Source organism: Mytilus trossulus, chromosome 9 (assembly GCF_036588685.1).
Source record: "Mytilus trossulus isolate FHL-02 chromosome 9, PNRI_Mtr1.1.1.hap1, whole genome shotgun sequence".
NCBI lineage: Eukaryota > Metazoa > Mollusca > Bivalvia > Mytilida > Mytilidae > Mytilus > Mytilus trossulus.
The window spans coordinates 40,671,612-40,743,700 of record NC_086381.1 but is presented as its reverse complement, the minus strand read 5'-3'; the positions used below and the strand labels follow the sequence as shown (position 1 = coordinate 40,743,700).

Here is a 72,089-nt window from a genome sequence, read left to right as displayed (position 1 = left end):
ACGTTCATAAGACAACAACCCACAATACATAAAATTGGTATAATTTTGTGTTTCCAGTTTGTAAGTGTTTAGTAAATCTTCACCGAGTTGACATTCCTACTTAACACACACTTACGAACTGTTGTTGTTCATTAATTTCCCTCTCAGAGTTGATGTGCCTCCCTCGGTTTGAGTTTGTTACTCGGATTTCCTTGCGCACTTTCATTTATCACAATCCACATCATGTAAGGTTATTTTCTTTCTAATTTTCCAAAAACGCGGCTATTATATTAAGAAACTATTTCTGACAGTTAAAAAGACGATTGTACAACAATATGTTTTGACCTCCTTTTTTGAAAAAGAAATTCTTCTGTGTTTTTTTCTATAGAATTAATAAAAAGTTACTGTTCTAAAATTGCACATAAACTAGTTTCCTCTTTAAAATTAGGAATAAACTACTATGATATGCTTGCGGTAAGAAAGATTGCGCCATGATCATTTTGTTTTGTTGCTTTCCATTTGGCTGTACCGTGTAAATCAGATGGTCAGTCAGATTTCAAAACATTAAAATAAAACCATTCAAACAGATCGATCATCATCAGATACTACTACTTTTGAAGACTCAAACTCAATGCTATACTATCATGTGTATGGTATATTTTGACTTACAGTAGATATTTATCAACAATATGAATAGAAAATGAACAACACTGCAAACTTAACATGTTTTCAACGGTATTCAATATTCAAATTTTATCAAAACACTTTTTGACGTTTTGTGGCGTTGATACTACGTGTGAGGGGCAATTTATAATTCGTTTGTGGTGTCCTGGTGTACTTTTGTAAATTAATGGGAGGTGTCCGTTCTTATTCTGCCGCTTATATGTTGTCATATACCATAATATTATTTATCTATGTATTTCTCTGTCCAGCGTGTTCTTATGTTTATTTGTACCGTATCCTTGTTACATAATATTGTCGTTTTAGCGGAATTTTATAATACTGCCAAACAAGCAGGCGGTTTGGATAGCCATAAAACCAGATTTAACCCTATATTTTCCCTCAAAAGTCCTGTACCAAGTTGCCAATTAAGCCGTTTCTATGTGTGTTGGCATCTGTTTTTGTTGCAGTTTATCGTTATTGTTGTATGCTGTTGACCTCTTATACTTGATTTTTTCCCACGTTTTTAGTTTGTTACCCTGATTTCGCTTAATTCAACTACTCAACAGCAGTGTACTACTGTTGCCTTGTTTGAAAATAGACATAAATCTAACAACTTTGTGATCCGTATTTCATTTTTATTACGATTTCAATTCAATATTTTATTAAAGTCTAATTTCAACGAGTACAAGCCACATTTATATATTGCAAAACATTACTACATAACATATGAGCAATTCTATACGAATTTATATGAGACTATCAACATGTACAGATATGCAATGTTAATCAATATGAAATAAAGTATTCAAAAATATAAATTCCTTTTTTATAAATATAACAAATTTTGACACACACACGTATTATGTTAACATTTCAAAATATAATTTCTTTAATTGAAAGTTCCAGCAACATAATATGTTTTAATCCTCAGTGGGGCTTAAACAAATGCCAATTTGACAAAAGTACTTCTCTGTCTGGGAGGCGAAGTTATCTAAAATATTCTTCGTGTTTAACTTTTTCTTTGCATTATTTATACTTTGTAACTTATTGTCACCTCTATCCGTTATAGATTTACCAGAATGTATCATGCCAATTATCCACATGTTTATCATGTAACGTTGACATAAATATTTTTACAACATAATTGGTGTCCATATTTTCAGGCACAGAAAATGACTAAAATTTAGTTTACTGAAGGTTTCTCTTACTAAAATTTCATGTTTAACACTTTCATATAATTTTACAAATACATCGTTTCAAATACCACCCAAGAGTATACACTTGGCTATTACCAACCCTTAATCTCTATTTGCCAGAGATGCAACGGCTTTTGCCGTGATATTATAGTATTATTGCTCATTTAAAACGAAACCAAAATAAGTATGATTATTAAAATACTTCAGAAATGATTATTACAACTTAAAATGACATCATATCTAGGTATAGTTGATGGTCTAAAATGTACAATTTTACTCTTATTTGTGTTGATAGTCCTACAATTGCCTTCACACTATGCAGATTAATAGTTAAAATCAAAACGGAAAACAGAGGGCAAAACAGAAAGCTCGATCACATCAAACAAATGGATAACAACTGTCAAATTCCTGACTTAGTACAGGCTTTTTCGTACGTAGGAGATGGGGAATGAAACCTGGGTTTATAGCTAGCTAAACCTCTCACTTGCAAGACAGTCGCATAAAATTCCATTATGTTGACAATGATGCGAACAAAGTATACAGACAAAATAGTTACACATGTCAAAAATAGGGATACAACAGTCAGCATTGTGTTATAATCTTAACCACTATAAAAACAAACAAATATGCAAAAAAACTGTTTTTTGTTTATAAATCTCGATATACCTGGTGCATTTATAAAGTAATATATCTTATGTTGACATACGTCGATAACTTTATTTATGAGTTGTCACACAGAACACGCTGTATATTTACAGTCGGAGCTCTTTATTTGTGAATTAATACATTTAACTAAGGTGATTATTGCTGCTCGATTGGAAGTAAACACTGTCATTGATCCCATTTGGTGACAACGTTCTTATTTTTTCAATAATCCCTCTCGAGTGATTTTCTCCTCTCTAGACCAAGTAATGATGTAAATAATCAGTCGATTAAGATCTGCATTAATGTGGTCAGGGGATCTAAAATGTCGACTGACCGATATCATAAAAATGTATACTTTTATAAACAAAAACATTGTTTGTAGTCAGTTATTTTTTCATTATTAAAAACTCCAAAAAACAAGACATCAAATGATAACTAGATTCCTTTTACCATGGAGGATTCATTCAAACTTTCAAAGTGGTACAATAATCTTGTAAAACAATATTTACATTTAAGTTTTTGGTTGCAACGATGTTTTAGGCACATTTTATTAGATTTATCTGCTTGATAAAGTAAATAACATAATATATATTTTTTTTTTATTTTTTATACAGACTTTTTAAGTTTGTTGTTTAGCGTTTTACAATTTCTAAGTAATAATTAACAATTAACAAACGGCACTCCTTGATAAAAATGATAGTTACGTTATCAAGTTAGAAAATGCCAGTACAAAGTCAGGAATATGACAGTTATTGTACATTCGTTTGATGTGTATGAGCTTTTGATTTTACTATTTGATTAGGGACTTTCCGTTTTGAATTTTCCTCAGAGTTGAAATTTTTTGGGATTTTTCTTTTAACAGCACATTTTGTATTTTAAATACATAGTAGATTTTGATGCTATGAAGACTGTTAGATAATTTAAATCAATCATAGTTTTAGAAACAGAATATAAGTTGCATTCCACACAAAGATTATATCAAAGCATACAATCCCAAATTTCTTTGAAACTCAGTACCAAAAGAACATGGTTTATTATGCACTATGAAATTACAAACTGTCTAGAACTTCTCATGTATTTATTCAAACTATAATTGGTCTGACGAATGATAACAAGATACAGTTATATTACTTAATGCTGTTTCCAAAATCATGCAGCTGATCGAGCGATATTGACGACGCAAAGTAAGTTTTAAAGAATGTTTCAAATTTCATCATTGCACATGTTGCATAACATACTTTATTAGTCGATAAGATATGGATCTGGACATACCAAACATGTATCCTATACAGTGATACTGTGTTCAATTACAAAACATCACATTGAATTTGCATCAATCTATATACTTAATTGGTTTTTGGTATTCGTGTATATTTAATATGTTTATTTATTATATTTTAACCAATGAATTATTGTGATTTTTTAGCTACTCAAAACGTAATTGAAAAAAATTACAAAAATCAAGTCGAGACTAAGGGTGCATTTCTTTCTAACCTAAATTTTGAAAACGTTATGTGGCAATTATAATCGTTTGCTAAACACTACAAAAGTAGAAACAAATACATCGTTCAATTAATGTTTACTGACTCTGTTTGAACTTTTATTAATGCATATGTTGTTGGTAAATACTAAACAGACTTATTGTTTGGTTATAATTAAATGTGGTTCCTTCAACTAATATACATAATAAATCACAAGACTTTACACCGGTTTCGACATATATATGAAAGATAGTTGCCTATAACTAAGATTATCACTAACAGTGTTTCATGAATTTTCGCTTGGATCCCTTTTCAAAAGTTTCCCAACTACTGCCTTGATTTAGAAAGTTATTCTTTTATATTTTTGTTACGTTTATACACTATGATAGGCACTACTAAGGGTTTAGATTTTCCTGCTTTGTTTGTCTTTTTGCAGGTTGTTCCAATGTTTTCTTATGATTTTACTAAATTTCAAGGTTGAAGTTAAAAACAAATGTAGCGTTTGTAATAACAAACGATGAACGTCAAACGGTAGACGCACTTTTAGCGAGTGCATAGTTTGTCAAAGTGTATGTTAACTTTAAAAACGTATGTTAGAAACAAAGGATCAAAACATGTGAGCGCTTAGTCGTTTACATCGTTTGTGTTAGAAGGAAATGCACTCTAAATTACACTGATAACCCTTTTCCCTTTGACCTTTGAGCTACACTTACTGATTAACAAAAACCTAATATATAGATAATGAAAAATCTTATTGGTTTCTTATTGATTCCCTCGGTTTTAGTTTGATACCCCGATTTTGTTTTTTGTCCATGGATTTATGAGTTTTGAACAGCGGTATACTACTGTTGCCTTTATTTATTGATGAAGAAAAAAATCTACTCTCAGAAAAAACACGTCAGAAATTGTTCAAATCATGATGAATTGTGTTAACAATTCCCTACCAATTTTTGCGATAAAGGTTCGCAATTAATGCATTAGGGCAATTGCCAATTCGAGAGAAGTGAGATGGAAAATGACAGTATAAATAATAAATGGTTACACAAAAACACTTTACTTTTGAATTGTATGCTAGTAGCCAAAGTGCGCATTTTTACGAATATTTCTTTTTATTATTTCAAGACAATTATATCTCATGATAATTCGGAAGAATGGTAAACAAAAATATTGTCACAGAGTAACAAGGTTCGTACTTATAAGCTGTATAATTCATTTTTTACACTGATGCATCGAATTTGACTTACGCTTTCACCTCCGAACCAGAATCAATGGTGGTATTTATTTGACGTGGATCTGTATTTATACATCCCGTCATTGTGTTATTGTTTTATGGTAAACTTGTTGGATTCTTGTCTTTCGTTTTTCCTTATGTGCTTTTTTCTGTATGCCTTTTTGTGTTTCTTTATAACAGTTGAAGTATATCTAAATTAGTTTTACCATACTTTTGATTTTTTAACCCTGTATACCACAATTCCCCATGTGAAATTATATTTTATTTAAAAAAAAAACACTGCAAAATTATTCTATATTTCTTCATATGTGACGTGTACATTTTATGACGTTAAACCCGCGAAGCAATGTATTTGGTTTTTAAATTTGATTCTTTTGTGCTTTTTAGTTAAATATTTGTTTGTTTTGAGATTGTGTTTTGAGATTGTGACACAGTGATGACTGATGTTCCCATATTTTGACTATATTTTGACTATTTTACCTACTATGTCTGTTTTGTTCACGCATCGTTGTAAATATAATGGAATTTAATGCGACTGTCAAGTCTGTTATACAAGTGAGATGTTCAGCGCTATAAAACCAGATTAAATCTACCATTTTCTGTAAAAAAAGATGTCTGTACCAAGTCAGGAATATGACATTTGTTATCCATTTGTTTGAGCTTTTGATTTTGCCATTTAATTAGGGCTTAATCTAGAAATTGACTACGAGGGTCGGTTGAAAACAAAAAAATACGACAAAAGAGATGAGTTCAGCTTCCCAATTGTGACCATATCATTTTTAGACCAAGAGTTTCAGACGGCGAAGTTGAAGTAATCACTTCGTAAATTTTGCGGACACCATCACGACTTGGTTGCCCGTTATTAAATATTCGATGATATCGGATATGTTCTTTATGTCGTAACTATCCTACCATCCCCTTCCCTTTTCACGAATATGACCTACTGACTCCTTAGCGGTTTTGTCATAACAGAAGCAACACGACAGGTGCCACATGTAGAACAGGATCTTCTAACCGTTATCGAGCACCTGAAATCCCCCCCCCCAGTTGTTGTTCCTCTATTTGTGACATTTTGTGCACGCATCGTTGTCAATATAACGGAATTTGATACGACTGTCGTACAAGTGATAGGTTTAACTATAAATAAATAAAGGCAACAGTAGTATACCGCTGTTCAAAACTCATAATCCATGGACAAAAAACAAAATCGGGGTAACAAACTAAGTCTGAGGGAACCAGGTTTAATCAACCATTTTCTACATTTTAAAATGCCTGTTCCAAGTCAAGAACATGACAGTTGTTGTCCATTCGTTTGATGTGTTTTATCATTTGATTTTTTCATTTGATTAGGGACTTTCCGTTTTGAATTTTCCACGGAGTTCAGTATTTTGTGATTTTTCCTTTTCTCTTTACTTTTACATCCCGCCAATGTTTTATAGTTTTATGGTTAAATATTTGTATTCTCATCCTTCATTTTGCTTATGTGGTTTGTCTGTCTGTCTTTTTGCGTTTCTTCGTTAGATATTTGTTCGTTTTTATAGTGACTATGATTATAACACAATGCTGACTGTTTATTTTTTATATTTATTTTTACGAATTATGACTGTTTTGTTCACACATCATTGTCAATATAATCATGATAATAGAATTTTCTGCGAGTGAGAGGTTTAGCTAGCTATAAAACCAGGTTTAATCCACCGTTTTCTAAAACATACCTGTACCTCGTTCGAACCCAAAACAAGCACTTACCGAGTTATTTCATATAAGACATAATTTCTTGATATTTGTGTATTTGTCTTATTAGTTATGAAAGGTACCAGGATTATAATTTAGTACGTCAGACGCGCGTTACCTTCGCTAACCTTCGCTAGAGTCAATTAAGCATCCTTATCCTGGCAAACGGTTCGTCGGTAAATCAAACCACATGAGTTCGGCGAACAAACCTCCCCCTTATATATGTATAAGTACATTTAGAAATTCAATACATTTATTGGGTTGTTTCAAATCCAAGGATGGGGAAATAACGAAAACCACTGTGTAGGAATTAAACAAAATAAAGAATTATTTAGATAAATTATTTAAATAACAAAAACAAACAATAAAAATGGTGTAGAAAAATTATAATTAACTGGACACAAAAAATCAAATGTCTGCCGCAATACAAAATATAGATATACATATGAAATGATACTATGGATAGAAGATTGGGGAAATAGTAGTACCTTCTTTATTAAGGAAAAAAAGTTCGTTGAAGTAAAGATTATGGAGGTATTAACTATTTCAAACCTATGGCTTCGTTTGTGAGTATAACACAAGGAAATTAAACTATATTCATTAAATATGAATAAAACAGGAGAGGAAAACTATATGGTAAATATTTATGAGTTTATTATTTATATCAAAATGAAATGAAATAAAAATTAATTAATGGAAAATAAACCAGTCGAATTAGAAAATTATTCAGACACTCTACTTTCTTTAGTACAACTGAATATACCGATAACTGATACATGCATAATAAGAGACGTACATCCTGCCGACGCACTAAGTGCATTTTCTTTTTGAGTTTTAACGATATCCTTTTGGTACCATGATTTGTCTATTCCTCGTTGATTAACGAGATTTTAACATCGATAAATAAACTCATCATAGATACCAGGACTAAATTTTGTATATACGGCAAACGCGCGTTTCGTCTACAAAAGACCCATCAGTGACGCTCGAATCTAAGAAAGTTAAAAAGGCCAAATAAAGAACGAAGTTGAAGAGCATTGAGGACCAAAATTCCTAAAAGTTTTTTCAAATACAGCTTAAGTAATCTATGCCTGAGGTAGAACACTGTTGTCTTAATTTGATAAACTAAATATTTTCCACTGCTGGTAGATTATAACCCCCCGACGATATAAGCGGCATCATAGTATGCACTTTTGTCTTGACATGCAGGAATTATCATAATGATTATGGTCATAGTTGAATGAATAACCTGTTTAAGAAACATTGAATTTTAGAAAAAGTAAGGATTTTTTTAACGTTAGGAAAAGATGATTAAAGCTTTATTTGACAAATCTTTCCGAAATTTAAAGTCCTCAATGCTCCTCGTCCGCTTATTTTATTTGACCTTTATATTTGTTTTTTATTTGAGTGTCACTTGTGAGTCTTTGTCGACGACACGAGCATGAAACATTTGAATCCTGGTATCTATGATGAGGTTAATCAAAATTAAACATACTATCCCTTATTTTTTTTTTACATTGAACTACTTTGCATATGGGTATGATATGAAGGTGATCGAAAAAAGAAACCATAATTAATTTACACATAATATAGAATAATAAATATATTAAAATAAATGGACACTTCTACTTCATTTGAAATCTATCAAATATTTTTTCGTTGGCAACGATACAACATTTTCTTATTTTTATAGAGTTGGGTCTAAAATTATTGAATAAACAGACAAAGGACAATATATTCTAAGTAGATTGCAAAATAAAGGTTACCACGTTGTGGATGTGAGTGTCCGTTAGAAGATTCGGTTATTTTTGTTCTTAGAATATCTACAAAACGTAGAAACACTTAGTTATTATTTTTATAAAACATATTTTATTGGGAACAGACACAATTTGTGTTGACCAATTCACAATCCTTTTCAGAAATATGTATAAGCTTTAAACCGCAGCATTTGTTTACACCTGTCCTAATTAAAAAAAACCTGATGTGCAGTATCTATCGTTTCTTGATGTGGTTTATACATGTTATACATATTTCTCGTTTTGATATAAGATTAGACTGTCGGTTTTCTCGTTTAAAGGGTTTTACACTAGTCATTTGTCGGAACCCTTCATAGCTTACTGTTCGGTGTGAACCAATGCACCGTGTTGACGACCGTACTTTAATATATAATGGATTTATTTTACAATTAGTGACTTGGATGAAGAGTTGTCTCATTAGCACTCATACCACATCTTCTTATACCTGTTATTTACGCCATTTAAAACAATTCCTTGATTAATACTACTGTTTATCAAAATGTACTAGTTTCAAACTGTTACTTTTGAAACAAAATGAAAAAGCAGTGCAAAATGTTACACGTAGAATCAGATAAAAAAAAACAGAAATAAGTATGCTGGTATGATATATGATACATGACAGCTAATTAAATGAAACTTATTATCTCTATAATTTATTGCATAAATACTATGCATAATATAATTGTTTTTATACCAATAAAACATCTACGACAGATATTGTTGGCATTTTTAAACAAGTAAACAAATTCAAACACTTATTGATGGGTTTCATACGTCATAAGTTATAAAATATTTAAAGATATAAAATATAAATATTGGTGAATGCATATTGATGTTACAGTAGATATAGATATTTGATTATTATCAGATAAGGTATTTAATTATCTTTTTTCAAATCAGAGGGAATAATATGATAGGTGATAGTCGATACAAAAGTATTGTATTGACCTAAACAGATAGGATTTTTTTTCATATTTTCGACGTTCAAATTGTTGGATAAGTTATATAAGTCTTTTTCACAAAAGCAGAAAATTCCCGATGATACTACTATGTATAGAACCGAAGTTCATTCTAATGCCAAAGACTTGTCTTTTTCTGAAAATTGATTTTTTAACTTATAAAATCAAAACTCATTGGTCCATCAATTACTTTCACTTTAGTGCCATTATAAAAACTCTTTTATACAGTATTACAGCTTAAAGTGTTAGTATTAGGAGGTTGTATCAACTAAAATTAGTATTAGGAGGTTGTAACAACTAGAATTAGTATTAGGAGGTTGTAACAACTAAAATTAGTATTAGGAGGTTGTAACAACTAAAATTAGGATTAGGAGGTTGTAACAACTAGAATTAGGATTAGGAGGTTGTAACAACTAAAATTAGTATTAGGAGGTTGTAACAATAAAAAGCTGCCGCATTTCTAAACATGAATCCATTGTTAAAGATGAGCCAGGGATGATGAATACTTTACACACGTCAGTTGCTATATAATAAAGTCACTAAAGCAGACACAAAATAATCATCAGTTATTAAAAACTTCATGTTAAAATGAAAAAAATCAGACCAACTTTTTTAGAATAATAAAAAATGAAATTATACTGATCACAAGTCCGACAATTGAAATCCATAGAAGTAGTGTGTCAAGTGCCTTAGAAACATCTCTCCAAGAAACATCTGGGTCGGCAGACATATTGTCTTTTCTATTAAAATCTGAAAACTGCACTATCTTTTCATCGGTACAGAATGGTCTAACGTCGTTTCTTGGTTTCTGATTTGATGAACATTTACAGCACCGTACTAATCGCTTTAGATAGGACGGAACTGGGTGTTTGTCATCTTTATAATGAAGTCTTAACCCCAACATTGTAATCAGACAAATTACAGCACTGAAAACAAGGTCTGACATTAAAAAGTAACTAAGCAACGACATTGGTTCGGATGTTTTCGGTAGATTATCCCCAGTCAATGTCATGAATACAGCTATTGCTAATAACACAGTAATAGAATATGATACTCTTTCTCCCGATTCTGGTGGTAAAATGAACACACAACAATTTAACCCCATTAGGAACATAACAGGAAGCACAATATTCACTACAAAAAAGGCAGGCCGTCTTTCCATTGTTACCGATAGATCAATGACAGACATACCAGTAGTTGTACTATCTACTGCAGAAGTTGACGAAATTTTCCATGTTCCATGTTCTGAATAAAATCCCATTTTAAAATTAGTAAGTGTTGATTGCAATAGAATTTCATTCGGCCATGTTCCCCATGACATCAGGGTAATTAAACAAGTTTGTTGATCGAAAGGGAAAAATGTGACGTCAACACTACAAGAACTACTCAAAATTTCACCCGGTGACCAATATGCAAAACCGTTATAGTAATATCTTACTGTCATAAAATCCTTTCCAAGTTGGTCAATTTTGCTGAAAGGATTAATACTTAACAAAGTTGGTTTCCACACTACATCTTGTGAGAAAAGCATGGTGTACGTATTATTATAATCTGTAGGATTCCATGACATTCTTGAATCAACCCATGTGACTTCGAAAAATCCAATCACCGCGAATTTGCCATCTACTTCATCAAATTCCTGAATGGCGACTAAATTGAAAGTAACATTGACATTGGTAGGTAAAAACTGGTTGTCGCCTGGTCTCACTTCAGAATTGTAGTTCTGTAATAACGTTGTATGCAAGTTACTCACATCGTTCATCGAGGAGCAGGATACATGTATAACCGTTGTGAGCATAAATGTTAGATATATTCGCATCGCTGTCTTCATCTTATGGTCTTTTGAACACTGAAACATAAAAAAGTGGTAAAATGATTATAAAAAGTACCATGGCAATGTCAACATTTGAATTATGAATCTTAGCTATCGCAAAGGAATTTTAACCACAAAATGCTTAACAAAGCTGCTAAATTTTACAATCGGAGACGAAGACATGGATATTTTTTGTCGAGTGAGCGCAGCGGACGTTAAAAATAGCTTCATATTGTGTTGAGCAACTGAAACGGATGATACAGACAGACTTATTTTCGATTAAACACAGAAAAAAATATCTCCACCAAAACCAAGCAACAGTCAACAGTTCTGCATCTATCTGCTGGACAAAGATATTCAGAGGTTACCCAAATATTTCATAAAAAACTGATGTCAAAAAAGACATTTTATAAAACGGCAATTTATAAGAATAAAGTGAAATCGAATCTTCAATTGAGATAAAAAAAAAAAAATAGACCAAAACAGATTTGATCGGTATTGAAATAGAAAAAAAATTGTCCAAAACAACTAAACTGCCTGGAAGGTTAACTATACGAAACAGAAAAACATATATATATATACCTCATGGACTATGCTGTAGTTTTACAAATAATTGTATGAGCTTCTAAATTTTACCAATTAACAGTAAGAGCATTTTCCAAACAATATCAATAAAAGAACTTCAGAGTACTTTCAAACAATAATAAAAGTAAAATTAATACGATACCCTTTGTTATTCAAAACGTAATGAAAATGAGACAGTCATTTTAGATGATAAAAAACTTAATGTTTACCTTTTAAATTTATTTGTGGCCTTTATTTACCAGAGATCCTAGCTAGTTCTTTTTGGAAATTTGATAATCTAATGCCAAATAAATCACATAATAAAATCTTCAATTAAGTTATTCATATACATATAATTTAATGTTATTTAGCGTAAGCCAATAAATAACACTATAATTACTACTGTTTTGATAAGGCATTTTAAATTCGGACGCAAGAAATTAATAACGTGTTGTTTTCAATATTTTAAAAGGGACATCAAATTATTGACTTCAAGCAACTCGTAATGCAATTTAAAATAAACTTAATGAAATGTTAAGTTTTTATTTTTTTGAAAGTTCAAACTAAAGTTAACGTACTGTCATTTCAGTTTTTAAGTAAACAAAATGAATATTATAAAACAATATTATACTAGTAAATATTTAAAGCATCAAAATAATTATCTTTCAAAGTTGTAATAATTGAAAGGTATATTGAACACATTACAACTCGATTAAAGTGGCCCAAAATTAAAATGAGACTATACAAACAGTTTATGCACGTGTGTACAGTCGTAGACAAAATTATGATTTAGTGTTCAGGTTGATAATCAACAATAAGTCTGGTATCAGAAAACACGAGGAAAAATGACATCATGATGCTAATTTTGATATCAACTTTAGATAAAACCATGTTGGCATTGTATTATGAACAAAATACCTGGTAATGCTACTTTATTGAATATTTTATGTTTCCAGAGTCTCTTTGATGTAAAACATTGTCTTCATTTAGTTCAATACGCAATACGGTATTGTACCCAGTAATTCCTGCTAAGATATTTTTATCTTCAAAGATGTTTAAAGAAATGTTGTTTTTTTAAATTCAAATTCCATCTGCTGAAAGAGATTTTGTACACCGTGATATACAACACAGCAGAACACTGACAGATACACGAACGTCTAAACTAACAACTTTATCTGCTGCGAGAAATTTGTATGCCTTGATATAGTACAACACAACAGAACACTAACAGATACACGAACGTCAATATATACTAACAATTTATTTGCTGCGAGAATTTATATGTCGTTATATACAACACAACAGATCACTATAAACAAATTATAAGACCGTAAAAAACTGACAAATGCATTAAATTTTAACAGTTGGCATTGTAAATCAATGATTTTACTACATTGCGTATGATTGTTTCTTTTGCGAAGCAAGTTTTTGTTTTATTCGAATTATTTTCCTATGGTGGATGATTAAAAATATTTTTAACATGGGTAATATTGAAAATAAAAAAAATATAAATCTGCAAGTATACACGTTGAGTACCTTGTAACATCATTGGATATATATCAAACAGGAATGCTCTTCCTTTATAGCCTTAAAGGTGCCAAGAATCTATAAAATGACAGATGCTGTACAAAAGGGCTGTTTAATGTGGCGATTGTGGGCGCCCGTCTCTATGTAGCTGCATACATCCAAGAAGAATGTTTTTTATTGTCAATCATACCAATTTACCATGTCCTGAATTGGTACATGCACTCATAGAATAAGGAGGGGATAGACAATACACCCATAACCTTAATTTACGTTAGGCAGTTAATAACATGATAATAACCCTTGCCTTAAATAAGCTTTTTTTAAAGGATATCATAGTGCCGAAGTTCAAAACAAATTGAATAGAATGTTCAGTTTTTATTTCGTTGAAAGTTCAATCTTAGTCCAGTCGAATTGTGAAAAAATTGCTCAGAATGTTAATGTACTTATACATTTTAATTTTTTAAAGTACACAAATAAAATTTTATAAATTTGAAGGATCAACAGAATTAATTTGGAAAGTGGTCATACTTTAAAGTTAAATGAATTGGACACATTTTAACTTGAAAAATGGTCCCCAATTGAAATGCTTATCTTAATTAAAATCAACATGTCATTATATGTGTTATAAAATAATAAGATAAGATTTTAGTAATTTTAATCAAAAACCAAAAACTCATCAAAGGCATCATTTTACAACAACAATATGCACAACATGATTGGAAAAAACCCCAAGAACCTTATATATAATGCTATGGATCCTGCCCTTACACAACATGTGTCTTATATAATTGTTACAACATGTCTCAAAATAATCAAGTATCATTGTATATTTTGTTTCCACCTGGATCTCACGCATCGTTGTAAATATAATGGAGTTTGATGCGATTGTTATACAAGTGAGAGATTTAGCTAGCTATAAAACCATGTTAAATCAACCATTGTCTACATAAGAAAATGCCTTTTCCAAGTCAGGAATATGACGGTTATCTATTCGTTTGATATGTTTGAGCTTTTGATTTTACCATTTGATAAGGGATTTTCCGTTTTGAATTTTCCTCTGAGTTCAGTATATTTGTGATTTTACTTTTTTCTAATTTACAATTTTCTTGTTTTAAGAACGAGGTTGATATTTACAAATATGCAATCGTCGTGGCCGAGGAATAATAACTTTTTTTTTTCTAGTTTTTGATTTAACTTTAAATGAAAGCCGTATTGGTATTGTCCTTCTAAAACAATTTTACTTGTCAAGTGCAAAATAATCGACAAAACCAAAATTGTTTAAATTAATTGTTGCAAAGATAAATTTATTTTCACAGAAGCTTAGAAGTAAAATAGATTTGTTTGTAAATTCGAGTTGCATCTGCTGCGATAGATTTCTATGCCGTGATATACACCATAGCAAAACACTGACAGATACACGAACGTCAGTTATCATCCTCATCTGCTCTGCTAGAAACGTGTAAGCCGTGATAGACAACACAACAGATCACTAACAAATTATAAAGAACGTAAAACACTTACACATGTATTTAATTCTAACAGTTGGCAATGCAGATCAATGATGATTGTTTCGTTTACATCTTATGTTTGACTTTCATTGTTTGTTTTATTCGAATCTATTTCCTATGGTGGATGATTCAAAATAGTTCTAAATAGGATAATATGGAGAGAAAAAAAAAACCTGCAAGTATACACGCTGAGTATCTTGTAAAATCATATATATCAAACAGTCACAGTTGAATATAGTTCAACTTTAGTTCCTTCAATGCCTCAAAGATGACAAGAAACTAGACAGATCCTGTTGAAAATGTCAGGAATCCAATAAACACAAATAAATACCAAATGTCTAGAGCGCATTATAAAATAATAACTGAATAAATACTCTGAGCTCTTTTAAAAATACTCTGTGGAAACAAAATTCAACTGATAGGTAAAAAATAAATAAATAACAATATAGTTACCTTCTAGAATAGGAGAACACGTTTGTGTACACGTACGTATGAACGCTTATATATATTTGCAGGCATAGAGGTCTTATGAGTGCCGCATGTGGAGCAGGATCTGCTTACCCTTCAGGAGCACCTGAGATCACCCCTAGTTTTTGGTGGGGTTCGTGTTGTTTATTCTTTAGTTTTCTATGTTGTGTCATGTGTACTATTGTTTTTCTGTTTGTCTTTTTCATTTTTAGCCATGGATTTGTCAGTTTGTTTTAGATTTATGAGTTTGACTGTCCCTTTGGTATCTTTCGTCCCTCTTTTATATGACACTAAAAGACTAAAAGATTTAAGTGCAGTATTAATATTAACACCAAGGGTATTGATCGAGGTATGGAGTGCACAACAGATGATAGACTATAGATTACTTTGTATTATAATAATGTATGAAAGATCGGTTTAATTTAAACTTACACTAGAGACTTTTATTAAATTGTGAATATTATAAAATCAAGTTAAAAATATATGGATACAACTATTCGTTGCTTACCGTGACTAAAAGATTATGACTTCTATTCCTATTGTTCACAAAGATAATGGAAGAAAATATATTAAAACTGAGCCACACTTTGTATTTTAAAAAGAAATATTAACTGAGATAAGATTATAAGGTTCCTGTACCGTTTGTTTATACTAGTTTTTAAATTATGACTTATTTTAAAGCGAATATGAAAATTTATTATTGAAAATAAAGTTATCAATTTCCTATCGTATTCCTTTACATTCAATCTTTACATTCAAAATATTATATATCATTTAAAACACTGTAGATTGAAGGCAAAGCGACATTTGAAAGATATACTGCTGGAGTTTGTGATCATTGCTCATCAATAAAAACAAATACATATATATAAAAAAAAAAACGATTTAAATTGTTTTGATTTTATTTAATACTAACCTTTAACACTTGTCTCGTATATATTTTTTTTTATAGACTTTCGGTTAATTTTCGTTCGTCTATCATGTAGGTCGATTGATTTGTAACGTAAGGGTACCCAAATTGCACCGAGTACCCAAATTGCACCTTTTTAGAAAAAAAGCAACGGTAATCGTACAGGATTTCCTAGAGACTAAACAATTTGTATTTTTATGATTTGATATTATGTATGTCTTTCAACATAGGTAAACATATTTAGATATACACAAAACGTTCACAGTATTTATATTGTTTAATTTTAATTTAGTTTTCTAAGTTATGGAGTGTCTTTTGTCCTTTCTAAAATTGTCTGCTACTAAATTTTGAAACTACTAAGAAACTAAGGTTTCAACTCCCTCAGGCAATGATAAATTTATGAATTTAGCTGCTAGTATTTGTTTTAGGTATTTTTGTCATGTAGCTCTTCAACGGTTTTGGTACTGAAACATCATCGGATTTCAAATGTTTGGCTTTGAGCGTTCCTGATGAAGGTAAATCCAGAAAAGTGCTTCGGACGCATGAATTTATTTACCGTGTTGTTTTCAATTTTTTACATCACTACGTCGATACCTCTGCTGGTGGACCATCAGTCCCCGAGGGTATCATCAGCTCAGTAGTCAGTACTTCGGTTTAAACAACACATCGATTTTGTCAAAAACAGTTAACAACAAATTTTAAATGCTGATAACAGTTAACAGCAAATTCAATCTTCCCTTTTCCCCAAATAAACACAAAAGCAATAAAAAGGGGAAATGAACAACTGCAATGTGTTCATAAAACTAATAAAGTCGCAGAAAGGTCAAGCTCTAAGTAATTTTTAATGAGGCGGGTCATAGAGTTTCTTCTTACTCACATAAGTAAAATATTTTAATGATGGACACATGGACAGACAATTGAACGGACGGAATGATTGACTCCTAGAAAAAAAATCTACATAATGAAGGGCCTTCCCAGCTGAAGTCCAATTTTTCAGACATGATTAATCGAAATTTGCTTCAAAATCAGAAGTGAGACTTCTGCTGGTTATGTGTATAGTTTTGAATACGTTTTATTTCAATCGATAGAAGCAAACTTTGGTAATCATGCGACATACACGGTGACAGCAGATAGACAGAGTAATTTCTATAGGGCCCGCCCATTATTCTTTAAAGCAGGGACCCTAATGAATTAAAGTTACATCTCCATGGAATCATACGACTAGCTCATAGCGTACATGCTTTTATAAAAAGAAATTTAAAAAAAAACCATACTTATTTTTTGAAGATTGAGAATGGAAATGGTGAATTTGTCAATGAGACAACAACCCGACCATAGAAAAGACAACAACAGAAGGTGTATAAGACACCAAGTTATTTTTCCGAATCGCAAATCAAGTTGAAACGATACTTATAGGAATAAAAAGTAGACAACAACTGAAGGCCACCAATTGGTCTTTGAGGCAGCGAGAAAATCTCGCTCCCGGAGGTGGTCCTAAGCTAGCCCCTTAATATTGAAAATTAAATACAATCCCTTCACTAGGGGTTTAGTATCATAGTTGCATTCCATATTATCTTAATTGTTTTTATCTTGGGACTGACCAGGGTTTCAGCTGGGTCAGAAGTGGCCATTCCTGTTGACGTGTGGATAATTTAGAAATAGGAGACAGAAATTAACTACATTGGTTGAGGTTTAGGGTGAGGGTTGATATCTCACAAAACACGTTTAACGTAACCCCGCTATATTTTTGTCGCCTGTCCAAAGTCCGGAACCTCTGACATCGATCGTCTTGTGTTTTTTATTTATCTTAATTTTATTAATTTATATATTTCAGAGTTTTTTGTGTTTTTTGTGACGTTTATTTTATATCATCTAGTACACATTTTAGTTCAAAAAACGACGAAGGATTTACCATACTTAAGATCTCCAAAGACAGATACATGTATGCTGTTTATGTCACTCCTTTGTGGTAACACCGTAAAGAACGAGAAGGACATCACATTTAATGTGATTTGTTTGAATCTTAAAAATTCTTGAAAATAACAGTTAAGATGAGTTCACAGAGACAAATTATGGCAAAAACAGTGAACGCTTTAAGTCTCATGTAACAGATAACAGGAATCCCATTTCCTATTAAACAGTTTACAGCATTGCAAATTTGAACAGAACAGATGCATTGTAACAGACAGTGGGTTGAAAACAGTTAACAGTTTAATTTTATCTCAAATAACAGATAATAACACTAGTGAAAAGGCCAATACAGGTTAACATAAAAAGATATTGCCCCCCCCTCTTTACTGGGTTATTTGCTAGTTATCCTTAAATAGTTAAAACACCCTACCTGATTCTTTTAGCACAGTCCATTCAACATATTAGTCGTATTACGTCTGTGTCATCAAATACCATGCGAAGTATATCGTTAGGTTTAAACAAAGTGTTACGTGAAAAAATAGCTTCAATCAAATGCAATCACCAGTATAACGAAATCCAAGTTCTATATTTTAATTAGATGTGCCTATTTAGTAGAAAACAATTTAGCCATTATCCTCTCTTCGCTCATAGTTCTTATAAATAATGTGTTAATGTGATCTTGATATGGTCTTTAATCGGTTGATCGTGTGAACACAGATGAATAGTTATGAAATAGTTCACATCAGATAGCCTTACATTTATACGCCTGTTGATAAATCATTTATTTTCTGCATCACTTTGTCGATTTAATTTGCAGAAAGAATCACAATTGCCGAACCAAAATTTGAATTGTTTTCTGATTAAAGATAAAAATTCGAGCTTTGATTCAATATGATTTACCCTAATTCGTTACAAAATAATTGAATTTCAAGTGAGCTAACAAACCAAGGACTGTGTAATGAGATGGACCATTTTCTCTCGGACTCCCCCTTTTGGTTTCACGGAACATATATAGAAAAGAGTAAACAAATTTAAGAATTAATTAAGCATCCTTCTTAATCGTTGTATAGTTATCCGTTAATCAGTCTTACATACGAACAAAGAACGACGCCATTTGCGTCCTTGGACGTTTAAAAATGATTGAATGATATTCGCTTGATTAACGTCCAGTTGCAAATACCTATTGCAAAATTAAATTTGACGTTGTCGTTGTTTCATCACTCTTACTTTTTCTTATTTGGTGTTGTCGTTGTTTCATCATTTTTACTTTTTCTTATTTGATGTGTTGGTGTATCTTAGAGTGTTCTTTTGTTTAGTAATGTGATAATATTGTTTCTATCTCAGTGTCAATGTCTATTGAATTAATTTGATGTTGTTATCTCAGTTTATCATATATTTAGTACAAAATACAGCTATTTTGTATATCTAATAAAGGTTCTTTTTTCCAGTCTGTATCACCTACCCTGTATCGCATACCCCGTATCGCATGGCTAAACCCGTATCGCATACCCCGTATCGCATGGTAAAACCCGTATCGTATACCTTTTTTTTTTTTTTTTTTTAACTAAAGTCAGTTTTTTAGGTTGTTTTTTTTTGCTTAAGATTTTTTTTCTCTAGAAATAGGTAATTTTTTGGAATGACGTCATTGTTTGGTATGTAACGTCACGTACATCAAGTTTTCATATTGTATGTGACGTCACGAACATCATGTTTTTACAACATATTGTTTGGCACACTCAATGCAACTATAAAAAATACAAAACATTTAAATATATACAATGATAAACAAAATATTTTCAAAACAACAGATTGTATGGTAACCTAGGTGCTTCGTATAAATAATTGAGCAGATATTTTAAAGCTTTGAAACAAGACAAAAACAGAACTGAAGGTAACCCAGTGCTATGGATAAGAAAACAGTTCATATACTATAATACTCTTCTGTTGAAATATATGATAAAGCGTATAATACATGGCAAAATCCGTATCACATGCCGTATCACCCTCGACCAATATCATCCCTCGGGCCTAAAGGCCCTCAGGCTGATATTGATGTTTCGGGATGATACGACATATGATACGGATTTTGCCATGTATTATTCTCTATGTATATGTCTATTGAAGTAATTTGATGTTGTTGTTATCTCAGTGTATATGTCTATTGAAGTAATTAAGGTCTTTCCCCTACGTGAGGAAAGACCTTATTGTTTTTCTAATGGTTTTTTTTTCTTTTTTTTCACTTCAAGCATTTTTTGGCGCGCCCTCCTTACGCTTCTATTGGAGTTATCAATACCAAATTTAAACCACCAATAGACGTCATCATGAACTTTTACAAGATGCACTTTTGTAGGATTTCATCATCCCCTTTAGAAGTTATCCCTCTTTTATTGATTTTTTTCAACATGCCCCCCCCCCTCGTTGTTTTTAAAGATATCATGACCTTATTTGGACAATAGGTAGATCTCATCATGATGTATTACCATATGAAGCTGCGTACGATTTCATCATCCCCTTTGAGAGTTATATCCCCTTGACACAATTTCTTTCCATTGCATTTTCCTCAAAAAGTATAAGAGATAGAATCGATTTGAAAACTGTAACATGTACAGGAACAAATGGTTATGTTATTGAACATATACAATCATTTTGTTATTGACCCTTATAAGGAGTTATTCCCCTTGAAAAATTGTAATTAATTTTAGAAAAAATGTATTTCGAGAACCGGAAGTCTTAGAGACTTGGGACCTTCACCAATAATCTTTAATTCATGTGACCTTTAATATGCACCCAAGGTCAAAGGTCACCGAGTGCAAAATAAAATAACGCTGCAATTTCAAGCTTACATATTAGGAAAACGATAAGACTTTGCTGCATACATACAGCGTATAAAACGTTCCTCTCGACGAGCTCTACATTTTATATGGTAAGTCCAAAAATGTTCGACTGTCTGTTCTAAAGTTACAACGGGATGATTCTTAAAAGTATAGTATTTTGTGTATATCTTTTCAAAGGTAACAGATATCAACCTAATATAAACTTCAAAAATGATCAGTAATTCAAGACCTTCAAGTTGAGGTTTCAGGAAATTTCACCTTAACCTTCACAGTATACAATGACCTTGACCTTGTGATATTTGAAAGGTCAAGTGGTTCTGAGTTGAATGGTGGTAGTCCCAAGTATCTACAACTTCCGGTTCTCAAGTTTGGTATTGCATCATATATTTGATGATTAATTGTGACCTTGGTGAACTTTGAAATTGTCCCAATACTTATTCCATAATGTTGTCTTTCAACTGTAGATCATTTATCATTTAACAGATTTGAGATATCTATTGTCGTTTTAGAGATAATGCAGTTTGCAGTTTTGCGAGCGGAGGCATGTATTTCTGAATCAACAAGAGCTTACCACTTAAAATGTTTTAGAAATTGAAGAAGTTAACATAGCTATATGTTTGACCAAATACCAAAAACATTCCATGGAAAAAAACACAAAAAATTCAATTTGAAATTTCATGTTTTGCATTGACTTTGTAAGTTTCATAAGTTCTATTTATATAGTTGATATTGCATCATTATTTGCACTTTGTCAAAAGGGGTCATCAGATATATCAAATTGAAGATCTTAATAAACTCTACTAAAAAAATAAAAATTTAAAACCCCCTTTTCATACCAGTGGGCCGGGTGGGGTCATTTAGTGCAAACATTCAAATTTCTCAGATGGTAAGGTTGTCGCATATCAAATGAAAGAACATAAAGCGTACATTTTAAATTTCAAATTGACGTCCGCCAAAAATGGGTTGGATGGGGTTGATGAGTGCAAAAAAAAATTTGAAAATTTGAAAATTTGTTGTATATCAAATGAAAGGTCATGATGTATACATTTAAAATATCAAATTCCCGACCTCACAAAATTAGATGGATAGGGTTATTAAGTGCAAAAATCAAACTTTCTAGAACATGGCGTTGTCGCATATAAAATCAAAGCTCATGTACTCTATGTTACATATATCATACTTCCGATCTCAAAAATGTGGGCGGATGAGGTTATTTAGTGTAAAAAGCGAAAAGTTTCAGAAGGTGTGCTTGTCGTATATCAAACGAAAGGTCGTACAAAGAACATTACGAAAACATCTCTTTTACAGCAAAGACCTTTCAATTGTCTTACAAACAATTGAGATACTAGTTTGATGTTGTTGTTATCTCAGTGTATATATCTATTTGGTGATTTGATGTTGTTGTTATCTCAGTGTTTATGTCTATTTGATGATTTGATGTTGTTTTTATCTCAGTGTCTATGTCTTTTTGGTAATTTGATGCTGTTGTTATCTTAGTGTTTATGTCTATTGTGGCAATTTGACGTTGTTGTTATCTCAGTGTAAATGTCTATTGTGGCAATTTGATGTTGTTATCTCAGTGTTTATATCTATTTGGTGATTTGTTGTTGTTGTTATCTCAGTGTAAATGTCTATTTTGGTAATTTGATGCTGTTGTTATCTTAGTGTAAATGTCTATTTGGTGGTTTGATGTTGTTGTTATCTCAGTGTAAATGTCTATTTGTTGCTTTGATGTTGTTGTTATCTCAGTGTAAATGTCTATTTGGTGGTTTGATGTTGTTGTTATCTCAGTGTTTATATCTATTTGGTGATTTGATGTTGGTGTTATTTCAGTGTTTATGTCTATTTTGGTGATTTGATGATGTTGATATCTCAGTGTCTGTCTGTCTGGTTATTTGATATTATTTCTATCTCTGTGACTATGTCTATTTGGTGATTTGATGTTGTTTCTATTTCAAGATTTATGTCTGTTTGGAGATTTGATGTTGTTTCTATCTCAGTGTATTTGTCTGTTTGGTGATTTGATGTCGTATCTATCTCAGTGTCTTTGTCTATTTGGTGATTTGATGTTGTTTCTATCTCCGTGTATATGTCTATTTGGTGATTTGGTGTTGTTTCTTTCTGTTTCTATGTCTATTTGGTGATTTGATGTTGTTTCTATCTCAGTGTCTATGTCTGTTTGGTGATTTGATGTTATTTCTATCTCAGTGTTTATGTCTGTTTGGTGATTTGATGTTGTTTCTATCTCAGTTTCTATGTCTATTTTGGTGATTTGATGTAGTTGATATCTCAGTGTCTATGTCTGTTTGGTGATTTGATGTTGTTTCTATCTCTGTGCCTATGTCTATTTGGGGATTTGATGTTGTTTCTTTCTCAAGATCTATGTCTGTTTGGTGATTTGATGTTGTTTCTATCTCAGTGTTATGTCTGTTTGTTGATTTGATGTTGTTTCTATCTCCGTGTATATGTCTATTTGGTGATTTGATGTTGTTTCTATCTCAGTGTTTATGTCTATTTGGTGATTTAATATTGTTTCTATCTCCGTGTATATGTCTGTTTGGTGATTTGATGTTGTTTCTATCTCAGTGTCTATGTCTATTTGGTGATTTGATGTTGTTTCTATCTCAGTGTTTATGTCTGTTTGGTGATTTGATGTTGTTTCCATCTCAAGATTTATGTCTGTTTGGTGATTTGATTTTGTTTCTATCTCCGTGTATATGTCCATTTGGTGATTTGATGTTGTTTCTATCTCAGTGTCTACGTCTGTTTGGTGATTTGATGTTGTTTCTATCTCAGTGTTTATGTCTGTTTGGTGATTTGATGTTGTTTCTATCTCTGTGACTATGTCTGTTTGGTGATTTGATGTTGTTTCTATCTCTGTGACTTTGTCTGTTTGGTGATTTGATGTTGTTTCTATCTAAGTGTCTATGTCTGTTTGGTGATTTGATGTTGTTTCTATCTCAGTGCATGTTTATGTCTGTTTGGTGATTTGATGATGTTGATATCTCAGTGTCTATGTCTGTTTGGGGATTTGATGTTGTTTCTATCTCTGTGACTATGTCTGTTTGGTGATTTGATGTTGTTTCTATCTCAGTGTTTATGTCTGTTTGGTGATTTGATGTTGTTTCTATCTCTGTGACTATGTCTATTTGGTGATTTGACGTTGTATCTATCTCAGTGTATACGTCTGTTTGATGATTTGATGTTGTATCTATCTCAGTGTATATGTCTATTTGGTGATTTGATGTTGTATCTATCTCAGTGTATATAGATATAGGAAGATGTGGTGTGAGTGCCAATGAGACAACTCTCCATCCAAATAACAATTTAAAAATTAAACCATTATAGGTTAAAGTACGGCCTTCAACACGGAGCCTTGGCTCACACCGAACAACAAGCTATAAAGGGCCCCAAAATTACTAGTGTAAAACCATTCAAACGGGATCTCTGTTTGATGATTTGATGTTGTATCTATCTCAGTGTATATGTCTGTTTGGTGATTTGATGTTGTTTTTATCTCTGTGACATCACAACATTGTTATCACAACATGGAGTAAATTGATAATGAATTTATGTAAATAAAAGCACATGGTAATAAATCTAAATATATAGGCATTTGGGAGGGGCTAATATGTCAATCATCTGTTGATACCAATGTCCAGCTGTTAATCCCTGACCACAAGATAAATAATGTAGTCTTATCTCATTGTTTTAAAACAAATATTATGGATGTGACATGGAAGTGAACAAAGAAAAAGAAAAAAAACCAAGGGAAAAAATCTACCAAAAAGGAAAAAAAGTTCTATGGAAAAGAATGGGGAAGTAGTTTTGAAAGCCTCTGACTGCCTGTATAAATTACTTCTCTTTGGTCTTCTTCATTTATTTAATACAGTTTTATTAATTTTAACTAATTTTCAGTTAATGTGTATTTTATCAGTCCCATTAGATTAAATGTATTTTCAAGAAAAGGGTGCCGGGTTGATCTTTTTATCAACATGGGTTTTGATGCACACTTTTAATGTATTAGCTAATTTCAGACATAGTTTTTTTTACTTTATTTCTTTTTTAAAATTCAAATGAAAATTAGTCTTAATATATAGAGAATAATGATGGTAAACATTGATTAATGCAGCTGGTCAATCATGTTTTCCTCTTATCTGAGACTGTCTGGAAAGAGGCGGAGCTTTGTCTATATTTAATTACTTCATCACAGATGTTGGTCAGATCTGTGACGTCAAACTCCCGCCAAATGCCAAGTTAGTGTTGGACAGGTCACATATAATGCAAAATTTACAGTATTAGAGCATCAAAGACACAAAGTGTGTGGTTCTATTGATATAGTAATGGTAGCAGAACACTCCTGGGGTGTTCCCAGTGGAACGCCTGTATTTATATTGACTTTATAGGGGTTCTAAGGGGAAAATTCAGTTTTTAGGTCATTTCTCAGAACAAGTTTTCGTGAAAATTGTAAGGAAAAAAATGACAATTGAAACTTTATGGGTACCCCCTTTGGCTTGATTTTGATATATATGATTGAAGGGTGTATTTTCTACAATACCGTGTCCCAGTTTTTGGAAAAATTGTTCCTAATGAATTAATGGGTTTCCAAAGATGAAAGGTGAAATGAGGTATGGCACACAGCAGTTAAATCAATAAATCTTCTTAATGGAGGCATATATCAAAATTCTGAGACACGGTTTTGGAGATTGTATATGGTTGATTACAGGGATTAAAACAAATTTTAACTACCATTTGACATGAATGTGCCATTTTCATCCAAGTTGGAAGACCACTTTTTTGGCCATAAATGAGCTATATTTTGAGACTAATCAAACCAAAAATAAATTTATATATAAATTAAGAAAGAGTTATATTTCAGCTTTAAAATGAGTTAAAGATTTTAAAAATCCATTGAGTAGTTTTGGAGAAATTGATCTTTAAATACTGTTGATTGGAGTCAGAAAATTCTGACTGTAGTGCTACCTTAAGTAAGTTGATGTTGTCTCCATTTTCGTAGTAATATGAGGTTGATTACTACTATTGTGTCTCCGGTTTTTTTTTATATTGGTGTTGTCTAAGTATTTTGATCTTTTAAGTAGTTTGATGTTGTTGTTGTTCCTATTTTCCTAGATATATGAGGTTGATTATGTTTCCGTTTTTATGTAATTTAATGTTGTTTTGTCTCAGTCTGATTATAACCAGCTCCCGTTATCCAGTTGTGCTTTCTACAAACGCAAGTGGACATTGGGGGCTAGTTTTATTCCGACTGTTGTTGTCTTTTCTTTTGTCTTTTTGTAAATTTGATGTTGTTGTTGTCTACGTATTTTTGTCTATTTGGTAATTTTATGTTGTTGCTGTCTACGTAATTGTATATCTGTTTTTGTCTTCGTATTGTTTTCTATTAAATAATTTGATAATGTTGTTGTTTGTATATCAATACGTATTTTTGTCTGTTTGGTAATTTCACTAGGTTTTTAAAAGCGAAAAATGTATTCAAGACTCAAAATCATGCTTATTTCTTAAGAATGATAAAGGATCAAACTATACTGATTACAAGTCAAACACACGAGGTATAGCCTTTTTATCATGTTCTGAGACGTTGTAGGTTTATAAACACACGGTGGTCCCTTGTAGAGTGTTGTCTCATTGGCACTCATACCACATCTTCTTTTCCCCAGGTACTGTGACGTCTGTCTAATGCTATAATGACGTTTGAATTCACTTGACGACGAATTAATCTCGGTGTGGTACGTTATTTCAGAAGTCGAAGAAGAACGCTGTAAGCTTATTTTTGTTATGTTTTATGTTTTATTATTTTTGTTATGATCTGTCATGTCGCATTTTAAACAAATGCATGAACATAAAAGTCTTTTTCTTATAGAAGGCACCCGGAAAGTGATATAACCCTTAATGGGGAAAAAAGATAATTGTTATCGCACAATTCATGAACTTTCGTCCAGTATGTCCATTTTTTAAAACTCAGCTAAGAACATTGACCCGACCCAATGTATCTATATATGACTGCATGCATATACATAATGGCGCAAATATAAAAACATTTCGGGAGCCAATAGAAGACTAGTTGAATAAGGATAATACATATTATAACATGCAGCCGAAAGTAGATGAAAAAGAAATTTCTAAATAGAGCTTTTATGGCTGGTTAGAATCTTATCCTAAGATTCAAACTATTTCCTTTTTTTTCCCAGGTACACAATGTCAAAGATTTTAAGCACAGTATACAAGTCGGTGGCTCATCATAAAGACGTAAGCAAAACTTATCATAATAGATCATTTGAATTAATGTATTGTTAAAGTTCTTAAAAAAAACCGCGATCGACGCATTTGAAATTGTTATCATCTCTTGTGTATGCAATTCATCATTAGGAATCAATGTTTTTGACCTTTTCATATTGGTAATTTAATTTTAACTAATCGTTTGCCGTTTTATGTTTACATAATTATATGTTTTTATATTTATAGGTAGTTTTTATACGTTAATATTTATATAAACTCATCATCTTTAAAGAATCTAACTTAAGTATCTTTAGCTAGATAGTACATCTAGATAGTCTGGCATAGCGCTTCATATATGCTTGATTTGATATTGTATATGTTTTCATATTTGTTGTAGGGAGGAAACTTCATGTTTAAAAGAGGAAGTTCCAACCCAGGGTAATGAGGGGGACCATATGACCCCATTAAAAAGCATTAATTGTCAAAAAAGAGGATTTCAACTCCGGACCCCGGCCTCCCCCCAAAAAGCCATGGATCCGACACATGGATCATCAGAGCTTTTGTTCAAATGCTTGTCAATATGCAGAATAATAATAATAAAAGATTTACTTACCTATGTATTTTCTTGTAAATGCATTTTTTTTATTGCATTCAGAAATATTTTTAATGTCTTCTATGATTTAGATAAGACCACTTTTAACACAGACACATCATATTGTTATTACGGTGGGAGGTGTACATTATACAATCTGTTTTACTTATTATCAAGGTAATGTGCATAGTAGGCGGAACGATTGGAGTAGCGGGAGCTGTACAATACACATTCTTTTTTTACATATTATTTAGGTATTGCGCATAGAAGGCGAAACGATCGAAGAATCGTGAGGGGGACACTAAACATTATTGTTTACTTATTATTTAGTTAATGTGCATAGAAGGCGGTACGATTGGAGTAGCTAGAGGTGTTAACTACACATTCCTTTTTACTTATTATTTTAGGTAGCGTGTATAGTAGGCGGAACGATTGGAGTAGCCATATTTGCCGCGTCGTTTATGATTTTCACTTCAATTCGAGACCCAGATGTCAGGTATATCAAAACAAACTTCCAACACGTAGTGTACTATAAACCTATAAACGCGAAATTTAAAATTTCAATGACATGCGATAATAAACAGAAATAAAAAGGTTAAGCAACACGATATATATAATTGTATATTTATAAAATAAGATATTTATACTTCTTAACATGCATCAATTAATTATTGTAATTGAAAAATTAGCAAAAAGAAACAATTTATACTCGAAAATAAACCTCACAGGGTGTAATGCATTCTTGTTGCTTTGAGATGGAAAACTGCAATGAAAACTTCGTGCCCTTTGTCAAATGCCTGAAAGTTATGACTCCATTTTTAGTATAAGATCATTGTTGTGAACTATTATAAACAGACAAAAATTCCGTTTTCTTTTTGTTTTGTTTTGTTATTTTAAGATTTTTATGTAGCTTAATTTTCTTCATGTTATTTACGAAGAAAAAAGCGATGTCCATGCTCCGTTTTTGAATGATTGATTGATATACGATGTTTTAACGCCACCTTTAAGCACCGCATTTAGGCTATTTGGTGGCGGCCAGTTTTTATTGGCGAAGGAATCCAGAGTGCCCGGCGAAAACCACCGAAAACTGAAAATCCTAGTCAATATTTTTGACATGCTACATTTATCCAAGGACGTATATTAGAAGTCCTTGTTAGTTATACGTCCTTGATTTATCTAAATTTCTAATACACATAAGTCATGGTAGCTATTGATTTTGTTTTTATTATTTTATTCTTTTCTAGTTATGCAAATAAGCAACATGCGGTATCATCTAATCTGCTAAAGAGCTCAACAACACTTCCAGTGAGTAAAATGTTTTAATTTTAGGTTTTAACGACAGTTATGTCCCCTTTGTTCAATTGTCTTCGATTGTCTCTAGTTGGAATCTTCATGAGAAGAACTTAGTTTAGTTTTCATTAATATATATTTATGTTAATGAAGAATTAATGGGCTATATTTGCTAAAGAAAGCACCAATTTTAGAGTTTCTAGAATGGTGTTATTATAAACATCATCCATTTAGAATTTAATTTTTATTGTTTTTTCAAAAGATTTGAAGAAATCAAAATACATTTAAAAAAATAAGGTTGTGCATTTATTCTTTCAGCTGATAGTGCAAAATAAAGAAGTATATGGACCAAGGCAAGATGTACCTGCAGAGTTTTCACGATAGTACAAACAAGTCACGCCAATTGTTTTCCATTTTAAGAAAAGATCTCATGAGTCGATCTGATTAATTGATGTGACTACAAAGATAGTTGTATATATCTAATGCAGATTTATTCGGAATTTTTGAAATATTCTACTTCCGTTTTGTTAAAAATATATTGTATTTATTTTACCATACAATTTTATTAAACGCATTTATACAGATTGTGAGACTGTTTTTAGTAATGACTGTATATAAAAGCGAATACCGAGCATAATATGAATTATTAACAATACCTTTAAGCCGTAATGAATTTAAATTAAGTATTTGTCACTGCTCATAAGGTTCATGTTATACTAAGTAGATATAGGAAGATGTGGTGCCAATGCGACAATTCTTCATCCAAATAACAATTTTTAAAAGTAAACCATTGTAGGTTAATGAACGGCCTTCAACACGGAGCCTTGGTGCTCACACCGAACAAATAGATTTAAAGGGCCCAAAAATTACTAGTGTAAAACCATTTACACGGGAAAACCAACGGTCTAATCTACATGTATATGAAAGACGAGAAACACGTATTAATTACATAAACAAACGACAACTTCTGTACACCAGATTCCAGACCAAGGACAGGGACAAACATTTGCAGCGGGATTAATCCTATTTCTCGTTTGAAAATGGTGTGTTCGATAAGTCATTCTTAGTTTTGTAGGTGTGTAGTTAAATATTTCAAATCATTATTGTTAATCAGATAATTGAAGGGGAATGCATCATAAAAAGCATTACATGGAAAAGTATGTTCACATGAAGTCTGCATTACATGGTAAAGTATGTTCACATGAATAGATATAGGAAGATGTAGTGTGAGTGCCAATGAGACAACTCTCCATCCAAATAACAATTTAAAAAGTAAACCATTATAGGGAAGTCTGCATTACATGGTAAAATATGTTCACATGAAGTCTGCATTACATGTTAAAGTATGTTCACATGAAGTCTGTATTACATGGTAAAGTATTTTCACATGAAGTCTGCATTACATGGTAACGTATGTTCACATGAAGTCTGTATTACATGTTAAAGTATGTTCACATGAAGTCTGCATTACATGGTAAAGTATGTTCACATAGAGTCTGTATTACATGGTAAAATATGATTACGTGAAGTCTGCATTACATGGTAAAATATGATTACGTGAAGTCTGCATTACATGGTAAAGTATGTTCACATGAAGTCTGCATTACATGGTAACGTATGTTCACATGAAGTCTGCATTACATGGTAAAGTATGTTCACATGAAGTCTGCATTACATGGTAAAATATGATTACGTGAAGTCTGCATTACATGGTAAAGTATGTTCACATGAAGTCTGCATTACACGGTAAAGTATTTTCACGTGAGGTCTGCATTACATGGTAACGTATGTTCACATGAAGTCTGCATTACATGGTAAAGTATATTCACATGAAGTCTGTATTACATGGTAAAGTATTTTCACATGAAGTCTGCATTACATGGTAAAGTATTCACATGAAGTCTGCATTACATGTATGGTAAAGCATGTTCACGTGAAGTCTGCATTACATGGTAAAGTATGTTCACATAGAGTCTGTATTACATGGTAAAATATGATTACGTGAAGTCTGCATTACCTGGTAGAGTATTTTCACATGAAGTCTGCATTACATGGTAAAGTATGTTCACATGAAGTCTGCATTACATGTATAACGTATGTTCACATGAAGTCTGCATTACATGGTAACGTATGTTCACATGAAGTCTGCATTACATGGTAAAGTATATTCACATGAAATCTGTATTACATGGTAAAGTATTTTCACATGAAGTCTGCATTACATGGTAAAGTATTCACATGAAGTCTGCATTACATGTATGGTAAAGCATGTTCACGTGAAGTCTGCATTACACGTAAAGTATGTTCACATAGAGTCTGTATTACATGGTAAAATATGATTACGTGAAGTCTGCATTACCTGGTAGAGTATGTTCACATGAAGTCTGCATTACATGGTAAAGTATGTTCACATGAAGTCTGCATTACATGGTAAAGTATGTTCACATGAAGTCTGCATTACATGGTAACGTATGTTCACATGAAGTCTGCATTACATGGTAAAGTATTTTCACATGAAGTCTGCAAACGACAACCACTTAATTACATGCTCCTACGTGGGACAGACACATACAGAATGTGGGATGTTTATACATGTTTGCTGGCGGCAAATCAACCCCTTACCCACGAGGACAATTGTGTAACAGTAAAAATGAGCACAAACTATAAGAAATCAGTTGAAAGGGACTTAACTCATCAGATCGTTACATACCACAACAAAAAAACAAACAACCAAACAACTCAAAAGACATTAAGTACAAATTTAATAGTACCGAAAAGTCCACGAATCCCGACAAAAATTAAAAATAAAAACTCAGCCAACAAATCTAATTGAAAACTAGTGTCAAATCCCAGACTTGGTATAGGAATATACAGTGGAGATAATTTCTAACCGCTTATTACATTATAACTGTCAGAATAATCTTCCATAGAACTGTTCTAAACTGTCCTAGAACAGTTCTTCCTAGGCTAGATTAAATATGTTATAAAAATATACCTTCATGTGCTTCTTTTTGAGTAAAATGAGGTCGAAATTTTACATATTTGCTCAAAATTCAGATTTGTGTCCGTATTTAATTTTTCGAAATTAAGAAAGACATAACTTTTTTGTTTTAAAAGATAAACACAAGTTGTTTTTTGTTAAATACTCGGTAATTTCTGTATTTTATAAGTATTATTAAGAATTATGCAATTTTTATTCAGAAACAACTCATATTTATCAAATGTTCATGAATAGAGGAAAACACGTCATTTTTTCTGCATGTTTATCAAAATTTAAAAAATTGCGCTATTTACAGTTTTAAAAAATTTGGGTCACATAATCTCCTTGCAAAATGAAACAAATTGCCGTCTTTCAAAATACCAAACCCACTATCAGCTTCTGTGCATGTCTCGACTAGTTTCGAACCGGTACCACATGTGAAGCAGGATCTGCTTATACCGACCGGAGCACCTGAGATCACCCCTAGTTTTTTTTTGGGTACACGACAACTCGTACTTTCGGCAAGTCGTACTCAACCAACTCGTACCCTATTTTTACCAACTCTTAACCATGTTTTATTTGATAATATTTAACTTTCTTTTGTTTATCATTATATAGCAAAATACAAATAAAAAAACAAATTCCATTGTTAATAAAATGCAATCATAATTGTTTTAAATAAGCTTATACCATGTATACAATGCTAATCGTTATAATCATTAGTATATTCCATAGAATTGATTGTTTGAAATTGTTTGAACGGCAATTTATTTGATATGCACATTAAAATAATTATGATTATTATGTTGTATTCCACATGTTCCATGCAGAATTTCGATATATAAATTGTGTATCACAATAATATTTTCCCTAATCCTGTTATCAGTGGGTCCATGTTTTGGGGCCAATAAAAGTATTTATTTCAAAAAGCTGTATTTGTAGGACCCATATTACTATTATTAATAGCAATAAAGCCTTGTAAAAATGTTTTATGATTAAACTCTTACAACATGTGTGTAAATATTAGTGATACTAGTTTTTTTTTTAATACGTCTCTCGTAATTCTTCTAAATATTGGCTTAATTTTTATTTCAACTTTTATACTTTTACAATCCAAATGTGCTACTGTATAATTGATGTCAATACGTATATAAATGATAGTAGTATTGTGATGAAATATACATTTTAAAATATTGTGCAAACGTACATGCGGAAAGATTAGATCAGGTGTGAAGTTGTGTTGATAACGGTTAATTAATGGCACGCTTCGTGTGTGAATAAGGGCTGATTTACTGGTAATCGACATGCTTCAGGTGTGAAAAAATGATCAATGAACAACAATAGGTAATCGTACAGTCTTCAACCATGAGCAAAGCCCACCATACCACATAGTCAGCTATAAAATGACCATGTATAACAATTCAAACGAGAAAACGAACTGACTGCCATACTTATATAAAAAAAATCTCTTCAAATATTCTAAGGACTTCGGGAATGTCCGGAGAGCCGACAAACTTGCTTCGGAAGTTGAATTTTACTAACCATACCAAAAACGTCATAAACGTAGTTACGCGCCATGATTACTTTCTTTCGGTTCAAAAGAAACTTCAAACCTAGACTCGGAGAGTTACTTTGAAAACTCAGGGGAGGTAACTCATTAGATATGCTGCAAAACGAAAGTAAAAGTTGAACTTTACAAGTATCTTGAAACAGTTGTACGTTTTGTTCACCGACATATAATTAAACAGGTATATCAGTAAAACGCGCATGCAACAGTTCGTAATCTTCAATAATAATGAAGCTGTAACAATATATCAGAAGAAGAAAACACATAAAGAGAACCATCAGAGCATGGTAACTTGCAATGATTAATGTTTCGCATTGAATTATATGAACATTACAGGGTAACTCACTAACTGTCTGAAGAGTGAAGTCAGTGCCAGTGGCAAAACACATTCGTACGCTCATCTCTTGAGTACGTTCGCACACTATAGGGAATCACTGAAGCAAGACTGGAGAGCCCCCCCCCCCCCCCCCCCCTTTAAGGAAAATTTCTGGATCTGCCACTGTATGGGATCTGACAGCACTGGTTCTCTGTTAAAGCCTATTTTATGACGTTATTTTGTCCCACCGTAAAAAAGCAAACCTAACGACTTCCAGTTAGCTTGTTATACTGATATCTGAGAATTTTAGATTTCTTTATTATCTATATTTTAAATTTTTATAAAGTTTAGAAGATATTGCACAACAGTCAGGGGTGCTACTTAAACGAGTGATTTCAGAATCACTTCTTCAAGTGATTTTGGCTGTGAAATATTTTTAAAAATTCTTTAAATAGACACAGAATTTTTAAAATCACTGTAACAAGTAATTTGAGAAGATCACTTAAATAAGTGTTTATAACTTTTTCTTGATATTTTTTCTTACAAGCTTGATTTTTTTATTGGTAAAAAGACAAGAATTCCATTGAAAAAACAACTATCTACATCTAGAAATTGTCTTTTGCTTGATTAGCCTGTGCATTTTCTGGAATAATTCATAGATCAGGACATAACCTTGAAGTATATCATTCTAACTCTAAAGAAAAACAATCAGGTTACCTTATATTGTTGACCTTTGTCTGATAGTCAGTCTCAGAGCAGTTAATGAATATTTGATTACAGAACAATTCCCAAGGGTACTTTTAAAAGCTTTAGCTCACTAACTTACTGCTCAAGGCACTGGTGAAGTTAATATCCATGAGGCCCCTCATGGGGGGGTCCTAGTAATCACATAATCACCATTTTTTTGCCAATATAATCACATAATCATTAAATATTTGCTTATCTTTAGTAATCAAATAATCATAAACTAAAAATTCAGTCCTAGGTAATCAAATAATCATGAAATATTTGGCTTAATAATCAAATAATCATTAAAAAAACGTCCAAGTAATCACATAATCAAAAACCCCATGAGGGCCCTCATCCATATAGAAAAATGGATAATTGATCTATGTAGGAAAATTATAGAAAAGTTTGTGAAAATATGGAAAATCAATGAAATTAGGATTTGAAAATCAAAGGAAACACCAAAATCACTTAAATAGGTGATAACTGAATTTATTAAATCACTGAAATAGGTGATAATGAAATTACTTGTTTAAGTAGCACCCCTGACTGCACAACGATCGTGATCGTACTGGTCGTCCATCATGTTTTCTTCAAAAAGCTGAAATTTCCACTGATGGATAAAAGACCAAGCAGGACAAAATATTTAGTACATATAGGGTGTAATATGAGTTAAATTTGATCATAAGGTTACCATAAATAATTAAGTTAATAACAATGGTAATTTATTCCAAGTTACATTAGTCTGAAGAACAAAGCAAAGTTGAAAACTGTAGAGATTTGTTAAGCGTGTAATCTCTGTGAAATGGCCAATTCTTAAAGAAACACCAATTTTGAAAATAAATTTTACGTTCAACAGATCGATATCGATGTCAACATTAAAATTTAGTACAACTCCCATCTTTAGATATACATATTACTAGAACACACCCGCGAAATCACGGGCATTCAGAGCGTAGTTTAAAGTATGTAAAGTGTTGTTGGAAGAATTTTGTAAAATATTGAATGACTGGAGAATTTCAGCAAAAGTATCATAAGTCATAGGTATTTGGGGACAGGAAAATGCTTTTTTTTTTACCCCTCCTCCTTTATTTCCAATATTCCCATTTTTTGGTTTTCTTTCAATTTCTATATGAACATACATTAAGTATGTTATGAACATTCAAGTAAGGAGCCTGTAATTCAGTGGTTGTTTGTTGATGTGTTACATATTTGTTTTTCGTTCATTTTTTTGTACATAAATAAGGCCGCTAGTTTTCTGGTTTGAATTGTTTTCCATTGTCAGTACAGGGCCTTTTAAAGCTGAGTATGCGGTATGGGCTTTGCTCGTTGTTGAAGGTGGTACGGTAACCTATAGTTGTTAATAAAGCTGAGTATGGGGTATGGGCTTTACTCGTTGTTGAAGGTCGTACGGTAACCTATAGTTGTTAATATCTGTGCCATATTGGTCTCTTGTGGAGAGTTGTCTCAACATGGCAATTATACCACATCATCTTTTTTTTTGTTATCAATGAATTTTGTAAAAGATTTACTGGCTGAAGAATTTCAGAGAAGGTATCAAAAGTTCACATGAATAATTTTAGCGCTTATCTGTATTTTATGAACATTCATTACTATATAAATATAGTGTATTTACTTTCAATTCTAAGTTTACTAATCGATCCATAGTGGTCATTGATATAGTATACAGACCCTCTCTATTTAATAAACTCTGTGACTGCCTTGGATAGTAAACCTGAAAATGGTAGCAGGTAGAATTCTGAAAATACACTTTGTTCTTTGTATATGTATGTTCAAAGTGTACAGAAAAACGCAAACCAGAAGTCTAATCTGACTTAAAATTTCGTCCAATGACGGGACAATATCCGGATGCCTTTTTTCTCGTTTTTCTCCAAAAATAACTCAATCTGAATAATCATATGAATGGATGACAAATGGCAACATGCACTGTACATATAGGATACAGAGGCTCAGGCGTGTTGATTAATTAATTATGGAAAGAAGAGAAGCGAAACCCAAAATGAGGTCTTCTCGTTTAATAGTATAGATGGTTCATTTATGACAAAATCGTTGAAATGTAACCTCCGTGGAATGTAATCTCCGTTGACATTTTGATAAAGAGTGCTTTCTATCAGGTCCGCACTTTTATTGAGTATTGCATGCCAAATAAACATATTAGATAGTTATAATGGATGGCGGATATACCACTTACAGATCAATAAGGTATTGTAATTCTGACGACATGAGAGGACAACATGTAACATTTTTTATAAATCAATTGTTTAAGTGTAACAGAGTTGCCTCTTTCTCAAATCTTGATGAAGATAAAAAAACGAACCAGATGTTTTTATATCAATCTCTATAATGCATGTAAATAATTTAGACCTGTTTTCAATATTCAAGATTTGAAGCTTTATGATTAAAATCAATTTGATACCGAATTCAATACGATTTAACTAGTATGCAATTGCAAGAAGCCATAAAAATTGCTCTTTCTTTTTTCTTGTTGCCCAAGCGGAGAAGCTTTTAATTTCTTTCATCTAAATTAGAACGTCGGTTGAAAGGGCCTGATATAAATTCCGTTGCATTTATTAACAACACCTTGTAAAATATTCTTTTCGGAATTAAAAGCAGTTAGATTGATTAAACAAAACTATCCGTCACATGCATTATATATGTTACGGTCTGTATTAGGGGAGGAGATCTACATTTCTGTATTCTGTAATTCTTTTGGCCATTTTTCTCTATTCAGTTAGAAATATATGCCCTTCTCTGTAAAATTCTTCGGTTCCGTTCCTGCATTTGAAAACTTCTGTATATAACATCTTGATAATATATATGTATTGTCTTGTTTGTATCAACAACATACGTATGATGACACTTCCCTGTATAGCCCCTCTTTTTTTTTCTATTCTTTCACTGTACTGCATTAATGATACCTCGTTTAAAATAAGTATAAAACTTGGAGAAAAAAGTATTTCAGTTTCTTCGAGATAAGTTGGATAGCTGGGATAATAAACAAAAGTAAAGATGATCTGAGGTATATTTTATCATATTTGCCTTATGATTCAAGGTACTAGTAAAGAGGAGCTGAACGTTCAGTTTTATAACAGTGACAGTACCAGTAGCTAACCGACATCAAGGGAAATCTGAAATTGGATTAAATAAAAATTTTATCACAAAAAAGATTTTATCATTGATTACTCATCTGTCCAACAAAATATAGAAAGAAACATTGCTTATCAATCAATTGTTTTGGTGAATAAAGAAATATATTTAAAATATGTTGGTACTAAAAAATGCTATACCCTAAAAAATTGAAGACAATGTCTTCCCTCCTCGAGCATCAGTATGAAAATTAAGAGGTACGGATTATGACAATGCTTTGATTCTGCAAATCTTTACTATTTCAATCAATGGTCAATTTATATATTTTGGAATTATAAAGATACCTAAGATATTACCTCCATCAATCAATGTTACATTCTACTGATTTGACTATTTTTTGTGTGTCATTTTCGTCGTATAGCTCATCAACTCTTTCTATTTTTTCATATCTTTGGATTTTCAAATACTTGTCGCTTGGCGTTAATGCTTTGGACAAATGGAATTTATAACTTTTTTTTTTCGACTACTATTGCAGATCTTTTTGTTGCTTATTGGATTATCTTGGTCTGACATCTGTCACGAACTATTTTTTTAAGGTGAAGAAAGTTAAATAATTGCTGACGCAATGCACGAGAAGGATGTAAGGTTATATTTTCCTACAATAGGAAACGAAATGATAAGTTAACTATTGCAAGATTGTGATTTTGGCGAAAAACAAGGATGATTATGAATTTATAAAATTTGCATCGCTTATTTCATTTGACCAGTTGTGTTTACAACCAATTTGAAAAATCAACGTTTCTTTTGAAATGATCTGCTAGAATATTGTCAATTATGATTTTTTAATATATGCAGAAAACGTAAAGTTTCATTAATCTTTAAATCATTTATTTCTGTTATTTTCAATTCACCATATTCTTAAGTTTCAAAATTATTTTTTAATCTATAAACCACCTTCTATATCTTAAATTATTTCAAATAACTAAAAAAAAAGTATATGATATTCAAGCAGAATACGATTAGTATAAGAGGATCTACAAAAAGAAGCTGTGGTCGTTACTGGTTTTCTAAAAATCAAAGTTGCGAGATGAATAGACTACAACTAACCAACAAAGAGGATGAATAAAATATCTTTGAAAAATGATTCAATATTTTATATTTTGCTGGATTATTTTTTTTGTTGGGTCTCTCTCATCATTGTTTTTTTTATATATTTTTATTGAACCTTTTTAAATTCTTTATCAACGACAACACATGTAACATCTTATTTATTTTTTTAATATTCTTCTCCCGGTCAAAAATGTGCATGAAATATTTGCCACTGTACGTTCAGAAAACATCAATCAATAAATCATATCTACTCTAAAGTTGAATTATCATACTAACTGTAAACATTATCAAATAAGTGATTCGTTTAAATTTTAGTCAGAAATTATCAGTTACACAGTGTGTTAGTGACCTAATATGATAAATACGGGATCAGTAAATTCCATAAGGGATTTGAGCGAAAATAGAACCTCATATGGAATTTACTGACACTGTCTATATCGTATTAAGTCACTAAAACACTGTGTAACTAATTTATCTTGCAGACTATCTTTATTAAGTTGAATTTTAGACTGGAGTCTCATTTGCAATCATACCACATTTTCTCATTATTATATTAAACATGTTAAAGTGTTCAAATTTAAGAAACAGACTTCCATTGGTCTGCTTAAAAAAACTAATGGACACTTTTCATCTCTCCTATTTTTTTTCTTCAAATTTCCGATACAATGAACAAAAAGTTATTATGGAATATTAAAGGAAGTAACCCATCAAAGATACAAGATCATACATTAGGGTTGTGATTTGGCTTTGAAGGAATTTTTCAAAAAAGTTCAAAGCAAGAAATTCATGTGTTATACGTAATACTTGTGCATTTTGCAATTAAAACAGTTGATTTATATATATGTTTTCGATATCAATATGACCACATCAATGATTTATAATTCATTGTAACACAGATTGGTAAATAGGATGATGACGAAAAGGAGGAGGATTCGGTGGCAAATTATATACGTATTCGGGTTGAAAATGTAAAAAAGGAGATGTGGTATGTTTGCCAATGAGACAACTATCCACAAAAGACCAAAATGACACAAACATTAACAACTATAGGTCACCGTATGGCCTTCAACAATGAGCAAAGCCCATACCGCATAGTCAGCTATAAAAGGCCCCGATAAGACAATGTAAAACAATTCAAACGAGAAAACTAACGGCCTTATATATATGTAAAAAAATGAACGAAAAACAAATATGTAACACATAAACAAACGACAACCACTGAACTACAGGCTCCTGACTTGGGACAGGCACATACATAAATAATGTGGCGGGGTTAAACATGTTAGCAGGATCCAAACCCTCCCCCTAACCTGGGACATTGGTATAACAGTAAAACATAAGAAAGAACTATAAACATAGAAAAACAAATATGAAAGCATGTTTATACGATTTTATATTATCCTGCTTTGTACTGCTGAGTCGATTGTTTATGGTACTAGTTCGCACAGAAAAGGTCAAATTGAGGATTTATCACCTTGATTTGTGTTAAAGAGATAAAAAAAACCTTATATATATATAATAATAATGCAGACATGAATAAATATCATACTGAAATTTCAGCTAACAAGAAAAAGAAATAAAAGTTTACTTGAATCAATAAAAAAAAGTTTTCAGCATTTTGAAATTGAAAATCACGACGTCAAAGGAAATAAAATGACGTTAAATGTTTTATTTTTATTGTTTTTTCATCTAAACTGTCTTGATCATTACAAATTAACGGTAGCACATTACATGCTAACATTTATAGGGTGGATAGAATACACTATACAGATGTTCTATGTTCCTTATAAACAAGTTTTGCTGCATTTTATATTTTATCATTTTTTACTCTGATGTTGGGCGCTTTAACGGAGAACTAGTGCATGTAGTGTCAGGTGTTTTTTAACTCAGGATTTAGGGAATGATCCTCTCAGGATCTGGGATTTCTTTTTTTAAATTTTTTGATGTCTGGTTTAAACTTTCTTTTAATTTGGGACCTAAGGATTTCATGTTTTTAAGCCACATTCAGATTCAGGATCAGGACCCTCCGTCTCCCCCCAAAATGCACCTTATCACTAATCCCAGCTGACCTGGCCTCTTGAACTTTTGAAGCAAACAACAATCACTTTTCCATTATGGCATCAGAAATTTTGTTATATGATGTCTAAATTTTACGGGAACCTGTGTGATTTCTAGTAATGGTGGACAATTAGCGATAAGGTGTTTTGTTTTAGTACTTTGATGTCTTCAAAGCTGTTAGGAATCATCTCTCTCTTTTTAAATGACTTCTTCTTTGATTATCATGACAATAATCATTTATTTAGATAAATTATTTAAAATAATTCACAATGGTGGGGTGTGAAGGTAAAATAGGGCTGTCAGATTAGAAGGGGATCAAACATCGAGGAAACAGACCTGGATTCTTCTGAACCATGATATGTTTGGATTTGCATATTCTGCACGAGCCTCCTCTTACATGCTTCATTGGATCATTCAAAAGAACATGAAACAGTAAATTGCAACATATTAATAAAGTGAAGATGGGTACTTAAGTACAAATGTAAGACTTCCAATCTGTGTACAAGTTCTAGAGTTATGTCCCTTATCTTTTTACAAATCTGTTATATTACAGACCTTATTGTCGTTAGAAATTCTTCTAGCGTGACCTCTGAGAATCTGTGCCTCTAGAACTATTGATGTCATACAACAATCACTTTGCTATTTATATGGCTTCAGATATTTTCTATTGTGAAGTCAACATTTTACAGGAGCCTTGAGATTTCGAGTAATAACTCGAACAGCAATATGATGTTTTAAATTCATTACAGAAACTGCTGAGTAATCATCTTCTATATACATGATTTTAGTTTATTTATAGGTTTTGGAGTTTAGAAGGATGTCAATTTGCATTGAACTAGTACACATTTATATTTAGGGGCCAGCTGAGGACCACCTTCATGGGCTTGCTGCGTTGAAGACCCATTGATGGTCTTCGGCTGTTATCAGATCTTTGGTCGGTTTGTTGTTTCTTTGATATATTCCCCATTTCCATTCTTAATTTTACTTTTATTTGTCAGACAAGGCAATAGTTTTTAGTTGTCTAACAAGGCACTAACTTTTATTTGTCAGACAAGGCACTAATTTGTATTTGTCAGACAAGGCACTAACTTGTATTTGTCAGACAAGACACTAATTTTTATTTGTCAGACAAGACACTAATTTTTATTTGTCAGACAAGGCACTAACTTGTATTTGTCAGACAAGACACTAATTTTTATAGAACGTTTAGTCTGTTAATTTCCCATTCCACATAGACTTGTAACTTACAACTTGATTTTTTTGTTAAATACTCATTCAGGTATGTATATGTACAGAGGAAAAATGCATTCAAACAACAGCAAAAACCCTTAATAGATTTATTTGATAAAATTGTATTTCATATTTTACAAGCGTTTGTGTACAATGTACAAGATGCAAATATAATTTAATTTATCCAATGTTTTAAACCTGAAGGTTTAATAAATTAAACCATGTTTAATATTACTTTTCATATTGATTTTTTTCTAGAAATTAAAGAATGGCAACCAGTGTGGATGAATTTTGTAATTTGTGTAAAGTATCTTTCACATCTGCCAAAAATGCAAATGATCATTATGAAGGTAGGACGCATAAGAACGCATTGACTGGTGAAAGTGAACTATTTTGTGATTTGTGTAAAATTAAATGCAGTTGCCTTGAGAGCATGAACGCTCACTTGGAAGGAAAATCTCACAAAAGGAAGGAACAAGAAGCCATGTTATCTTCAGTAGTGAATGATGAAAATGTCATTAAAGATGAAAGTGGGGATGGTTTTTGTTGCAAGTTATGTGACATTAAATGCAGTGGAATAGAAAATATTAATGTTCATTTACAAGGAAAATCACATAAGAAGAAAGAAATGCAAGTTAACATTGAATCACCAGAAGGCTATGGATCACCAAAAGAGAAGTCAGATGGAAGTTTGTTGTATTGTGAGATTTGTCAAGTCAGTATAAGTGGGAGTGATAATATGAAATTACATGTAGAAGGTAAAGGTCACAAGAAAAAACAGCTTCAGCAGTCTAATAGTCATGGGGATGAAAAGAGCAAAACAATTAATGATGGTAATGTTGATGGAAATAATGGAGAAAATGATGACTCTATTTACGTTGATGCACAGCAAACCTTTGACCATGAACACAAAACTGTTAAAAATGATTTGAGTGGGCAATCAGACAAAAAGGATGAACCCAATATCATTAGAGATAGGATTAGTTCCAGTGACGAGGACAATGTCGGACAGGAAATAGATCAGACTTTTGTTAAAAATATTCTTGAGTCTTTTGAAGGAGGAAAATATTCCAAAAGTATTGATCACAAAGATAATTTAAGCTTACCTTTGAACCAAGCAGTAAACAAAGACTTCAAATCTTTAAATTCCTCCAGTAATTACTCAAATAAAAATAAGATTGAAGGCAAAAATGTTGATACAACATTTCAAAAGATAAATAATTCTGAAATAATACATGATAATGGATGTTCACTAGATGTTTCTACGACAACTAAAAATACAATGGAAACAAACACTAGTACCAAGTCAATAGAAAATAAAGCATCTACTTCGAGTGTGTCGACTAAAAAGGATGATTTAAAAGGTACACAAAACACACCGTCTAGAACTACAGTCAGAATGCCTAAACGTCAACAAAATTACCACTGTGTTATATGTAACCAGTTGATGAACACTGAGAAAGCCTACAAAGATCATTTACAAGGGAAGAATCATGGTAGGAAGTTGTTGGCCCCTGACAGAGTTCTACCAGAAACTGTCTTCACAGAAGTAGATATAACTGAGGTAAAGACCAAATCTAGACCCAGGAAGTATCAAGAAGAACTGTTTAGGAAAGCCATGAAGAAAGACGCCATTTGTTTTCTTCCTACAGGTAAAATTTAAAACCTTGTCAAAAATTCAGAAAAATCACATAAGCTATATATATATATACATGATATATGTATAAACATGATAAAAGGGAAGGAATAAAAAAAAAAGAAATTGATATTGTTAAAAAATGCAATTATTGCTAACATCTGGTTTATTTGAACTTTTGCCGATAGTTGTCTCATTGGCAATCATACCTCATCTCCTTATTGATTATGGAAAATAAAAGAATGCAAATGTTTATGCCCATGCCGTAGCTAAATTAGATTTAGATTTAAACCCTTGTTTGTCCTTCTGTTCATCCAAAAGCTGGTTTCCATTCTCGAACTTTAGTTTACCTCAATCAAATTTTATTAAACTTACACACAATGCCTAATTACTACAAAATACAGATCAAGTTTAAATTTGGTGTTGTCACTTCAACTGTTCTAGAGTTATGTCCCTTAAACAAGGGGAAAAATTGCTATTTTTTATTTCTGTTAGAAACTCTAACTAATAAGGGCATACCAAACAGTTTGATCCTGTATTTACAGATTGATGAAAATTTCTACATAGGCTATTTTTTGCCTGATTAAATCAAATATGGAATTAAAAATATACCTTCATCATGTTCATGTGCTACTTTTGAGTTAAATGAGGTAGAAATTTTGTATGTTTGCTCAAAATCGGATATGTGGCCGTATTTTCCCTTACAAAGAAAACCTTGACTTTTTTGTTAAATAATTTGTAATTTCTTTATTTTATATGCATTTTTTATTCAGAAATAACTCATATTTATCAAATGGTCATGAATTAAGAAAAATAAATATTTTTGCTGTATTTTTTGTTTTCATTTACTTTTTGGCGCTAAACTAAAATTTGGGTAGCATCACTATAACCAATCTTTAACTATGTACCTTGATAACTTTATATGATACAATGTATGTAAGCAGGGGCATTAGTTTGTTAAGTGTATTTAAAATTTCGGAAAAATATCTTTTAAAATTAAGGGCAGATAATTTTACTGAATTTGATAGCACATTTGGTGTTTTTTTTTATTGTCAAGAAAATAAGGCAGGGACCCCTTAATTTTATATGCCTGTTTTACGAGACATTTGTTGGTATACCAGTACTATTTATTATTTGATATTTCTTAAGTATCTAAGAAAAGCAATTATTTAAAATTTTTAATTTGAACCAATTCTATAGTGTTTTATTTCCTCAACAAGGAAACATTTTTTTTTTCAAAATAACTCATATTAAATAACTGGGATTTTGTTTAATTTCAATGTATTTAAAAAAAAACATGTTCTATGACCACTAGTTTTTTTTATTGAAATTTGAAAGTTCTTGTTGCATCTAATCATGAACACTGAAATCTTTAACAGAAGTTAAAATATATATCATTGAACAGTTAGACACCCCAGCTACAGCTACCTTAAAATAGATATTTGTATAGGTATACAATAAGTGCACCTGATGTTTGTATTTAGAGTTAACTTTTCCTCTGTCTACAGGTACTGGTAAAACATTGATAGGTTGTATGGTAATGAGTACAATGTTAGAGCAGAACCCTACCAGACAAGTTGTCTTCCTTGTAGAGAGAGGTCTACTGGTCCTACAGCAGTTTCAGTATATCAAAAAAGAGCTTGGGGCTACATTATTTACCAGGTAGGTACCAGATAAGTTATCTTCCTTGGTATCATACCATCATAACATATATATGAGAAAAACATAACCCGTGTCATGCCAACAACTGGTTTTTAAATAAATGTGTTTAGTTCCGTTGCATAGACCCTATAAGTGAATCAATATTAACTCCAAAATATGCAATCTTTATTAACCTGACAACAGTATCGTAACTATATCCCTTCTTAATAAGTCTATTTAAAGGTTTTGTTACCTGCATATTTGAATGTTTCAAAGCGAGAAAAAAAAATATAGATTTGACCTCAAGGTGCAAATTAAATCCTTTCTCAGTTTTCTTACAAATTAGCCTTATGTAAATTCTCAGTGTATGATGAAATTTGATAAACTCCTTATTTATTTTCATTTCTTTTTAACTTTGTTGATTCATTGATATGGGACTTAAGTTTTTGAATCTGTTTTCAACTTTTATTAGCTCACCTGGCCCGAAGGGCCAAGTGAGCTTTTCCCATCACTTTGCGTCCGTCGTCCGTCGTCGTCCGTCGTCTGTCGTCCGTCGTCCGTCGTCGTTGTTAACTTTTACAAAAATCTTCTCCTCTGAAACTACTGGGCCAATATGAACCAAACTTGGCCACAATCATCATTGGGGTATCTAGTTTAAAAAATGTGTGGCGTGACCCGGTCAACCAACCAAGATGGCCACCACGGCTAAAAATAGAACATAGGGGTAAAATGCAGTTTTTGGCTTATAACTCAAAAATCAAAGCATTTAGAGGAAATCTGACATGGGGTAAAAATGTTTAGTAGGTCAAGATCTATCTGCCCTGAAATTTTCAGATGAATCGGTCAACCCGTTGTTGGGTTGCTGCCCATGAATTGGTAATTTTGTGGATATTTTGCAGTTTTTGGTTATAATCTTGAATATTATTATAGATAGAGATAAACTGTAAACAGCAATAATGTTCAGCAAAGTTAGATTTACAAATAAGTCATCATGACCGAAATGCTCAGTTGACCCGTTTAGGAGTTATTGCCCTTTATAGTCAATTTTTAACCATTTTTCGAAATCTTAGTTAACTTTTACAAAAATCTTCTCCTCTGAAACTACTGGGCCAAACTGAACCAAACTTGGCCACAATCATCATTGGGGTATCTAGTTTAAAAAATGTGTGGCGTGACCCGGTCAACCAACCAAGATGGCCGCCACGGCTAAAAATAGAACATAGGGGTAAAATGCAGTTTTTGGCTTATAACTCAAAAACCAAAGCATTTAGAGCAAATCCAACATGAGGTAAAATTGTTTATCAAATTAAGATCTATCTGCCCTACAATTTTCAGATGAATCTGACAACCCATTGTTGGGTTGCTGCCCCTGAATCGGTAATTTTAAGGAAATTTTGCTGTTTTTGGTTATTATCTTGAATATTATTATAGATAGAGATAAACTGTAAACAGCAATTATGTTCAGCAAAGTAAGATTTACAAATAAGTGAACATGACGGAAATGGTCAATTGACCCCCTAAGGAGTTATTGTCCTTTAAAGTCAATTTTTAACAATTTTCATAAAATTTGTAAATTTTTATTAACATTTTCCACTGAAACTACTGGGCCAAGTTCATTATAGATAGAGATAAATGTAAGCAGCAAGACTGTTTAGTAAAGTAAGATTTACAAACACATCACCATCACCAACATGACCAAAACACAATTTTGTCATGAATCCATCTGCTTCCTTTGTTTAATATTCACATAGACCAAGGTGAGCGACACAGGCTCTTTGGAGCCTCTAGTTTTCAGAGTGCGAGTTCTTTTTATTGTAGTACTCACTCAATCTCACAATTATTTTTGAATTAACAGTTTTTAAGAAGTGGCCTTTTATGAATTCTCCTTTATTGGGATGGAGTGTGACAAATTTAGATGGAAATAACATTTGAATAGTCAAGATTCTTTTATTTTACTTTATACCGATTTAGATTTGGACTGCAGGATCTCTACACAACAGAGAGAAGAAAGTTATTGATTGCTGGACTATGTTCAGGTTCTCAGAGCTCTAGAGGTGTACCTTTGTGGAAACATGACGTTATTGTAGTCACAGCAGGTATATATATATTAATGAATATAGTCAATACCATATGATACTCTAGCAGACTATCACTATTTGGATTTTAAAATGTTAACTGCAGTGATTGGCCTTTTATATCTTATGTATACTTCTCTTCTTTGTGTCATACACACTTTATCTTATTATTTTTATACGACTGCAATAAAAAAATTTGAGATCTTATATATTGGTATGATGTTGTCATCTGTGTTGTCCTCGTCTGAAGACACATTAGTTTCTTGTCAATAATTTTAGTTAGAGTATATAGATCTTTATGATTTTTTTTTCAGAAGTTTCAATTCCACAAAGGGAAGATTGGGATTGAATTTGGGGATGATGGTCCCACTTGTTTAGGAATTAGGGACCAAAAAAAAGGAGCCAAAACAAGCATTTTTTTAGTTTCAGGGTAACTTGTGTATAAATATTTCAATTGCTCTTTTAAAAATTGTACCACAATGTAAAATACAACAAGTAGAAGATTAAGATTCAATTTAGGACTTGTGTTTGGATCTCTCGGAAATTGTACCACAATGTTCTATATACCAAAGGGAAGGCTGGGACTGAGTTTTGGGTTAATTACCCCAAACATATGGCAAGCCATTTTACTATTTATTCAAATTTCAAGATATCTCCTATAATATATAAGATATCTTATTTAAAATATAAGATATCTCCTTTAATATATAAGATATCTTATATAATTTCATTTTTATAAGATATCTCACATATTATATAAGATATCTTTAATGTTATATTAGATATCTCATATACTTTATAAGATATCTTCTAAAGTTTATAAGATATCTCACATAGTTTATAAAATATCTTGTATAGTTTATGAGATATCTTTTAAAGACAATTATATAAGAAATCTGATAAATTATATGAGATATCTTATTAACTATATAAGATATCTTATAAATTTTATGAGATATCTTATAAACTAAATAAGATATCTCCTATAATATATAAGATATCTTATATAATTTCATTTTTATAAGATATCTCACATATTATATAAGATATCTTTAATGTTATATTAGATATCTCATATACTTTATAAGATATCTTATAAAACTTTATAAGATATCTTCTAAAGTTTATAAGATATCTCACATAGTTTATAAAATATCTTGTATAGTTTATGAGATATCTTTTAAAGACAATTATATAAGAAATCTGATAAATTATATGAGATATCTTATAAACTATATAAGATATCTTATAAATTTTATGAGATATCTTATAAACAAAATAAGATATCTCCTATAATATATAAGATATCTTATATAATTTCATTTTTATAAGATATCTCACATATTATATAAGATATCTTTAATGTTATATTAGATATCTCATATACTTTATAAGATATCTTATAAAACTTTATAAGATATCTTCTAAAGTTTATAAGATATCTCACATAGTTTATAAAATATCTTGTATAGTTTATGAGATATCTTTTAAAGACAATTATATAAGAAATCTGATAAATTATATGAGATATCTTATAAACTATATAAGATATCTTATAAATTTTATGAGATATCTTATAAACAAAATAAGATATCTCCTATAATATATAAGATATCTTATATAATTTCATTTTTATGAAATATATTATACAAATATAGCCTTTGTATGAGGTCGATACAAGGATATACTTCTTTCCGTTGATATATCCTGTATTGACCTCATACAAAGGCTATATTTGTTATATTATTAATTTCCGACCATATTTGTATCAAAATCGTCATTTAGGTTTGTTGGAATTTTATAAATATTACATCAATTTGTCTCCTTGACAACAACAACATATTAGTTGTTATTTAATTTACTTTTTTATTTGACATCTTATGTATTTGAAGATTTTTTCCGTCAAATTATTGATCACAGATATCATGTGTTTCAAAACGTTAAGGGCATACGATACAGTTTTGAACCTGTATTTACAAGTTTATGAAAATTTGCACATAGGCTATTTTTTACCTGATTCTTATTCATATTTCGCCTTCGGTCTCAAGTAATGAATTAGCTTAACTTCTCTTTGAGGGGTGAAGCTTACATATAATATCTCTGTTTAAAGAAACAAACTATACCTGGCCAGTGACCTTGACCCTAGTATATAAGCACCTGTTCCATAATAACTTGTCATTATTTTTCTTGAGGGTGAAGTGGACACTTCACGTGAGTTCTTTTTAGTTATTTTATTTTTATCTTAAATTTGGGAGAAAGTTATTAAAGTTACATTAACTTGTCTACGAAGTACGACAAGTTCTAATGTTATTTTGTTATTTACAAATAATAATTCCTCAATTGTCTACGATGTATGACAAGTGTTGATGGAAATGAATTTAAAAATTTCTAGTCTACGATGTATGACAAGTGTTCATGGAAATTTAATTAAATATTTTATTGTCTACGATGTATGACAATTTTATATATTCATTAAGTTTTTGTATTAGTACGATGTACGGCACATGTACATGTGTTACTTAATTCATACTCCTGTTTGTTAAACAGGTAGATATTTAAAAGTATTTCTATTCACATGAAGGTCGTGAGTACTCTTCACAATTTACACGTGTTTTACCTGCACAGGTACACATTTTGTATTACAATGGCTGAATTTAGTTATGCAAATGTATTGTTTTTGCAAGATGTTTAGAATGATGTTTACACTTACTAGGGTGATGGTTATGTTTTTCATTACCTCTGGAATGTTTTAGAAATAAAGATTATATAATTAATAGGAAATCAAGAGGTATTTTGAATAAATCCTCTTCTTAACAGTTATAAAACCTAGTAGTTTTATAATAGGTCATAATGGCATGGCAATTGGAAATAATTGACAAAGCAACAGAACCTGTAAAAAGTAAGTTTTAAAATCTAGTGCTACTTGTATAACTTCAAATTCTACTTGATTTGTGAATGTTTCTCACGAAAGTGCTGTTGAGATTTAAGATAGGCATGTATATTGATACATTTACTCATTATTATTAATGTAGTAAAGAACCTGTATGAATCATGAGTTTTGAGACAGTTTCACTGCCTTCAACTCTAGCAGAGTTTGTAGAGAAACCTGCTGCTTTATTTGAATTTTGCCATTAGAGGCTTACTTTTATGAAGATTTAGTTCTAATTTTTGATCTGATCTACTGAAATGATACGGTGTATGTACCTCTTTTTGGAGTTTGTGCCATGGCTGATGATAGTCCAGCCGGAGTTGATTTTGATACGTCTTTTGATCCTGCATTAAGGTTTTCAGAAGCCTTTAAGGCTTCTTTTAGTGAGATTAATGGTCCATTATCTCATCCTGTTTGTTGATCAGTTTAATCATGATTTTGATAAAATCAGGAAAATATAAGTTCATAGAGGAAATAATACTATCACACTGAGAACTGTGACAATCCTAGTGTGTCGGGGATAAATTAAAATCGAAATGGCACTGCCTAGACAGGCCCACTCTATGGTTTCAAAGATGCAGGGAACCTGGAGAGATATTTTCTTAAGGGGTTGATCATTACCCCTTTTGTCGAGTTGGCTATTTCTTGTTGTAAGAATGAGCCATTGGATCTTGATAATACAAGGATTTTATAGTAAAATTCTATTTGTTTGTTTGACCATGGGTTTCTGGTTAAACCCATAGGAGATGCTCAGAAATATTTAGATGATAAAACTTTTTTGTAATTCTGTTGTGATAGTTGCTTTATCACATTTCTAGTTATGATTGCAAAAAGCAAATTTGTGTTTATACAAAGATTCTAAAGCAAATTATAGATTCCTTGGAAGAGGTTCCAGGTCTAGCAATTAATTTACTCCCAGCTGTTATGGGAAAGGCATTATCAGTTTTTTAACTGCAGATGCTCTGTTGGTCAACTAGTGTACTATACTAGTAGGCAATTCCCTTCATTGAGAGAGAGAGGTTTCCAAAAGGGAACAGAGAATTTCGAAGAGGTCACTTTTCTCAACCAGTTGCTATATATACAGTAGATAACTTAAATATTATGATTTGGAAAATGTTTCTAATGATCTATTGATATTAGATATATTAAGAAATGGTTATAAAATTGTTTTTAATGATGTACCACAAGGTTTATCATTTTTGAATTAAATACATTTCACCTTTCATAAGGATGAATTATTTTCATAAGTCCAAAAATTGATAGCTAAGGGAGCTATTTAAGAGGTTGATCGATCAATGGAAAATCAGTTTATTTCCTATATTTTCTTAGTTCCTAAGAAAGATTGGTCTTCAAGGCTTGTATCTATTTGAAAAATTCAACCAAACTTAGTTTGTGGCTAATCAGCATTTGGAGCAGGACCATTTCTCTTTTGTTTAGATGTAATTCTTTTTAGAATAATTATCTATATATATATAGAGAGAGAGAGCTAACATCTATAGATCTCACAGTTGTATATTTAGGTATCATTTATGATTATATCACAATTTCCTGATTCTTGTGGAAAAGACATTGATATGATATTTATGTTTTTTGTTTTGGATTGGCTTCTGCATCAAGAGTTTTTACTAAGGTTTTAAAACCTGTCTTATGTATTTATGAAATAATGTCACTTGAAGTATATACATGCTATAGTTTATACATTGATGATTCTTTTATTATGGATCAGAGTTTAGATGATTGTATTGTGAATACAGAAGAAGTGGTGCAAATGCTTGATAAGCTGTGCTTCGGAATAAAATTTGAGAAGTTGGTACTCATTCCTTGGAAGCACATTGTTTTCCTTTGTCTCATTATTGATACTGAGCTATTTAAGTTTTTTCTGACAGATGAGAAATGGTAAAATTATCTCCCTTGGGAAATTTTTCTTAAATAGAATTGTGTAACTGTATTTTAGATGATTTACATCATATATTGGTCTTGTGACGAATGCTTTTAATGTAGTATCTGTGGGAATGTTACATTGCAGAAACATGGCAAGAAATAATGTTGAAACACTGTATAGTTGTTACAAAGTTTATTATCATCATTAGGCATGATAGGTGAAATTTTTTAACAATTTAAAATCAGAATTTAAAAATTTGATTTATAGACCCATCCAAATAAGTTTTTGGATTGAACCAGATTCCTCGGACAAAAGAAGGATTTGGGATCCAAATTTGAAGAAAATGTTTCTGTTGGTAGCATTTATTGGAGCTTCTTTAAGAGTATGCACTCATTTAATATAGATTTCATAGTATTGTTGGCTATATTTTTCTTTTGGAGAAAAAGTTTTAGTCACAGATAGTTATACAATCAGAAAATACTATTTCAGTAGCTTTTATTATGCAAATTAGGAGGTATAACCTCTTTGTCACTTAACATACTTACTACATATATTTCATTATTTGGGCTTGGTGTTCAAGAAAGAACATTTTTATCACAGCTCTTTTTATTCCTGGTAAGAAAATTTTGATGCTTATCATATGTCTAAAAAATTTACAGATTCAAAAGGATGGCAATTGAAAGAAGATGTATTGGTTTTGTTGTTATTACATTTTCATTTTCAAATCTGTAGATAATTACTTCATTGTCTTTTGACCAACAAGCTCCTTTCAGAGATGTTTGTATTTTTCATGATCAGAATTAAGACCTTATATTTTCCCATCTTTTTCATTGTTGGGGATAATTATAAAGAAAATTATTAGTGATAAAGTTCAGAAGGCTCTTTTGGTTATCCTTTTTGGCTTGCTCAGAGTTGGGTTTCTTTGCTAAAACCAATTTTAATTTATTTGCCAGTTAAACTGCTAAGCATAAAAATTAGTAACAATGTTGTATACTGAAGATAATGTCTTTCCGTCAGGAAGAGACTTAATTTAACTGTATATTGTACAAAATATAAGTGAACCAACACCTGAAGAGTTGATTGTGCAGTAGGGTAAAACGTGTGTATTATACTCAGAAATCACTTTAATATAAACAGGGGATTTCAGAATCATTTGTAAAATATATTTACACTTCATCTTGGAGACCTTGCATCTATAATCAAGCATTATCAATATTTTTTGAGAAATTTCATTTTTTGGTGTGATCAATTCCTTATCACCATCTAAAAAGGATGTTATTGATTATTGAATTTTTTGTAAAACTCAAGTTTTTCATATTCAGCATGTTTAATGTGAATTTTCCTTGTTCTATGTTGAAACAGACTTTATCCTTTAAGAACAAGATGTTACTTAATTTGTTTGTTTACTACATGTATTTGTGTAAGTTTGCTGAAACCTGAATCTGCAATTGAAGAGTTAGATACTCTTTCACTTAGGAGATGAATTTAGTGCTATCTTTTTTAGGTTCTTAATATTCATTGGAGTATTTAACATTGAAGACTGTCTTTTATAATTGTGTTTTTATTTGCCTTGACTACATCTGCCTTAAAGTACTATCTTTATCAGCTGTAGATTTACATTCTATGTCTTTCATTCAGAGACATGGCACTTTATTTTTTCATATACATGAGTTTTTGAAAAATACTAGATCTGTTAGTTAGTTTACCTTATGAGGTGATCAAAGGTTTTGATAAACCAAAACTTTGTGTTGTTAAGACAATGATTTATCATGTTTTGTGTACAAAATAAGTGAGAGAATTCATCTAAGTCTTTCCGTAAAGTTTAGATAGTTAGAGAGAGTTCATATTTTATCCGAGGTTTTAAGGTTAACTCATTTAGAGGAACCTCTTCTTAAGTGCATTTAGCTTCAGGATGTTCTATTAAGGACATTCTGGCAACAGTTTTGTCTGGAAATATGGTAAAACTTTTTCAAGTTCTATAACAGGAAAGTAAATAATATCAGTACTAAAACACCTTTCTTCAGTTGTAGTTACTGGATGATCTTGTGATTTTTATCCTTTATTAAATGTTGGCATTTATATAAAAAATGTTTTTAGTTTGTGTCTACACTTTAAACAAGCTAATTCATTACTTGAGACCGAAGGCGAAATATGAATAAGAATGTTCCTTCATCCAAGCATATCTTGGATGTGCAGGATGAAGGTCATTCTTAGAATATGAGCCTGAGGCTCGAAAGTAATTAATTCCCACCCTAGGGATTATCAGTCAGACCCACCCTTTTCCACTGGGTTTTATATTTGGTCGACACAAACTTGCTTTAAATTATGACAAGTTATTATGGAACAGGTGCTTATATACTAGGGTCAAGGTCACTGGCCAGGTATAGTTTGTTTCTTTAAACAGAGATATTATATGTAAGCTTCACCCCTCAAAGAGAAGTTAAGCTAATTCATTACTTTCGAGCCTCAGGCTCATATTCTAAGAATGACCTTCATCCTGCACATCCAAGATATGCTTGGATGAAGGAACATTATCTTATGTATTCGGAGATTTTTTTCGTCAAATAATCGATTACAGATATCATGCGTTTCAAAACGTTAAACAATATCCTGAAATTCATTACATGACGTCACAAATTATATCGGTTTTTAGATATTCTAAAAATAACCGTGCGATATGCTTTTTGCTATCCGCCGTTTTCTCTCTACCTTCGAAAATATAGTTTAACATGTGACTATCCCTAAACGAATCAAATTTGTTAAAATATATGAATTAATAATATTATATATTATATGAGATATCTTATATATTATATAAGATATCTTTAATGTTGTATAAGATATCTCCTAAAATTTAAAAGATATCGTATATATACTTAATAAGATATCTTCTAAAGTTTGTAAGATATCTTGTAAACAATTTTATATAAGATATTTTATATAGTTTATAAGATATCTTATATAGTTTATAAGATATCTCATATAGTTTATAAGATATCTTATATAGTTTATGAGATATATTATAAAGACAATTATATAAGATATCTTATAAACTATATAAGATATCTTATAAACTATATAAGATATCTTATAAACTATATAAGATATCTTATAAACTATATAAGATATCTTATAAAGTTTATGAGATATCTTTAAGTACGAATAAATAGCAAAATGGCTTGCCATACAAACATGTAGGAATTAGGGGCAAAATAAAAGGACCAAAAAGAAGCATTTTTCTAGTTTCCAGACCATTATTTGTGTTTAAGTCAATGAATCACTCTGAAATAGTACTGCAAGGTTCCATACTACAAGGGAAAGGCTGAGATTGAGTTTTAGGGTAATGTTCCAATGGGGGTTTCAATAAGTTTGGGGCGGGGATTTTTTGTTTACAATTTTTTGACAGGATTTATAATTTTTTAATAATTTTTCTAATTTTTAATTTTTGAAAAGTTCGAGAAGAAATCTTCAATTGCACAAAATTGTGCAATAGATTTGTAAGATTTTTGAACACATTTATTTTGTGTCAGAAACCTATATTTTGTCAAAAATTTTACCACAATCAAATTCAGACAGTATCAAACTTTAATATTGTGTCCAAATTTGCCCCAACTTTCCAGGGTTCGACCTATGCAATTGTATGTTATTGTGTATGTATATATATGCCAACTCTTAATAAAATTTACTTACTTACTTATGTATCAGGCTAGGGTTAAGCGAAGCATTTTATTTATTATGGAGTTATAGATTTTTAGCAAATTAATTGAATCTTTTCAATATGACAATCAGTGCAAGTTCACATGAAAAATATGATTTTCACAGTAAGGGAGCTAAAATTTGATTTTTAGGGGGGGGAGTCCACTTGGCCTAAAGGGCCAGGGGAGCATTTCTCATCGCTTGGTGTCAGTTGTTAACTGTCGTCATGTTTAACTTTTTACATTTTGAACTTCTAGAGAACCACTGGATGGTACGTACCTTATGAGGTGCTGACCAAGTGTTGTTACTTTGTAGCCGATCCATCAATCAAAATGGCGGCCATCAGGGGACTTCATTTAACATAGGACCATATCGACAATACATGCAAATGTCTTTTTTTATCGATCCACTAACAGGAATAAAATAAAACATGGCATGAATATTCTTTATGAACTAGGTGCTGACCTAGTGTTGTAACTTTATAGGTGACCAATCATCCAAGATGGTCTCAAGCAAGGAACATTCATTACAGGACCTTATAGTAAGTCATACAAATGTCTTCTTTTAGAGAACCACTGTAATTATTAAACCAAATTTTACCACAATCACTATTAGGGTAACTGTTATGATTCTAATCTATTTTTACATGATTTCCAAAACCAAAGTAAATTCAGGTGAGCGACACAGGCTCGAGGGAGCCTCTAGTTTTAAAATGTGAAGCAATGCCTGAAAGCTATAGGTCAACAAATAAATATTGAATTAGTTAGTACTTTAATATGTTAAGTTAGCTATATATGTTTTCATATTCTCCAAATTACTCATCAGCAGTACTAAATTCATTAAAGTCATAAGAAACCTCAAATTTAAAAAGAAATAATGCATATGTTTTTTTTTATAACTCAATGGATAGTTTTCATTATAAAACTTATGTACATATACTTTTTTCTGAGGAAAATTCTTTAATTTATTCATATTTAGGAGAAGTTTACTTTATTTTAATTGATTCCTTCCAGGAAGCAATTCCCCCAACATATTTTCCTTATGCAAAGTGACCTCAGTGTGACCTATCTCTTAAAAATCCGGTGATTGCAATACGCATGGATGTCCTTAAAAGAAACTATTATCTGAATTTACATGTTTAACACGTGCTCAATTTCCATGCTTTTTTATTTATTTTTTGTTGATTGTTGACAAACAGGTGACAATTGTTAAACTTCGGCTTCAAAACACAAACTTTGATTACCTGCCATATTTTCACAACAACACTGACAGATTGAGAAAAAAAAATTGACGATCATAAGAAATTTATGCGAAAAAAATGAAAAATTCTTGAACAGAAGACTAAGTTTATGATGTTTGTATGCATTGGTTCAAGAATTGGAAGAACATTATTTTTCACCGGTCACTCGATTCTTATGACTTTAAGATAAGAACAATGTACACGCAATAAAAAGTACATATATTTAATAGACTACTTTATAAATTTGCTGCTTCCATATTGCTTTTCTGGATATACCTTCGCAAGGATTGTACCATTTTTTTTTTAAAGCCAATGAAAACTAAAATAACAGGTTTAAAATATTTTGATGTGTTATTGGAACTATATTTATATATTATCAAGAATAAAATTTCATATTTTCAGCATACTATGAGAATTTGTTACAGAAGAAGTTACTGCGATGGAAAGACACATGCTTGGTAGTGTTTGATGAAGTCCATCACTGTGTAAAGAGTCATCCTTATAACAGATTGTCATACTTTGAACATAAAGAATGTCCTACAGAAGACCAACCAAAACTATTAGGACTCACAGCTTCCCCTGCAGGCAAATCAACTGTTGAACAAACTGTCAAAATGCTTGAAGAACTAACCATTAATGTAGGTGGTGTGTCAATTGAAATAGTCGAGGATAATGAAAGTGAGCTAAACACATATAGATCTAATGCTGAGATTGATATACAAACTGTTTCACTGAATTCCCAGGAAGAGAGGTTTAAATCAGAACTCCAGGTTTACATATTGCATTGCTACAAGAAGATGGCTGATGTAACAAATCTTTTAGAGCATTCAGATGCAGAGGAGTTAAAACTGGTAAACAAAAATGATAGAGAGTTCAGACAACTTGCAGACGAAAAACTAGATGGAAAGATGCTCAACTACCTGAAGTTAACAATAGGCTTGTCTGAACCATGTGTTGGTGCAAGTCCTCAAGAGAAAGTGCTAGCCACTAACTTGATTAAGCATTCTCACTATATTTGTGTTACCTTAGACATTTTATTACAGTTTGGAATGGAAGCTGCTGTGGAGGAATTAAAAGAATTAATGGGTTTGGATAAAGGGACAAGTTTTGAATTTGCCAGAAAACTAGAGCTGCCATGTTCCATACTCACGGAAATGGTTTCCAGAATTATATGTCAAGAAAACCAGCAAGATCAGATAGATGATGGGAAATTTACCAAACTAGTTGACCTTTTGATCAACCCTGAGACAATAAACTTGCTTAAAGATGACAAATCACTCATACTTATCCTTGTCAAAGAGAGAGGGTCTGCATTTAAAATGAACGAGCTTCTACAAGACAAAATTATGAGTGTTTGTAAAGGAGGCGTATCTGCATTGGTTGGACACGGAACGACAAGCGGTAAAGAACCTGGCATGAAAGTCACTCATCAGAAAGTCATACTGGATAACATTCAACAACATAAGTATAACATTGTGGTGGCTACTTCAGTGGCAGAAGAAGGAATAGACATCCCTGAGTGTGAGCTAGTCATAACATTAAACCCTCCTTCAAACGTAACAGCCTTAGTACAGATGAGGGGAAGAGCTAGGAAAAACCAAAGCAAATTTATTGTTGTCTGTAACAGTACAAAGGAACGGGAGGACATGGAAGATTTACTGAAGCGTGAACAGAATATGATGGAAGCAGTCAAACAATTATCACAATCTTAATACACGCAATATGCATGATGACTTTATTTTACAAACTAGTTGTTCAATCTGCTTTTGAGTTTAAGTTTTAAGTTATTATCACCTATAAATAATCATAAATTGTCAATTACCTTAAATGTCATATGCAAAGGTTAAAGGTTAAAGGATAAGTTATTGGTGTTCAGTATTATTATATTTTTAGGGATCCTGTCATATACCCTGTTAGGTCTGGCCATTTATGTCATTCATCTGTCCATTAATTTATAATAATTTTAATTTTGTTTAAAAAATGATAAAATAATGTATGATTTACGTGTTTTTATATTATTATGCAATATTAAAGATTATAAAATGAGTAGGTCCAGTAAGACCCCTTTTTGGCCCCAAAATATAGCAGTTTTACAAAATTGTTAAAATGTAAACTTTTAGTTATTTATTGGATAGTTAAATGGTTTTACTACATAAATATGGGCTGTTTTTGACAATACAATGCACATATATTGGGTACTAGTACCATTAAGTCATGCTAAATTACTGAAATCTTAACAATTCCAGAATTTTACTTAAATATTAGACGGTTTCCATGTAAAACTAATATGGCCACATTTGTGTTCATCCAAAATATTGAAATTGTAGTTGTATTTGTTGATAATACACAACATAGATTGAGGATGAACACAGATGTGGCCACTTTCGTTTTTGACAAAAACCATCTGAAAAGGGACATTTTTTCGCATGTTTGGTAGATTTTCATATTTGAGCTTGAATCGGATCGTTTTTAATGACTAAATAAGTTAAAATCTGTCACATAAATTAATTGAATCATATGGAATAGACACTAAAGTGTTTAAAAAGTGGTCAAAATCTTTTGTCAGATGAAACTAAAATTTGAGGCTAAAATCAATTCTTACCGGACCTACTCCTTTATAATTAATATGGATTGGTATGTCTCAAAATAATATTTTTAAAGTAGCAGTCATTTTGATATTTAAGGTGGTACCCAACACTTTGACTAAAAATAATTTCGCTCATTTTATTTTCATAAAATTTTGACAAATTATTTACTTTGACCCTTTGACAAAAATACAAAAAATTCAAAAAAATTGAACCAAGTGTTTTATCAGAAAACTTACACTGGTTATATAGCAGCTTGACAAACACCAATTTGGATCATTGTGAAGCTTTATATTACCTTCACAAGGTTATGTAATTAAAACGTTTAGAGATATTACAGAGTCATCTCCCTGTAGTGATAGGTACCACCTTAAGAGAATTTAAACTGCTTTTTGGTAAATTACATTTTCATAAGATTATAAAATAGGAAGATACATGTATGTGATTTAAATTCATTTTTTGCTAAATTTTTCAAATTCTCATTGAAACAAAATAATAGTATAGATCTCAATTTTGATTATCAAAATTCATCTGCTGTGATTGTGTAAAAGATTGTCAAGTAGTTCCGAAATCTAGGTTGTACATTTTAATCTTTTAAAGGTTATCACATTTATATCTATAAAATGACACCTAATTGATTACCAGTATTTTTGTTTTCAAGATTTATTTGATAAGAAGACTTATTTATCAACCAAAGGAGAAATAGTTGTACTTTAATGGGCTGCACACACAAATGTACAGTGCATCTTTAGTCCTCAATTTGCATGAAATATGTTCATTAGGCAAAGGACAATGGATTATTCTTTAAATTTAAAGTAAACAATAAGAATGAGCATTGTAACAGATGGGATAGGAACTAGAATATGATGTAACAGATTCCTTTATTCTATTATAAAACTAGGTTAAATCCACAATTTTCTACGTAAGGATATACCTATACCAGGAATATGACAGTTGTTTCAATTTGTAAGATGTGTTTGAGCTTTTGATTTGCCATTAGATAAGAAGCTTCCATTTAAAATTATCCTTGGAGTTCGGTATTTGGGTTATTTTACTTTTTTCTCATACATTATTCATAAATATACTTGCAACAATTGATGAGTCTTATGTAGACGAAACGCGCGTCTGGCGTATAAAATTGTAATTCTGGTACTTTTGATAACTATTAAGTTAGTTTTTTGTATTTGAACATAAGCAATTTGATGCTTACTGCTAAAGTTTCATCCCAAAATAGTAATGTTGTATTGGTTACATTTAAGACCACTATAAAATATGTGTTATAATAGTCTGGGGTTGTATTTTGCTGTTAAAACTGTTTTGTTTTTTAATTGCTTCTTCAATTATTTATTATCAATTGAAGGTGCTATTTACAGATTTAATAAATATGTAATTTTATGTAAATATTGATTTTATTGCCTCTAAGATAGAAGCAGAATTCATGGCATATAATGGACATTCAATCTAAGTTGATACATTGAATGATTCAATTGGTTTAAAAAAGAATAGATACTACATTATATATAAGTGCATTTCATATGCTATTTTTGCAATATTTAAGTTTTTGAATCCGAAATCTTTATATTACGTAGTTGAAATTGTTAGATTAAATGTTAAATATAAAACCGTAAGTTAAAATATAAACATGGCCATGTTGTCTATATTAATGTAACTGTATTGTTATGAAGCTTTATATTTTTTTAGCTCACCTGGCTCGCATCAAAGTAAGATTTACGAATAAGTCAACAGGACCAAAATGGTCAGTTGACCCCTTCAGGAGTAATTGCCCTTTATAGTCAATTTTTAACCATTTTTCGTAAATCTTAGTAATCTTTTACAAAAATCTTCTCTGAAACTACTTGGCCAAATTAAACCAAACTTGGCCACAATCATATTTAGGGTATCAAGTTTTAAAAATGTGTCCAGTGACCCGGCCAACCAACCAAGATGGCTGCCATTGCTAAAAATAGAACATAGGGGGTATAATGCAGGTTATGGCTTTTATCTCAAAAACCAAAGCATTTATAGCAAATCTGACAAGCTGTTAAATTGTTTATCAGGTCAAGACATATCTGCTTTGAAATTACAGATGAATCGGATGACCCATTGTTCAGTTCAAGTGCTGCCCTGAATTGGTATTTAACAAAATTTTGCTGTTTTTGGTTATCTTCTTGAATATTATTATAGATAAAGATAAACTTTAAACAGCAATAATTTTCAGCAAAGTAAGATTTACAAATAAGTCAACATGACCAAAATGGTCAATTGACCCCCTAAGGATTTACCCTTTTATAGTCAATTTTCAACAATTTTCATAAAATTTGTAATTTTTACTAACACTTTCTATTGTAACTGCTGGGTTAAATTCATTATAGATAGAGAAAATTGTAAGCAGCAATAATATTCAGTAAAGTAAGATCTACATCACCATCACCATTACCAAAACACAATTTTGTCATGAATCCATCTGTGTCCTTTGTTTAATATTCACATAGACCAAATTGAGCGACACAGGCTCTTTAGAACCTTTAGTTATAATTCCTTTTCAATGCCATTTAAGTTTTAAAAAAAGTTTGAATTTTTCCTATTCAGTTTCGAAAACACAATTATCTTTAGTAAAGGTTGATTTAGGGAGAGAGCTACATATATTGTTAATTTATAGCCTTTTTAAAAATATGTCCAACTCCAAACATTGTCCTGTTAAGGAGTCTCCCTTTTTATGCCCCTGCAACTAAAAGTGGGGGTTGGGAATTGTTTCCCTTCTGTCTGTCCGTTTGTTCTTCTCTCCGTCTGTCCATTAAACTTGTGATAATACTTTATATTCAGAGAACACTGGAAAGACCTTAAAATATGACTAATAAATGAAAATGAAGAAATTGTGAAGAACTAAAATGGTCAAAATTAAACATGTAGTAATTTGTAGTTTTTTTAAATACATTCGATCAAGTTTGATAACAATTTTAGCATTTTATTGTATGAAGAAATGGTTTTTCTTTGCAAGAAGGCATAGAAATATCTTTTGAATGACAAATTTCTTTCATTGAAGGCAGATTTATTTTCATATTCTAAGGCGGAATTTTTTTCCAAATCTTTAGGCGTATGTTATTCCCACTTCTTAAGGCGGACGTATTTCTGTTTCTTTAGACGGATATATTTTCCGTCTCTTAAGGTGGATATATTTTCCGTCTCTTTAGGTGGATATTTTTTTGTTCTTCAAATTAAACGAATTTGTTTTCCTCCTTAAACAGGCGGATAAATTTGCATACTTTGGCCCTATTCCGGCTGAACCCTCCTGGAATCCATATAAGAAAGATTCTTCGTGTAAAAGTGGACTTTAAACGGATTCCCTCTAAAAATTCCGTCTAGAATCCATGTAAAATACGCCTGGATTTTTTCGTACAGGTCTCAGTAAAGAATGAGGAAGGGATAAGAAAAAAATGACAGGTATACACTATTTACACTAGGGACCATAGTCTATAGTATAGATGTAATCATTTAAAATCAAAGGATGATATCTATGTACCAGAACGGAATTTCAGACATTTCAGATGACATCTCATATTAATCATTTAAAAAAAGGGTTCCTTCCCTTTAATACAGAGAAATTCAATTAGAATGTTATTTTCATTATGTCTATAACAACGGTCTGTGAAATATCTTAACCTGGTCAAACTATGGATCATAACAAAGAGCTGTTGATTATGTGTTATATTTCCCCCCGCTGATGCACATAATTAATATGGGCATTGGCTTTCAGTAACAAAATTATTTGGAGCTACTGTGTGTTCAGAGACCTCTTATGATGTATACTATTACTAATAAAATTGAGAAAGGAAATGGTGAATATGTCAAAGCGACAACCACCCGACCATAGAGCAGACAACAGCCGAAGGCAACCAATGGGTCTTCAATGTAGCGATAATTCCCGCACCCGTAGGTGTCCTTCAGCTGGCCCCTAAAAAAATGCATACTAGTACAGTGACAATTGACGTCATACTAAACTCCGAATTATACACAAGAAACTAAAATTTAAAATCATACAAGACTAACAAATGCCAGAGGCTCCTGACTTGGGACAGACGCAAAAATGCGGCGGGGTTAAACATGTTTGTGAGATCTCAACCCTCCCCTATACCTCTAGCCAATATAGAAAAGTAATACATATCTTTTTTTCTTTTTTTTTTTATCATACTTTAAAATTTAACATATATCTATGCAAATAGACAGTTATGGTGTGTACAATACTGGGTTCGTTTGCTAAATTAGCGATAGAAGATTGGGATCCAATATAATTCAGCTCCATTATATGGTACACATGGAAAGATCACTTTTACTTCCGATGCATGTATGTTTATATATACGTTCATTTACAAAATAGAAATACATATGTAACAAAGAAATAATAATAGTATCAAATCAAAATATAACGAATAATCCTTTACAAATAGAACTGCATTTTAATCCCATATTAAATTGTTTAATTCTACAGTTTGATATGCAACGTCACTAGATCGTTAAATAATGGCAGTGTCTGCGAGTACCAACATGCGGGTATATATGGGTAGCCAATTGACTTTTGAAGTCTACGAGTACCCGCAACCGATTTTATGATAAATTAAAACTGTCTTATGAATAGCGAAAGATACACGAAAATTATCGGTTATTTCCTGATCATGATTTTGTGAAACCAGTGAAGAGAATGGCAAATAACAAATACTAATTTGTTTTAATGTTTTAGTTAGAAAAATAGAAATTAATGGTAAATACACACTAAAAAAATAAAATTATACTGAATTATAATCCTGGTACCTTTGATAACTTTTTTTTACCACTGGGTCGATGCCACTGCTGGTGGACGTTTCGTCCCCGAGGGTATCACCAGCCCAGTAGTCAACACTTCGGTGTTGACATGAATATCAATAATGTGGTAATTTTTATAAATTTCCTGTTTTACAAAACTTTGAATTTTTCGAAAAACTAAGGATTTTCTTATCCCAGGCATAGATTACCTTAGCCGTATTTGGCACAACCTTTTGGAATTTTGAATTCGCAATGCTCTTCAACTTTGTACATGTTTGGCTTTATAAATATTTTGATATGAGCGTCACTGATGAGTCTTATGTAGACGAAACACGCGTCTGGCGTACTAAATTATAATCCTGGTACCTTTGATAACTTTTTACACCACTGGGTCGATGCCACTGCTGGTGGACGTTTCGTCTCCGAGGGTATCACCAGCCCAGCCCAGTAGTCAACACTTCGGTGTTGACATGAATATCAATAATGTTGTCATTTTTATAAATTTCCTGTTTTACAAAACTTTGAATTTTTCGAAAAACTAAGGATTTTCTTATCCCAGGCATAGATTACCTTAGCCGTATTTGGCACAACCTTTTGGAATTTTGAATTCGCAATGCTCTTCAACTTTGTACATGTTTGGCTTTATAAATATTTTGATATGAGCGTCACTGATGAGTTTTATGTAGACGAAACACGCGTCTGGCGTACTAAATTATAATCCTGGTACCTTTGATAACTTTTTACACCACTGGGTCGATGCCACTGCTGGTGGACGTGTCGTCCCCGAGGGTATCACCAGCCCAGCCCAGTAGTCAACACTTCGGTGTTGACATGAATATCAATAATGTGGTCATTTTTATAAATTTCCTGTTTTACAAAACTTTGAATTTTTTGAAAAACTAAGGATTTTCTTATCCCAGGCATAGATTACCTTAGACGTATTTGGCACAACCTTTTGGAATTTTGAATTCGCAATGCTCTTCAACTTTGTACATGTTTGGCTTTCTAAATATTTTGATATGAGCGTCACTGATGAGTCTTATGTAGACGAAACGCGCGTCTGGCGTACTAAATTATAATCCTGGTACCTTTGATAACTTTTTTTAATAAACATATGTTAAAAAAAACTTGAGTGTGAAAGTTATTTTCTAATAAAATTCGAAACAGATTTTTTTTCAAATATCTAAAACGACTAAAAATAAAGTTTGTGGACGAATTAAAAATAAAATTTGCTTTGAAACCTTTTTTTCAAAGTCGAACGGGTACGCGAATTCAGTGCCTTACATTATCAATATATACAGCTTTGTATGTGCCAAGTTTAACAAGAACAATCATTCGATTAACGACTTTTCGTTTTGAATTTTCCTCGAAAGTCAGTATTTTTGTGATTTTACTGCTTTCTACAGGAGCAGATCCAGATTTTATAAAAAAAGCGGGAGGGGAATAATTCCACTGATAAATGAATTTGTAAAGCGGAGGAAAGTAATATGATTTTCGTCTTTTACAACACTGACGGTTAAATCAGGGATCCATGTTTTACAATGGTTCATAATCTGTGTGAAAAATAAATATAAAATAGCATTATAGTATTGCACGAGTAGCACAATATTTGGTAGCGCTACCTAACAAGGTTGAAATCAAACGAAGTAGGCAAGAAATATTGGAGGCTAGCTAGGAAAACGCCTATAACTTCCATGTCACTTCAAAAAAAGGGAAGGGGGAGGGGGGGGGGAGCTGTTATGTTTTTTACCAAAAAATATTGCGGTCAAGCAGATGACAAACAAAATTATTCTGAATCCAGATTTCCCCTATACCTTGAAGTGGTAAATTGTGAAAACCTTGAAGTGGTAAATTGTGAAAAAAAATCTTTGATTAATAGCATCGATTTTTTAACCACCTTGAAATAAATGGCTTTTGATATAACAACAAAGAAAAATAGTCTACATAAAGTGGCTTTCGTGTGTGTTTAATTTGGTGTGGATGCTTTGAATTATAGAGAATCACGGGATTTACTGTTTTTTTTCACTAATTCAGCTGAAAATCATCTGCGCTCATTTAACGTTTTCAATGATTTTATGGTTGTGTAAACTCTTGTAGTCGGATCATAAAGTTACAATGTACCAAATAAACTATATCGGCGCAGCCATTTTGTGAAGGGAAAATGACATAGAGATAATAATAGATAGCTATCTGTGATTGGTTGTTATATCATTTATATATTTTTCTTCTGGAAAACATTATGAAAAAGTTTCATGCAAGCACAAATTTGTCCTTAAATGTATATGATGAAGGGCCGATTTTTGTTTATGTTGATGGAAATGTTTTGCGAAATCGTAAAGTATCATAAAACAAAACCCCAAAAGTAAAATCATGGGACCATATATATATATCTAAGTGTGGTAAAATCGCAAATAGATATCAAGCTCACACAACAGCAGTTTTTCCATAATCAGTTTATTGAAAACGCCTATAAAGGAGATAACTGCTAAAAATAGCATTGCCGGCAATGGGGCCACCATTTTGTACTTTATATTCATAAATAGACCGTATAAATATACTTACATTACAGTTTTTCCTTTCGTTTACAAATAGTTATGTCATACATTTTCTTGGAGAGTTTATCATTTTTTTATGTAATACGCGTGAAACTGCATCTTAAATCACTAAAATAAAGATCGTGAACTATTATGTTAAATGATTGTTTCAGTATTCATAAAAAGCAGCCCACTTGTTCGATTAATATGAATTGTCTTGTCTTTGTCTCCACACAGCGAAAACATGCGATTTTTTTTCCAAAACGGATGTGCATTGGCAACAGCTGTAGATGCAAGGATTGAGAGGCGCGAGTCCACTTGAAACAACTGCAGCCTCCAGGGCCTAGCTGTTGTTCAGCTGAGAAGCCCGCGAACTTTCATCGATGTTTTACTGATAACTGGGATGTTTGCACAGATCTAGGTAACTACAGGAAGCCTGTTCAGAGTGTCCTGTAACAGTTTGTATTGTTATTAAGAGTTATAAACGTGATCAACGCTCTTAAATTTCGTTCTTCGGTATAGGCACACATCAAACCCCTCCTGGCAGTTTCAACAGTCGAAATGCACACAATGTTTTGGGTTGAAACCTAGCTCCGGTATTCGGAGCTCCACTTGAAAGATGCGAAGGCTCAGATGTATCCATGAACACTCCATAAAAACAGGATTAATGGAGATATGTCACTTATCCCAAATGCAAAACATTGGAATGGTAGGAAACTGGGATGGATTTTATTATAGTGGAGGAAACCGATTACTCGAAGAGAACAACTGGGCAACTCGGCGGAACAAACAAACTGAAAAGATATCCGACGAATGATCTGGTTAAAGTCTGGAGCCAATTCCCCCAACCGAGACACAGAAGTACTAATTCTAGTTTAAAAACTCCGGTATTGGTACCAAAATGTGTGTAAAATGTACAATAACTGCAAAAAGAGTTATAAACTGTCGTATTCCTGACTACGGTTTCAACTCCCTCAGGCAAAGTTGGCTTTATTTTTAGGTATTTTTGACACATAGCTTTTCACCGGTTTCGGTTTTTATACATCTTCGGATTTTAAATGCTTGGCTTTGAGCGTTCCTGATGAAGGCAAATCCAGAAAAGCGCTTCGGACGCAAGAAATTCATAACGTGTTGTTTTCAATTTTTTTTACATCACTGGGTCGATACCTCTGCTGGTGGACTATTGGTCCCCGAGGATATCATCAGCTCAGTAGTCAGAATTTCAGTACTGACATGATATGAAAAACTTTACTAAAACTGTCCGTTTATTAATTTAGAAATTATTAAGAAACTAAGGTTTCAACTCCATCAACGTTGGCTTTAGATGAATTTGGCTATTTATTGTTAGGTATTTTTGACATATAGGTCTTCAACGGTTTCGGTATTTATACATCTTCTGATTTGAAGTGTTTGACTTTGAGCGTTCCTGATAAAGGTAAATCCAGAAAAGCGCTTCGGACGCAAGAAATTAATAACGTGTTGTTTTAAATTTTCAAAACCTGGTTTTATAGCTACATGTAGCTAAACCTCTCACTTGTATGACAGTCGCAAACATTTTTATTATTTTGTCTATGATATGTGAAAAAAACCAAACAGACATATTAGATAAAAATGTCTAAAATAGGGGTACATCAGTTCAGATTGTGTTATAATCTTAATCCCTATAAGACACACAATTATGTCAACAAGGAAAACAAAAACAATATAGACAAGGCAGTGTAAGAGAGTTAAAATCACCTTTCTAATGTCCAAATTTGCAATGCTCCGAGTCGAGATCGATACCCTTGTAGCTAGGCATATACATGATTTCTCTTGATATGACATTATTCAAATATGTACAATAAGATATTCACCAGACAGTATCCGCTGTAACAAACACACAGTTACATGTGGTCAGTTAAAACAATATCAACAGCAATGCAACACAAGTAAAGATATGATTCATATCAGCTAGTTCAGTTTATACATGTTAAAATTTATACATTTTTATTTTTGCATTGTTATCTGTTACTTTAATAACATGATTGTCTGACATAAAATATTTTCTAACTCGAAATGTTCTTTCCACTAATTTTAAAGATAAAAATAGTGTGAGATGTACTGTTTTTTAATATTCTACTAAATTGAGTTCAGTCATAGGTTTCAACCAATAGACCACTATAACCCACAACAATTTCTATTTATGGAGATTCTTTTTGTTGTTGACTGTTGGCTATTTTTATCGTGAATAGTGTTTAGACCGATAGGGCACTCCGTATTTTGTTTTTATCGTTATCGTTATCATGAACCAGTGGCATGTACTAAAAGGTGGAGTGGAGTGGAGTATTGGAGTGGAGTGTTGGAGTGGAGTCATGGAGTGAAATATACTTAACATATCATTTTTTTATTATTATTCATCAAAGTTGGACAATGTTTTGCCTTTAGCATTTATATGACAGCTGAGATAGAGGGGGAATAATGTTGTTTATCATGTAATTTATTTTACTGTCCTGAATTGTGAGTGTATTTCTAATAAGAATTCGGAAAGCAATGGTCGATTAATCTATGCAGTTGAAATTAATTTTGGATGAGCTCACAACACGTTTATAAAAATACACATAGTGCTCATGTTAATTTTCAAATTGTGGTTGGTTAAGTTCCTAGTTCAAAAAAAGGATGTCTTATTCCCGGCAAAATATGTAAGAATCAAACAGAGGCTAAAAAATCATCTTGTGATAAAAAACAAACAACTTGAGGCTCTAAAGAGCCTGTGGCGCTCACCTTGGTCTATGCATATTAAACAAAGGACACAAATGGATTCATGACACAATTGTATTTTGGTGATGTGTTTGAAGTTCTTACTTTACTGAACATTCTTGCTTCTTACAATTATAGCTGTAATGAAATTTACCAATTAGTAACAGAGAAAATTATTTGGTAAAAATTAACCTAAATTTACCAAATTAATGAAAATTGTTAAAAATTGCCTATAAAGGGCAATAACTCCTTGAAGGGTCAATTGACCATTTATGTCATGTTGACTTATTTGTAGATCATACTTTGCTGAACATTATTGCTGTTTACAGTTAATCTCTATCTTTAATACTGTGAAAGTACTTTTATTCGTGGGGTACCAATTTTCGTGGTTTTCGTGGATGACTTTATCCACGAATTTAAGTGTCCAACGAAATGAAACAACCATTGTCCAAATCAAGACATGGAAAGATCCCCATCGGTAGGTTTGACAACTGATATGATCTAGAGAATACATTGAATAACGCCAAATCTGAGAATACTTTAATAGTAGTCACAGATCTACAACTGCATGCAGGATTATACCCATTTAATCTTTAATAACCGAACTTTTGATCTTTGATTAAATCTCCTAAAAAGTATTGTTGATCGATAAAAGTCAGATTTCCGGTATGGATATGCTAGTATGATAAAGTGTTCATTTTATATCCTCATAGTTTTCGTACATATGGGAAATAATAATTTCATGCTGGGCTTAATTTTGATAAGAATTTTTTGACAATTCAAATTACGTTTATAGCATTTGTTTATGTTACTGTTTTCTTTAGGTGACATGTTTATGGCCTAATTAACACCTTTGATGGCCTTCAATCTGTTGATCACTTTATCGTGGGTTAATTAGTGTTATCACTACGGTTTACACGGGTCAATGTTTACTTTGCAATTTCCTTCAATCCAGACTAGCTGTAATCATCGTTTCAAAAAGATTTTTTTTTTTTTAGAAAACAAAAATCTATGAATTAAAAAACCCACGAACATGTCAACATTGCTCTTACCACGAAAATTGATACCCACGAGTTAAAGTACTTTCACAGTAGTATTCAAGATAATAACCAAAAACGGCAAATTTCTTTAAAAATTACCAGTTGGGGGGTAGCAACCCAACAACCGGTTGTCTAATTCATCTAAAAATTTCAGGACAGAAAGATATTGACTTAATTAACAATTTGACTCCTTGTCAGATTTGCTCTAAATGCTTTGGTTATAGAGTTATGAGACAAAATCTACATTTTACCCCTGTTCTATTTTTAGCCGTGGCGGCCATCTTGGTTGGATGGCCAGGTCATCAGACATATTGTAACAAAATGGGGGTTCTTTGAAATGGAACTTGTTTTCCCTAAAATTGTGTGATGATGTTGTTAAAACCTTACCGTTTATTGACTGTTTTATTTTATATTTCTTGTACAACTTTGTGTAAACATTGTTAACTTTTTATTATTCTTAACGTCCATGTTTTGAATTTATATTCGGAACTCCCCTCGATTGTTCATATCAAATGAAGTACATAAACGTTTACCAATCGTTCCGAACATTATTTTGGTAATTACCAATTCCGGTTTTGGTAGTTTAGGTATTTTTCACCACTGGTAAATGGTAAACCATTTAGGTAATATTTTACCATAGTATAAATACAGTGGAGTAAGCCAAAAAGGCTTCAGTACGACTTTACCCTGGGCAAGTGACACACGCTAATTCCAAGCGATTAAATAACCAGAAATAACTAGACTATTTCCGTATAATGTTGGCTTGTTAGTTCCATAACAAGTTGTATTTAGAGAATTACTTCTCGAGAGAAACGTTATCTTGTGACATTGAATTTCCGATACCATTTGCCGATTACCAAACTAT

The 72,089-nt window shown here is 31.7% G+C and overlaps 2 protein-coding genes across 5 annotated transcripts; one reads left to right on the top strand and one right to left on the bottom strand.

The window, feature by feature from the left end:
• Positions 1 to 9,517: 9,517 nt before the first annotated feature.
• Positions 9,518 to 11,529, bottom strand: LOC134683898 (neuronal acetylcholine receptor subunit alpha-6-like). Its single transcript, XM_063543205.1, has 2 exons — positions 10,099 to 11,529; positions 9,518 to 10,039 (listed from the first exon to the last, which is right to left on the bottom strand). The coding sequence occupies exon 1, from the start codon at positions 11,513 to 11,515 to the stop codon at positions 10,283 to 10,285; it is 1,233 nt and encodes a 410-aa protein (XP_063399275.1). The 5' UTR covers positions 11,516 to 11,529; the 3' UTR covers positions 9,518 to 10,039; positions 10,099 to 10,282.
• A 22,353-nt stretch (positions 11,530 to 33,882) lies between these two features.
• LOC134682912 (antiviral innate immune response receptor RIG-I-like) lies at positions 33,883 to 61,512 on the top strand. Of its 4 annotated transcripts, none has more exons than XM_063541828.1 (5): positions 33,883 to 33,967; positions 42,692 to 44,085; positions 45,578 to 45,731; positions 47,682 to 47,806; positions 57,935 to 61,512. In XM_063541828.1, exons 2-5 carry the CDS (start codon positions 42,702 to 42,704, stop codon positions 59,242 to 59,244), a joined length of 2,973 nt encoding a protein of 990 aa, XP_063397898.1. In that variant the 5' UTR covers positions 33,883 to 33,967; positions 42,692 to 42,701; the 3' UTR covers positions 59,245 to 61,512. The 4 variants fall into 4 exon arrangements, with proteins under 4 accessions (XP_063397898.1, XP_063397896.1, XP_063397897.1 ...); XM_063541826.1 differs by having other exon boundaries at positions 33,951 to 34,066; XM_063541827.1 differs by lacking the exon at positions 33,883 to 33,967 and adding an exon at positions 33,971 to 34,033.
• Positions 61,513 to 72,089: the final 10,577 nt, after the last annotated feature.

Bases quoted from the DNA above. Each gene is read 5' to 3' on its own strand.
- LOC134683898 (XM_063543205.1), bottom strand. From the start codon at position 11,515: ATGAAGACAGCGATGCGAATATATCTAACATTTATGCTCACAACGGTT.
- LOC134682912 (XM_063541828.1), top strand. From the start codon at position 42,702: ATGGCAACCAGTGTGGATGAATTTTGTAATTTGTGTAAAGTATCTTTC. The intron at 44,086-45,577 runs GTAAAATTTAAA...CTCTGTCTACAG, and splicing joins CATTTGTTTTCTTCCTACAG to GTACTGGTAAAACATTGATA. The intron at 45,732-47,681 runs GTAGGTACCAGA...ATACCGATTTAG, and splicing joins GGGGCTACATTATTTACCAG to ATTTGGACTGCAGGATCTCT.